A 72,089-nucleotide genomic window follows, 5' to 3' on the forward strand; every position below is an offset into this window, starting at 1 on the left:
CCTCTCCCCCCTTCTCCTCTTGACAGGAAGTAATTAGGCGGAATCAGCACAGATGCTCTGAAAATTGTCAGTGTAAAGCAAATGCATTATGCAAGCTCTGTCCTGTAGCTGTATGAACTGTTTGCTTGGCTGTCAGAAAACACTGGGGAAGTAATGATGGACCTGACACAACAATTTTCTCGAGGAACATCATAAGGGAATGATTAAAGTCCACAGGACCTTCTGACCCCAACCTCAGTCCTCCTCAGTGAGACTGATAGCTAATGGACACACAAAACCTCAGAACCTTTAAAACAAAGTGTCATGAATGACCACATCTCTCTTTTGTGTCCAGCTCTGAACAGACCATGACTTACGCTACACCAATTTTTAACCTCCAGTAATGCACCACGTTGATAAATTAGTCCATGCTATAGTATATGATAAACCTCAGGCTTATCATATAGCATTCTATTCATTCTGTGTACTGATACCAAGCAACGATTTCATTCATAAAAAACTTGACACCTGAGATGTACTGCATTTCAGATAGATTAACACATTACACACAAATGCGAATTGTTTTATTTATAGATGAACATGTAACTCTATATTTCGAGGGTGAACTAAATGTTAGGGCTTGTTTGCTGACTGTTCCTTCTAGAAGTAAAAGTAAAATGATTCATGATTGATTTGAAGGATTTGAACAGAGCCTGAAAATACAAGCAGGACATATATATTCTGGATCACATGGTCAAAATTGCAGCACTGGTTTTTCTGATCCAAATGTGTTTTCATGCTCAAATGCAGCCATTAAAAGCTGAATTGCTTCCTAATGGATTGATGATTGTAGTTAAACTGATTAGATCAAATTGTCAAACTATAGATTGGACTCTGAGGGAAAGAAACACTAAACCTTGCTTTTCAGAGGTTTGGCATTTTTATGTTTTGTACATAATATCTAACATTCAATTGTGAATATAGTGAAACTTTAAATGGCGGTAAGTAAGGAAAGAGGTAGTGGTTGAGATGTTAGCCTTCTGCTCACAAGGTCATGAGTTCAAATCTCACCACCACTTAAGTAATCTGCCACTGTTGGGCCCTTGAGCAAGGCCCTTAACCTTTAACTGCTCAGTTGTATGGAAGAGATCTTTGTAAGTCACTCTGGATAAAGGTGTCTGCCAGATGCTGTAAGTGGCTTTTAGAAGAACACAAGGCACTTTTTCTAGGTGCATACAATGAAAAGTACACGAACATAAGTGGATCACTCACAGGTGAGAGATGCAAGTCTGAGTCAAGGGTATAGAACAAAGCTCTGATCTTATATAACAGTGGAAACATCTCAATACACTCTATAACAATGACACAGGCTGAGCTGCAGTAAAGAAATAATCATAATAATAATAATAATAATAATAATAATAATAATAATAACAATAATAATAATAATAGCACAGGGGAATAATTGAGATGCATAACTGACTCATTCTCTCCACCTTGAGGAACAGCGTGTACCTGTGCTGTACCTTTTGATTGAGTGAGGATGATGTTACCTTGTGTGTTAAATCCTGGTCATAAAGGCCATACACGGTGCAGCTTTGATCATCTTCAGCCCCCGGTTCGTCTCTCGCCTCTGGTTCGCGTCTTGTCTCCGGTTCCATCGTGGGTCTGATCTGTGGGATGCTCACAACGCGAAAGCCGAGAGGCGCGGTCCAGCGCGCGCTCCTTCCCCGCCTGCGTGGACGTCACCGCTCTCTCTCTCTCTCTCTCTCTCTCTCTCTCCCCCACTGAGCATTCGTGACGTAACGCTCAACGTCATCACACTGCATTCCCCCCCCTCTCTCAGTGTGTCTATCTCTCTTTCTCTCTCCCCCTCTATATATGTATCCTTTCTTTCTTTCTTTCTTTCTTTCTTTCTTTCTTTCTTTCTTTCTTTCTTTCTTTCTTTCTTTCTTTCTTTCTTTCTTTCTCTCTTTCTCTCTCCCCTCTATATATCTATCCTTTCTTTCTTTCTTTCTTTCTTTCTTTCTTTCTTTCTTTCTTTCTTTCTTTCTTTCTTTCTTTCTTTCTTTCTTTCTCTCTTCCCTCTATATATCTATCCCTTCTTTCTTTCTTTCTTTCTTTCTTTCTTTCTTTCTTTCTTTCTTTCTTTCTTTCTTTCTTTCTTTCGTTCTTTCTTTCTTTCTTTCTTTCTTTCTTTCTTCTCCCCTCTATATATCTATCCTTTCTTTCTTTCTTTCTTTCTTTCTTTCTTTCTTTCTTTCTTTCTTTCTTCTTTCTTTCTTTCTTTCTTTTTATATTTATCCTTTCTTTCTCTCATTCTCTCTATCTATCTATATACCTATATATATATATATAATCCTTTCTTTCTCTTTCTCTCTCCCTTTCTATCTATCTATCTATCTATCTATCTATCTATCTATCTATCTATCTATCTATCTATCTATCTATCTATCTATCTATCTATCTATCTATCTATCTATTCTTTCTCTTTCTCTCCCCTCTATATATCTATCCCTTCTTTCTTTCTTTCTTTCTTTCTTTCTTTCTTTCTTTCTTTCTTTCTTTCTTTCTTTCTTTCTTTCGTTCTTTCTTTCTTTCTTTCTTTCTTTCTTTCTTTCTTCTCCCCTCTATATATCTATCCTTTCTTTCTTTCTTTCTTTCTTTCTTTCTTTCTTCTTTCTTTCTTTCTTTCTTTCTTTCTTTCTTTCTTTCTTTCTTTTTATATTTATCCTTTCTTTCTCTCATTCTCTCTATCTATCTATATACCTATATATATATATATAATCCTTTCTTTCTCTCTTTCTCTCCCCTTTATATCTATCTATCTATCTATCTATCTATCTATCTATCTATCTATCTATCTATCTATCTATCTATCTTTTCTTTCTTTCTCTCTCTTCCCTCTATATATCTATCCCTTCTTTCTTTCTTTCTTTCTTTCTTTCTTTCTTTCTTCTTTCTTTCTTCTTTCTTTCTTTCTTTCTTTCTTTCGTTCTTTCTTTCTTTCTTTCTTTCTTTCTTTCTTTCTTCTCCCCTCTATATATCTATCCTTTCTTTCTTTCTTTCTTTCTTTCTTTCTTTCTTTCTTTCTTTCTTTCTTTCTTTCTTTCTTTCTTTTTATATTTATCCTTTCTTTCTCTCATTCTCTCTATCTATCTATATACCTATATATATATATATAATCCTTTCTTTCTCTCTTTCTCTCTCCCTTTCTATCTATCTATCTATCTATCTATCTATCTATCTATCTATCTATCTATCTATCTATCTATCTATCTATCTATCTATCTATCTATCTATCTATCTATTCTTTCTCTTTCTCTTCCCTCTATATGTCTATCCATACTTTCTTTCTTTCTTTCTTTCTTTCTTTCTTTCTTTCTTTCTTTCTTTCTTTCTTTCTTTCTTTCTTTCTTTCTTTCTTTCTCTCTTTCTCTCTCCCCCTCTTTTGGAGCAGGCAACACTGGATATGGGCTCCAGTACATTCTTTACCTATCGATGAAGGAAGTCCAGGTTTTGTGAACATCAAGAGGCGTATTCGAGTCTTTAGACTGCAAGCTGTTTAGAGACTATTGTACAATAAACATCTGGCGTGAACACAGACTGCATGTCTGATTCTGCAAAGAGCAGACAATCTCTGCTTTAACAAACACATTTTACTTCTGAAAGAGGATGAAGATATATATATATAATAAAATATCTCACACCATTCTATAAGTCAGTGTTACAAACTCTGAAGATGATTTGAAGTAGAAAGGACTGTGAATGAGTAAGGGCTTCTAAAGAACCCCTATTTTTATATCCAGTTACTCAATCCAGGCTGTTGTCCTCAGCAAGTGTGAGAACATGTCTCATAAAGAATGACGTCACAAAACTTGGGCATCTTCTAGACTCAAGCGGATGGAGATCTGAGGAGGCCCTCAAAGAGGCAACAGGCTTGCAGTCAACACGCCTCATCTCGGAGTTGAGGGTGGAGATTTTTGCGGTGTTACCAAGCGGCTACTGGAATGTCACTGCAAGAGGAATTCAACAAGATGAAGGAGACGAGCAAGACTTCCCTAAAATCATGATCACTCCAGCTATCAACTAGGATCAGGAAGAAGACACTTGTTAGTATTTTATCCTTCAAGAGCCAGAAATTAGAAGACTTTAAGATGGCATCCAAGAAGGCATTATACTACGCTATAGTGAAAATAATGCATTTGCACACATTAAGACAGCAAAGAGCATTAAGGTGGCCAGAGCTGTTGGGATCCAAGCACCCAAAGCAAGATGCAGCTAAACCTGCTAAGGCCGTTCCTCCTGCGACTACAGCTTGGCTGGCTGCTGAAGGCTCCGAAACTGCTGCACCAAGGCCTACAGTATGATGGGGTGGGCTCCAAGCTCAGACTGTAGCCCAGAAGTCCACTAGTGGCACATGCACCCCAGAAAAACCCTGCTCCTCTGAAACAAACCAGGAGAAGCCATGCTAGGACAAACCAGACCGGGAAAAGCCCTGCTCAGCTGACAAGGAAGATATCGTGTGAAACGTGAAGATCACACAGTGAAGATACAACGACATTCAGAGTTCAACTCAGAATTTCACGAGGAACATTTAAACGTCGTTTATACTGCTAAAAGTAGTGCTAAAGTTTTTAAGAACCACCAAGTGGCAAAAAGAAGAAAAGTGTCCATAGAAGAGTTTTTCCGAGTTTGTTCATGACATAAAGCATTTTAGAAGCTTTTGATGATCAAGAAAACATTTCAGACTGAAAAAATGCTAAAATTCAAAAGTGAATATTTGTTTGTTTTATTTGTGCTTAAATAGAGTAAGAGAATACGTAAAAAGAGCTAGTTATATGAAAGTTATATGAGCTTATATACTATAAGCTTCATTTTGGAGCAGGACAGAGGAGAGAAGTAATGAAGTACATATACTTCGTTACTGTATATGATTTGTAATAAAAAAAAGTAACTAGCCTCTCCACTCCCTCTTATTCTAAATCTGTTTTATAATTAATAAGTATATAATAATAAAAATAATAAGAAGAATAAAGACAGCCCTTATTTCTTATATGCATTCTAAACATTTGAAAAATCTTATAGTACATGTATTTCATACACTAATTTCTCAATAACCAAAAGTGACCACTAGATGGTGCCAAATCATTTCTACATTTAATTCAATACAGTTTCTATTTTCTTTGAATTCAGCTAAAAATCTTTTTTGCTTAACTTAATTTAAAAAGTCATAAATAAGTAAATATTTTCTCCCTTACAGAAAAGGCAGATGAAATGTTCTGGTGAAATCATGTGAAAAAAATCATGTGCAATTATTTACATGACTCCTGTGTAGAATTTACACGTGTAGCGTAGTAATCGCTTTACATATGTTTCAAACATTGTTTTATTTGACAACTTTAAGATTATCCTACTGTATATCTCATAATTATTAAAGTGCCTGTGAAAAGTTTAGAAACACCTAGTTTTTTTAGTTTGAGACAATTGCTTGAGATGCATGATCTGTTTCTATACAGAAAAAAAACAAAACAAAAAAAACCAAGAAAAAAGGCAAAATGCACAAAAAAACCCCAGCAATTGTACAATGAATGATTGGAACAATGTTCTGTGGACAGAGGAGTCCTAATTGGACATTTTTGGCTGTAACAGAAGAACTTATGTGAGACAGGAAAAAGGAGATTAGATGTTAGCAGACTGCCTAACACCTACAGTTAAAAATGGAGGTGGAAGCTTAATAGTTTAGTGTTGTTTTGGAGCAGGGAACGTTGGAGACTTATTCTGGGGGAAAGGTTACCTGAGCCAACATGACTACCATGCCATACTTCAGCACCATGCAATTTTGAAAAGTCCGACTGCAGCTAATTGGAACCGACTTCACCAGACAGCAATACAATGACCCAAAGTATATGTCCAAGCTCTATAAGCATTATTTAGGGATCAAATAGTCAGCTGGGGTGATATCCATCATGGGATGTCCACACCTGAATCCTATTGTACTGCAGAAGGTTGAACTGGATCAGAAAGAAATCTCCAACTAGAGAAGAACACCTTTGGCAAGTTTTACAAGAGGCATGGTGAATTATTTTAGCTGAACGTTTGAAGAAACAAACTGTCCATATTCCAAGAGTGTGTCACCTTCAGGGTCATTACTGGATTCATCTCACATTTAGCTTTATCAAATCCTTTGGTTTATATCCGTGTCAAAATATTAGAAAGCACATAAACATTGCTGGGATACTGATAATCTCTGTGAAGTCTTAGCTTCATTAGTGTGGGAGATCGAGCACAAAACTAAAAAAAGCTCATCAGACATACTCAAGTCTACTGATGACTTTTGAATTAAGTGGAAATTTGGGCTCATTTCTTCTGAAAATAGTAGCACGTGTATTACTGGAAATAATTTCAAGCAGGAACCACAATTTTTCCCCTGTCATTTTCCAAAAATTTGACATGCCTCTGCATCAACTCAGCAGCTTATGTAACACACACACACACACACACACACACACACACACACACACACACACACACACACACACTCAGGAATGTGAACTCAAGCAGAGAGTTAAATGGCAAATTCCCAAAGTAAACAAAATGCACAGATGTAGCAAGTCATGAGAAAATGATAGACAGAGATCTATTAATAACTCAAGACAAAAAAGAAATCAGAAAAATGTCTACTAAAGGCTAACAGGAATCCAACTATATGACTGAAACCACACCCTATTTACTAGAGATGTTTCACTGTTTTGTTGTTTATACAGTAGGATTTCTATAGGGGGGATTCAAAGCCCATATAATACACACTGAGCACTGCAGTTAGGTGGAATAGAAAGGATGGGCTCGGATACGATTTCAGCCATGGAGCAAGAATTTCCAAAAAGCAAGGTGGGAAAAATACAGGCTTGAATACTGAAAATAAGCAAATCAGGAACAGGTGCATGTTGAACATGGAAAGCCAGAAGGGTCAAAAAGGATTTTGTTGCCTAATTCAGCACGGATTGAACTATAAAAGCATATTCGGTGAACTTTTGCAGTGTATATTAAAAAACAAAATTTTCTTATAATAAAATCAGCAATGATTTGATAATTAAACAAATGATTTGCAAAGAAAAGTTAAAATAAGAAAGAAAAAGCAGGCATAAAAAAATCTCATTCATGCACAATGCTTTCAAGCAACTGTTTTTTTTCTTGTCACAAAGTCTGTGAGCCTTTTTTTCCGAGGAGGATAAACAGACAAAAGGTTTTTTGTGTATTAATGCTCCTTGAGACCAGATGCTTGGTTATTTATTTCTTGGTTGCAGTGAGAGTTAATTGCATAAGATGCTAGAGAGGATCGAGCTAGAGTGCTTTTCCAGCAGTTCCACCTGTCCAGACCCTATTTATTCCACTCTCCAGTGTTCTGTATTGTTTAAAGATTTATAATCACACTCTTGATATCAACCAAATGAGGATGGCTTTTGAGTCTGGTTCCTCTCAAGGTTTCCTCCTCATAACATCTAAGGGAGTTTTTCCTTGCCACAGTCACCATGGCTGCTCATCAGGGATAAATACACATCGTTCACCTTAACGCTTAAAATTCTGTAAAGCTGCTTTGAGACAATGTCTGTTGTGAAAAGTGCAATAGAAATAAACTTGACTTGACTTATTGATGTAGTAGTTTCATTCTTTTTCTTTTTTTCAATTTTCTGCTATAATGTGGTTAAGAATTATATGATGTATTCTTATATATTCTTCTCCTTAGGTGTGAAGATAAGGAGGGTGGGTGGAGAATTGTATGTTTCTTTCGCTTTAAATACATTATTAGTTAAAAATAAACATAGTAATTTTTATTTTAGCCTAATCGTGAGTGAGATAGTGTGAGATAGTGAGAATAGAATCATAACAAGATTTAGACTTGATACACAGTCAAACATGGAGGTGAAAGATTAATAGTTTGGGGTTGTTTTGGAACAGGGAAGGTTGAAGATCTATTCCAAATAAAAGGAATACTTAACCAACATGGCAACCATTTAATACTTTAACATCATGCAATTTCATGTGGACTCAGGCTCATTGGAGCCAATTTTACCATACAACAAGACAATGAGCTAAAGCATATGTCCAAGCTCTGTAAGCTCTGCCCAGTCACCGCATCTAAATCCTATTGAACTGTTCTGAGATGAACTGTGAAAAACATCGTTGCCAAGTTTTACAAAAGGCATGGCAAAGTATTTCAGCTGAATGATTGGAGAAATGAACTGCCCAGATGCCAAAATTGTATAAAGCTGTTATTTAAACTAAGGGAGAATTTTTCAATTGAAAGTTCAACATCTGTATATTTATATATTTGTCTGGAAAATTGAACTGATATTGTTGTCAATAAAAAATAATATTTTGTTATTTTAGTCTATTCATGTCCTAAAAAGTTAAAAAGTGAGAATTCAACAAAAAACAAAATTACATTCAATTCAATTCACTTCAGTTTAATTTTTGTAGTTTTTTTAACAATGCACATTTTCGCTTTATAAAGATAAACAGGTTGTAAAATTGATCAGCGAGTGCCTGTAAAGATCCTCTATGAAGATGCTTAAGATTTCTTTCTACATTTTCTGTGTTTGACCATGATTTCTTTTTTATTTTGCATTATTTTGCTCCGTAATTATTTACATACAACATTCCCACTTTTACTTCATTCCAATCATTACACACAAACCTGCTGTAAATGGAGCTTATTTGAGAACATCAGGTCTTTGTCAGTTTCATCTATCCTAAATCACATTTTGCCTCATTATGATTGCATTACATAGCAGGTCAAGCTGCCACACCAATTCTGTTGGCTTGTTATGAGCGGCTGTAGTGAAGTTGTACTGTTTACAGTAAGATACGGTTTGGGATAAAGACTTAAGCTCACAGTGACTCACAGGAGAACATTTCGTTTTCAGTGAGAGCCAGCAACTTTCTAAGACATGCGCAACAGGGTTGTGGGAAAGTAAAAAAATGTTGAACTTTATGCAAATAAAGTAAGCAGACGGTAGAAGGCAGTAGACAGCACGTGATCTGTAACAAAAAGCAGGTGCCAGTCCAGTGATGGAAAACCCCCACATCTTTTTCCTTATATCTCTATTTCATACCACATGATGCATATATGAACTTTTGCATAAACAATATATTAATATTTATTAATATTGCACAAACAGAATATTAATTTTAGCAGCAAGAAATGTAAAATTATAGTTCCCTGTTACTATGGCAACCTATTTAAAGGAACTTGTTAATCTGCGCACCCATTGCCGAACTCTCAGGTCCTCTAATCATGTCTTGCTCGGAGTGCACTCTTCCTTGTTTGCTTATATTGCTGATGTTTTATCAAATGTTTGTTTAGGTAGTTATATGCAAATCTATGTAATAAGTATTATGTGTAATTATGTACAGTATTTTGTAGTCACTGGTGGTTTGTACTACAATAAAGTCAAAAGCTCAAATTCCTAGAAAAGGCTCAAATCCATGTATACTGATGGCAAGACATTGTATAAAAATGTAAATATGCTGCTATATCAAACTGTATAGCTGTGATTTTCTCTCAACACAACACTTGCTTTCCAACCATTTTGTTGCTCTCCCATTTCTCAAATGTGTCACACCAAATCATAACCATCAAGCAAGAAAAAGACCAATGACTCCGCTAAACCCTGCTGAAATGTAACATATCTTTCTGCTACATATTTATTCCTTTAGAGCTCACTAGCATTACAGATGATAGCGTTGAGTAAGAGCACACTGTGCTGCCGTTGACGCATGCACTCATCCACTCAGTCTGACATTGCTCTCATTCTTTCCTGGCTCATTTGCTCTGGAGAAATCTGGAGGTAATTTGGAGCCCCAGAATTCACTGCAATCAGACAAAGAGACTCTATCAAGGCCTGGGCCTGTACAGATTAAACAAATAGAGCATGAAGAACAAAGCTAAGTGACAAAGATGGATAGGTGTTTTAGTAGGAAGTTAAAGAGTAAGAAGAAGCTGGAATCCAGTCTGATTATATCTTTGCACTGGCATGAAAAAAAAAAAACCCTCATTGCTGGGTGAATTCTTACAGTTTTTGTGCTCTCTGCGAATGGAGGAAACTGAATAACCAGTGAGCTCTCAAAGAAACTTCAGAATTAAGGTCCTTTCATGTCTTCAAACCACAATGGTAATATTTTGCGAGGAGTTTCACAGAGGTCCATTGTCTTTGGGTTTTTAATGTTGTGTTGCTTTTCTCAAACCACAGATATTCACAGATTTTTGCCAAAGAATCTGCACAAAAAGAAACACATGCTGCGTAAATACAAATAAAAGAGATGAGATTTGATCCTTTGCTAAAGTAGACCATATTCCTATTCATATCTATACTGCACAAATGGCTCAGTGTTTTTTCCCCCACAACAGTCTAATCAAAGGTGGACAAAGTACTTAGAAATGTTACTTACAGTAAGTAAAAGTATTGATCATGTGTTTGAATGTGTTAAACAAGTAATAGTGAAGGAATCCAGCCAAAAAAATGCAAATATGAGTAAAAATGACACTGAAAAGCAGTGTTAGATCCCATTATAGATTCCTCTGTAGACTCTTCTTTGCCCTGAGGTTATAACCGTCACACTTCGGGAAGACTTTCCGTAGATCTTTTACAGTGTGGCTGTGGTGATTTGTTCATTCAGCCACAAAAACATTACTGAGGTCAGGCAAGGAAGCCTGATATGTAGTTGGCATTCCAGTTCAGCCCAAAAGTGTTTTAGTGGTTGAATTCAGGGTTCTTCCAATACAACTTTGGCAAACTTTTAGCTAGAATTTGATTTACTACCTAGCCAATTATGCTAGCTACTGGAATAAATACTAGTCTATATATATATATATATATATATATATATATATATATATATTCTTCTCCTTCTTCCGGCTTCTCCCATTAGGGGGCGCCACAGCTGATCATCTGTCTTCATACCCCCCTGTCCTCTACATCTGCCTCTTTCAACCCAACTACCCGCAGGTCTTCCCTCACCACATCCATAAACCTCCTCTTTGGTCTTCCTCTTTTCCTTCTTCCTGGGGGCTCCATCCTCAGCATTCTCCTACTGATATACCCCATGTCCCTCCTCTGAACATGTCCAAACCATCTCAATCTCGCCTTCCTCGCTTTGTCTCCAAAACGTCCTTCATGCGCCATCCCTCTAATGAACTTGTTTCTAATCCTGTCCATCCTCGTCACTCCCAACGAAAACCTCAACATCTTACTAGGAGTTGCGACCCTGGGACGTCAGCAATTGTTTGCAACCAGTCTTCACTTTAAAAGCCTACTGATAGTGTGCGTGCTGTGCAAAGGGAATTTAGATGGGAATATTACATTGCATCCTGTCTAATTTCTAATTTTAAAGAAACAAGTTCATATGTTGTTTGAACGACCTGCAGACTAGAGAAGATTGAGGCTGTTCGAGCTGACATCATGAGAAGCCCTCGCTGCTCCGTTCGACAACACGTATCATCGCTGTGTTAAATTGTTTATTTGAAATGACGCACCCATGTTGTAATAGCATGAGCAGATGGGACATGATCATGACGTCCTAGCTGCTAATGACGATGAATTCCTTTTTTGCAGCACTCACACTATCACTATTTTTATAAAAGTTTTTAAAGTAAACGCTCAGTGTGCACCACTCTATTATTACTAATGGCAAGGGGTTCTAAATGAGGTTGCACTCGTTCCAAACAATTGCCGATGCCCAGGTTTGCCAACTCCTAGTTCCAAAACTTTCCGTTTCCCTTCACCACCCTGTATATGTGTATGCGATTTATTTTACTCCTCAAATAAAGTGGAGTCTTTGCCTTCTATTTAGTTGATGGTGGAATCCTATTTTGTACAAGTCTTTGACAATTGGTGAAGTAAGAATTGGAAATGACGTCATTTTCAACCTCAGCAAATTGAAAACGTGGGGAAAAAAACATGAGCACCACATGGTAATTTTCTCATAGCAACAACCTAACTGATCATTTTTTTTTTTTAGCACATTGTAAACAACCCTAAGTTGATGAGTAGGAATGTCTAGTTTAGGCGCCATTTCCTTGTGTGTGTGTTTTTTCCTTTTCTTTTTTCCTGTTCGGAGGTTAGGAATAACAAGTTGCACCCTCAAGTCAAATATGGCATATTTTACTGAGGAGGTGCTGCAGTGTTTATCCTCCAGCTCAACACTGCTTTATGAAAGCTTATCCGTATTCACATACACATGGAAAGCTACAGTGTGAACTACATTGAAATTGAAGCATGGCAATGTAATAGGAGATAATGAATTCACACAATCCTGTGTTTATCGACTAACCTGTTCAACAGTTTTATTGCATTGGCAAAGTCTCTGAGGTACTCTAAAGATCCAAACAATGAAGAAATAATAGAGAGTGATCAAAAAATAAACTATAGTATATAAGCAGGCTTTTAGTGCAGTATTTAGGAGCAAAACACTCTTCACACCCAGCTCTGAGACCACTTCATTAATTATTTATTTATGATTTATTACAGATCAACATTGTTATAGGAATGGAATAAGAACAATAACAGCTTGTTCTTCTGGATGAACCTTTACAGATACAGTGTAGAACCAGTTTAGCGATGTAACTTTATATAGATATATAATACCAGTTCGGATTACTAAACATATCAGCAGATAATTATTAATAATAGCTGTTTATTTGAATTAATAGGAACGTTCAGGAGAAGGTTTTTGCTTTCCTGCAGGTGTGAGTAAGAGAAAAAACAGACCACACCCAATTGAGGTTTAAATTCTAGTACAGAAACAGATATTTGGAGCACTAAATGAATACAGGTAGAATTACTGTCTTTGAGTTACACCCCTCAGTCAGTTGTTTGTTTTCCTGTAATGGAAATTTTGTGTAAAAACCCTTTTTTTCTTTCATTTAAGCACATTTATTCAAAGTTAGTCGAGAAATACATAATTCTTTGGGTAAACATGATTCTAATCAATTAGGATTAGATCAAATATAATTAAGGTAATACGCCTCATACTGCAGAATGACAGGGATCATTTTCTTTAAATTATTTGTCTGAATGGCACATACAATGTGTTAACATTTTTCAGGTGGTATCTTCTCCCTAAACATTGAGCATATGTGACATTAAAAGCGAAACCCCTTAATTATAGCACTATGCACATTCCTGAATCCTTATCAGATCTTTATAAAACAGCTATAACATAAAAAGTGTGCTTCTGCTAAAGAGAATATTGAACAGGGTCAGATGGTGTTTATTTTCCTATTCAAATTTCAGGTTCATGCTGGACCAGTTTGAGTGTTTTGGTTTAACAAGCACCGGTGCATATAAATGAAATGTCAGGTGTTGTGCCCCTGTGGAATATATTAGGCGGCGAGTGAAAATGTTGTCCTAAACTTGATGTGTTCAAATAATAAGCTAGAGTAAGGATTTGAGCGAGTTTGACCAGGGCCAGATTGGGATGTCTAGACGACTTGGTTTAGAGAAAATGTAAAACTGCAGCTCTTGTGGGCTGTTTTTCCCATCTGCAGTGGTCAGTATCTATCAAAAGTGGTCCAAGGAAGGAACAGTGGTGAACTGGTGACATGGTCATGGGCTGAGGTTTATTGTTGCATGTGGGGAGCAAAGGCTGGTACGTGTGTTTCAATAAAACAGACGACCTCCTGTAGCTCAAATTGCTGAAGAAGTTAATGCTTGACAAGTCACAACTGTTTTGGAAGAAAAAGGGGGACAAACACAATATTTGACAGGTGGTCATAATGCTATCCCTGGTCAGTGTTTTTCAAGTTTGGGTCTCTTAGTTCATGTGAACTATAAGCATCTATAAACATCCTATAATCTGTACAATCGTGCACCTTCAACTTTGGGGTAATATTATGGAGAAAAAACAGATATGTCTGTGAAAGTCCCACTACTTTTGCCTATAATGTGTAATTGTACAAAGGTGTGTGTATAGTAGTGGTGTAAAGTAAAAATATGCTCAAAAAAGATTTTATGTTCCATATTCTCCAACTTTCATAGACTTTTTTTGAGTATAATGGCAACCTTTATTAAAAAAAGGAGCCTATTAAGTAAATGTCACTTTCTTTACTCACCTACAAATATTTTTCTGTACCATTTTCCTTTTTAATATATTTGTTAGTAAAGTGATGTTTATCATTCATGATAATATTTTTGAATCAGTCATTCTCAGGAAACTCTATATACTGTCAACGTAAAAAAAAAGACAAACTCTGGAGTTAAAGTAAAAGAAAGAAAGAAAGAAAGAAAGAAAGAAAGAAAGAAAGAAAGAAAGAAAGAAAGAAAGAAAGAAAGAAAGAAAGAAAGAATTATAATAATTGACACAAGGCAGAATCTGATCAAATTCATAACAGTGAGACTGAATGTGTGCTGAATGCTTAGTGACTGCTGGAATCCTGTTTATGCAGAACAGTAAGACAAGAAGCAGAATTGACAGAAACTAAACACAGAACGGACCCGGAAAACGTCTGACACACCCTATATAGTAATCAATTATATATTTACCCAACACATGTCCTACTCAGTGCACTATAAATATTGTAAATGCAGAATATCACTCCTTCTACCATTAATTCTGTTGTTATACTGGGTGATAGCATCACTTCAGACATGACAGGAAAACTTCTGAGCTGAAAGAAAGGATTGTGAAGATGAAAACAATGGACAACAGTACTTAGACACCCACGTGCCAACATTCCTCCCTCAGTCACACTGTGTGCCTCCTGTTTACTGATAAACAGAACAAAACGATGCAAGAAAAGAAGGGTCATTAGAGTTTCATGTGAAAATAAGATATATAAATGTAAACATATACACAGTATTTCACTATTTATTATCATGGTATTTGCTTCTACTGTAGGGTTCCAGATATTCCATTAAAGAGAGCTGCTGCTGTGCTAGGATTAAAAAATAATAATAGTTTATTAAACAGTGTAAAAATACAGTCAACAGATGTTGTAGAAGAAATTAGAACATTCAGCACCTAGGAATAATTTTTATGGCAATATAATATCCACAAATATTCTAGGAAATGAATCAATAAAATAATAATTAAAAACAATAATAATGATAATAATAATAATAATAATATATATATATATATATATATATATATATATATATATATATATATATATATATATATATATATATATATATATATATATATATATATATATATATATATATATATATATATAAAATATAGTACAAATCAAAATTACTACCCTAACTCTCTTAATCCTAATGTTGAAACATGGACATTTCTTTTTGAACAAATATACTCTGTTACCACAAAGTTCGAAAGGAGGTCTTTGGATATTGTAGCATTCAATTTTCTATTCTCTTCAACTAGGATACCCAAACCTGTTCCAGCTCCATGAAGATATGGATTACATGGGTTGAAGATCTCAGTTGGTGTACTAGATGAAGATCTTCTGCTATAAATCTCTGACCAACACTACTGAACACCCCTGTAATTAATTGGAATGCTGACTGCACCCCAGGCCTCCTTATTTCAACTGATGTCAGTACCTGATTTTACTAACACACTTTTGGTTAAATAAGCACAAATCTTCACAAACAAAACAGAGTGGAACATCTTCACAAAACAGTGAAGTTTAATATAATAAAAATATAAATGTGGTAATATGCTGAATAGGATGTTCAAAAAGGACATAGGGATATTGTAGTCAGGTTTCCACAAATGTTTGTCTATTTAGTGTATGAGACCCAAAATCATTTGACTAAATATCTACCCATCTGCTTTACAGATTTTAAGCAGCTATCTTTGACAATCTGGGTTATTCTTTTCTTAGTGCAATCAATTTAGCTTCAGTCACCAATCTTGGGGTAGAACTTTAGCTTGGACCCAAAAAAAAAAATGAGTGAGACTCCTTACAAAAGTGATTATCTCCATACTGAAAGCTTTACCATATCAACATTTACACATGTACACAGTGGCTGTGTAATCAGAATTATAATTGTATTAGTATGAGTGCATTATTATAATATGAACTTATTGTTTCCACCTGAAGTGGATTCATTTATAATATTAGCATAGCCCGATGTGTGTTTTTTCCACATATACAACCTCAAAAAATTTATATTGAATAAAGAACAATAAATCATACTATTTAACAATGTATACTTACAATTAAAGTTGTGTTACCTTTTGCCAAACAAGTGATAGCAGGTAGAAATGATCTTGACCTCATTTCCATATCATAACCTCACTTTGCTCTCTTTACTGGGATAGGATAATAGGATATAAATGTACTTTTCATGTTTCCACAAAAAAACTTCATGGAAGATTCTCCCAAGAATTGACACTGGAGACTTCTTCCATATTTAATGTTCCCCTATGGGAAGTCGAGCTGCGTCACAACGCTTTGGGAATGCCTCACGTTGTCCATGCTCTAAATCACGTGTGAAATCCAGCCAATCGGCAAGTCGTGACATCATCGGCGGGCAATGTCGCAAAAAACAGGAAGCTACAAAATGGGTGTGATGGAGCGACATTAGCTTTTGTTTGTTCAGGTAAGCACTTTGTGTGTGAATCTGTGCAGAAATGGCTAAAAAACAAACAAAACTTTTTGGATGTGTGTCCCTCCTTGCCCCTGTGTTATTACGGGGGAAAACACACATAAGCTATGCATTGTTTGTTTGGGAGTAAAGCATGCTTAGTTGGCTCTCGAGGGAGACGAATGTTTGCCCTGTGGCTGCATGGCTATGCGCACACTCCGCTCCCGGATAGCGATCTGGCACAGGTCCCGCTTTTGCCAAGGCCGCACCGAAGGTCGTGGGGCTCGCAAGCAGACCTAGCAGGAGACATAGAAATGAATAAGTCTCCTCCAGCCTCCCCTGCTGGGCCGAGCACCCGTTCCCTGCGGGAAGCATGCCCTTCAGCGGTTTCTTCTCCCGGTGCTTGCAAAACGAAGCTCCATATTTCTTCCTCCGAGGAGGAACAATTTTTGGAAGCTAGAGAGCCCACAGACGCCTGCGCTGTACGAGGAGTTCCTGGAGCTAGAGATAGCTTGGCCGGATGAGAAACGGAAACAATGCACTCCTAGTAAGCTGGATGAGCATTTCCTGCACCCTGACATCACAGCCTCCATGCCGGGGCCTACCGTTTTTCCCCGACCTACACACCAAGGTGTCCAAGGTCCTGGGAGACCCCATATGAGGCCCGTGCCTTTTCCCCGCAAACCTCGCTGTACGTGAATGTAGTAGGGTTTAAGGAGTGTGGCTATTGGGAGATGCCCTTGGTTGAAGAGACACTAGTTGGCTATCTCTCCCCAGGTGCTGCATTACTGAAGGCCCCAGTATTGCCTACTAGGCTGTTAAAAGCCACTTTGGCGTTACTAGGCAAAACTTACGCTGTGGTCGGTACGGCTGGGCATGGTGAAAGCCCAAAAGCAAAAGCCCAGATCGAAGGAGCTGGCCAACCTGAGGGTGGTCCTTTCTTCAAACAAATTGGCAGTGGTGCAGCGGCCCTGGGCATTGCTCCAGATGTTCTGAAAGGGTCAGAAACCTCGAGAGGCTGGTTCCCCAAACAGACTTCCTGGCAGAGGAGACCAGGCTGTTTGCCCTGCCAAAAGATGCGCAGCCTTCGTCCATCTCCACACTAAGTATCGCTGTGGGAGGAGTAGACCCGCCACCTCCCTGGAGGCCCCAATGGCTGCAGGGCATTGCCCCAGCCACCCTGGGAGGGTCAGAGGCCAGCCCCGAGATGCTGGTTCACCTAAGAGATTTTCTGCCAGCTTGGTAAGCCCGTCTCCTCCTGGTGGCACCTCGTTGGCTGGGCAAACCTTGGTTTACAGACCTGCTGTCCCTCCTCGAGGGACCTCCTTTGGATCTTCTCTCTCAGGCAGGGAGAACCCGGGTTTACCCCTGTCTGGAGTTATGGAAGCTATAAGCAGACTGTTTAACTGGCCAATATGCAGACTCTTAGCAGATGGATTGTGGATGCCATTTCCTCATCTTATGAGTCCTCTGGTCTTCCCACTCCTTTCAGAGTCAAGGCTAATTTCACCCGGAGTATGGCGGCCTCTATGGCCTGGTCCGCTGGAGTTTCTATCCAGGACATATGCAACGCTGCGGGCTGGTCCACCCCTTTGACCTTTGTCAGGTTTTATGACCTCGACATCAGAGCCACTCCCAGCACCTCTGTCCTGCATTCTGGTTGTGCTCAGACACGCTAGGCAGGAACTGGTCAGTATGGTGTGATTGGGCACTTGTTCCCAAAGCGCTGTGACGCAGCTCGAGTTCCCGAAGGGGAACATCTCTAGGTTATGTATGTAACCCTAGTTCCCTGAGGGAACGAGACACTGTGTCAACAGGCCATACTCCCTGCATCACTGCGGCACTTACCTTCTCTTTTTCCAGAAGCTAATGTCGCTCCATTGCTCACCTATTTTGTAGCTTCCTGGTTTTACAACATCGTCCGCCAATGATGTCATGACTTGCCGAGTGGCCGGATTTCGCACGTGTTTCAGAGCGTGGACAACGTGAGGCGTTCCCAAAGCGTTGTGATGCAGCGTCTCATTCCCCTTAGGGAACTAGGGTTACATACGGAACCTAGAGATGTTTAGAAGACAATTCTAAAGACAATTATCTCTCTGTTTCTCTCTTTCATGCTTAGTTTGTATTATATTTTTTCCTTGGAAGGCCTTAAGAATGACAAAGAATAACAAAAGAAGGCCATGGTGTACTAGGAAAAGATTCAGCACAAAGGAACATTGATCATCAGTGGGATAAACAACTCTGTGTATGTATGTATATGTGTCCAAGCAAATGTGAATTACACCAAGTTATATATTGAAATAGTGGTAATTTCTTCTTTATATATATAAATACAGAGAGAGAGAGAGAGAGAGAGAGAGAGAGAGAGAGAGAGAGAGAGAGAGAGAGAGAGAGATTTCGACTGCCTGCTATATTATATTAGGTTATATAGTCATATTTCCTTACACACATATTATATATATATATATATATATATATATATATATATATATATATATATATATATATATATATATATATATACAGTGAGGAAAATAAGTATTTGAACACCCTGCTATTTTGCAAGTTATCCAACTTAGAAATCATGGAGGGGTCTGAAATTGTCATCGTTGGTGCATGTCCACTGTGAGAGACATAATCTAAAAAAAAAAAATACAGAAAAATCAATGTATGATTTTTTAACTATTTATTTGCAAATAAGTATTTGAACACCGGAGAAAGTCAATGTTAATATTTGGTACAGTAGCCTTTGTTTGCAATTACAGGTTTTCTGTAGTTTTTTACCAGGTTTGCACACACTGCAGAAGGGATTTTGGCCCACTCCTCCACACAGATCTTCTCTAGATCAGTCAGGTTTCTGGCCTGTCACTGAGAAACATGGAGTTTGAGCTCCCGCCGAAGATTCTCTATTGGGTTTAGGTCTGGAGAATGGCTAGGCCACGCCAGAACCTTGATATGCTTATTACAGAGCCACTCCTTGGTTATCCTGGCTGTGTGCTTCGGGTCATTGTCATGTTGGAAGACCCAGCCTCGACCCATCTTCAATGCTCTAACTGAGGGAAGGAGGTTGTTTCCCAAAATCTCGCAATACATGGCCCCGGTCATCATTTCCTTAATACAGTGCAGTCACCCTGTCCCATGTGCAGAAAAACACCCCCAAAGCATGATGCTACCACCCCCATGCTTCACAGTAGGGATGGTGTTATTGGGATGGTACTCATCATTCTTCTTCCTCCAAACACGTTTATTGGAATTATGACCCAAAAGTTCTATTTTGGTCTCATCTGACCACATGACTTTCTCCAATGACTCCTCTGGATCGTCCAAATGGTCATTGGCAAACTTAGGTGCCTGGACATGTGCTGGTTTAAACAGGGGAACCTTCCGTGCCATGCATGATTTCAAACCATGACGTCTTAGTGTTTTACCAACAGTAACCTTGAAAACGGTGGTCCCAGCTCTTTTCAGGTCATTAACCAGCTCCTCCCGTGTAGTTTTGGGCTGATTACCTTCCTTAGGATTATTAAGACCCCACGAGGTGAGATCTTGCATGGAGCCCCAGTCCGAGGGAGATTGACAGTCATGTTTAGCTTCTTCCATTTTCTAATGATTGCTCCAACAGTGGACCTTTTTTCACCAAGCTGCTTGGCAATTTTCCCGTAGCCCCTTCCAGCCTTGTGGAGGTGTACAATTTGGTCTCTAGTGTCTTTGGACAGCTCTTTGGTCTTGGCCATGTTAGTAGTTGGATTCTTACTGATTGTATGGGGTGGACAGGTGTCTTTATGCAGCTAACGACCTCAAACAGGTGCATCTAATTTAGGATAATAAATGTAGTGGAGGTGGACATTTTAAAGGCAGACTAACAGGTCTTTGAGGGTCAGAATTCAAGCTGATAGACAGGTGTTTAAATACTTATTCGCGGCTGTATCATACAAATAAATAGTTTAAAAATCATATATTGTGATTTCTGGATTTTTTTTTTTAGATTATGTCTCTCACAGACCCCTCCATGATTTTTAATTGGGAGAACTTGCAAAATAGCAGGGTGTTCAAATACTTATTTTCCTCACTGTATATATATATATATTGCATGGCCCTAAAGTTCAATTATTTCCCTTTCTTCGAGATCTAAAATGCTGCTGTCTTGCCTTGTCTCTGGGGAATAAGAAAAGCTCAATGTACTTTGTCAGTTTCCAGATTTAACTGCAGACTCACACAGGTCTTGGGAACACAATACCACAATGTTGTGAATGATGAAACAAGAAATGAACAACTTTTTTTATGCGCCTCTGAGACGGTCACGCTGGCCTACTTTTTCCCTCTGGGTACTGAACCAAAAACCACATACTGCAAAGAAATATATCTCAGAGAAAGCAAAAAATATTTTCAATATAGTGTTTATTTTTCCAATTATAACATTTCAGTTAACCAAATAGAAGGTTATTAAATATATATATTAAGTGGTCTTTTGTTTATTTTAAGCAGTTATTTGTTGAATTCATTCATTTTATGTACAGAAATAGGTTAAATAGTATTATATTTGGTTTTGTTGTCATGTAATAATAATAAATATAAGATCAATTTGATTATATACATAATCAACATAAAACATTTTTATTTGCAGTACCATTTTATTGGTACAGCATTTTTAATAGAATTTACAGAATTTAATAGATTATGAATATAACTTTTAAAGTCATAAAACAGTAATATATCTTTATTTACATACAAGTTATACATAAAACAGTCTATATCCCCAAAGAGCAAGCTAGGAGTCACAGTGGCAAGGAAAACCTTCTTGTGATGGTATGAGGATGAAATCTTGAGAGAAACCAGACTTAAAAGGGAACCCATCCTCATCCTCATCTGGGTGGCACAGATTGTCCTTCATTATATTTTATCATTTTTAAGGTGTACTGTTCAGTGATGGACACTTAAGTGCAGCTGTTGGTAATTGTAGTTTTGACTTTATTCCATTGTAACAGACTTTATAATCATTATAATTTTTTCAAATCCATCCTTATGGTTTTCAAGTTTAATTGGTGGGCCATCAGGGCCAGCAAGGCCTTCTCTACTGGAAAAATTCTATCAGAATCACTGACTTTAATCGATTTTTGTCCATGAATGTGTATTGAATTATTCCCATTAGTTTATTTTCCTCATTTCATAAAGTTTCTTTCATGTGCATTGCTGCAAGAAGCAGTGCCAGCAAGTGTCTGTATACTTTGGAAGTTTCTATCCAATCTTACTTGTTGCCGCAGTCAAAGTTATCTGACGTCTTCAGGATCAGCACATGCAGGCTTTTTTAATCATAAACTCTATGTAGCTTGAAGCTGTTACTGTAATCAATCAGAATTGATTGCAAACCACATCTGCTGCAAACTGCACAAGCGCAATTATATATTCGTGGGGATTTAATATCTGTATTTCATTTCAAAATGGATGCCAGTGGAGAAGAAATTGATTTTAACACAGATACACTTACCAGGACATTGATAAGATGGATTTAGATGATATTAAAGTAGAAAAGTTTGGCATTGTGAGGAAAAGTAGCCAAACATTTCAAAACAGTTGTTACGTTTTTTCAGGAACCGTTTATACTTAGGCTTTTTTGAACTATTGAATTTGCACAAAAACACATAATTTGCCTTAATTTGACTTGTGGTCATTTTTTAGTCAATATTGATGTTTGTTATATGCAGGTGGTGCAGCTGTGGCTGCAGTGAAAGGAGACTTTAGTTGTGAAATGGCCCGCAACTGTAAAATCTCCACATCCACAGTAACCTCATGTATCTTTTGGCTGTTTCTAGAAAAACATTTTCACCAGCAGCAAGTGGTCTCCAATTGAAAAGAACTCCACCCAGAAGTTGGGAGTTCGGGTAAATCATGCAAGTTTGGGAAGAAAAAATAGACAGGATCAGTACAGACACGTGACTACTAGGTCATAAAGTTATTTTAGCTTTGCACGTGATACTTCAGGCATGACAGGCATCTCTACGTAAACTCAACAAATTTACCCTGAGATCCTGTAAGACCTGTTCGGCGAACGATTAAACCGTCGGAGTCCATTGCATATGTAATAAAAACACATTCCTGAAGTACTGCAGGAGGCATATGGTAATCCCGCACTGAAAAGGAAGGCACGAATCTAGATTCGGTTTGGCCATTTTAATTTAATCCTCTCGTTCTCGACATGTCTTTCTTTTGAATATTCGACATTCAAGAGAAGAGTTTGTTCTCAAGAATGTAGTGTTACTCATGATGTACTCTTACTCATGATCAACACTGTGTCATGGACTTACTTGTTCTTCATAGTCATGTATTTTCTTCTTGATTTATTGTTTGATACTGATTAGTCATTATAGGTGTACTGATACCTATTTCGATGTTGATTATCCATTGATTGTGAGATATTGTAACGCTTAGACCAGGGGTCTCCCTACAAAGGTTTTTTCCAGTTCAGGGGTAGTAAATAGTTCTTCTAAAATGATTTTACAGCATGTGTGACAATCAGAAATGCTTAATTAAAACCCATGATTTGTGGTTTTATAATTTTCATGAAACCATAGTGAATCACATTGGGCACCTTTATGTCTTTTTCTCTCTCTCTGTCTCTCTCTTTCTAAAGTGATCTAACCACTATGAGGCCATTGGGAAACTGGCTAATGCCTTTTTTTTTTACCTGTAATTCAGACTTTTATTTATTTTATTCTGGGTCACAGGTTGGTGTCCTGTCTTAACCCAAGGCAAACCTCATTTCACAAAAGAGAAAGAGCTAAATGGAGCATCATATTCGCCCAGACATCCCAAACTCCCCTCACTGTGGCTCAGGTTAGGATTTTGGAACAATGCCAGTGATTCGAATTATCACATAATACCATAAAGGTTAAAATAACACACACACACACACACACACACACACACACACACACACACACACACACACACACACACACAGCTCTACTGTGTTGTACAACCAGATACCGAGGATGGCATCATCATTCATGTAAGATCATTTGGAAGATAGGAGTAATAAATAAATGTTCCATGCATCACACTTCGTATCATATTACAAAGTTTAATTATGATTGCCACAACCACATCGGATAAATAATGAGCCCAAGTTACTGTAATTTATATTTTACAACTACTCTGAGGTATTTTCAGCAGGAATTTTGACAATGTGTCCCATATTTCACTATATATGCATACAGTAGGGTGTACTTTTTAAAGAAAAATGGATTTGAGATCCATTTTAAACCATTTTTCAAATTATTCACACTAAACCAATTTTGGTGTTGCATCGATTAATCAAGAGTGGATGTTGATAATTAAGTGTTTTGAGATGATTAACGCCGTTTATTTTACGATTTATGATGTTTATTACCATGAAAAATGTAGGAAATAAAGTTCCAAGGTAAACTGCAGTTTATTCAGATTCAGTATATTAGTTTTACTCTCTGTCGAGTTTAACGTGAGGTACTAGTGACCAGTATCCCTGTAGCTTTCTTATTTTCAGATCTACCTCAGTCAAACCCGAGTTTCTCCACTGTTACCACTGGCTGACTAATAATCGCTGATTTATGACTTTAAAAGTCATATTCAAAATATATTTTACTCTGTAAAAGTGCTTTGGGACAATTTCCACTGTTAAAATGTATATACCAATAAAATGTTATACAATTTAAATAAATTAAATTGAACTGTACTGCAAAAAGTGTTATCTTGGCAAATATTTATTTATTAACTTTTTGGACGCTTTGACATTCCATGAAACTATGATTCTATTATTATTGTTGCTTTATTGTTTTTTTTGTTGTTTTTATTTTTTATTAATTACTGTTATTGAGAAGTGTGCAGAGCTGCTTTTCCCCTGTGTGTACACGGACTGTGAGCTCCTCAGACCTGCTCGCTGTTCTCAGATCAGTTTCGTGGTATTGTTTGTGTTTAGTGAAAAGCCCTGGCAGGTCCGGGAACAGTCTGAGAAACAGCGGCCATGCAGGGGAAAGGCCATGTGCGCATGGCGTTAATAACGAGGATTACCCCGCCTACTACAAGGGTTGCCAGATCGCTGTGAATCACCTGGGCTGTATTATAATCTATTTTTCAATTTTTCAATTTTTTTGTTTCTTTTCATAGTTTAAGGTGGTAAGTTCTATCCTTAATCTATAAATGCACAATTAAGAAATATATTCTGTCAAATAAAAGTGTACATCTACATTTACAAGTTTTTTTAACCAAAACTATTAGACTCTGTGTAATGTCACTGTCTTGTACTTGTACACTGTTTTTGTGATAAATATAGACTCCTCCTTAGATGTTTAGTGTGACCTTCTGCTACCTCTGTGACCACCGACAGAATAAGCAATAACAAAATGAATTAATTAGTTAAAAATTGCTAAAAATTGGTGTAAAATTTCCTTCATATAATTCATTTATTTACAATGACTAACTACTTCATCCTGGTCAGGGTTGTAGTGGATCCTGTTCAAGGAACCTTGGGTGCAAGATTCTGCATGAGACACACACACACACACACACACACACACACACACACACACACACACACACAAAGATAGACCTTATTCAGCATAGCTACCAACACCCTGAATTCCAGAAATGTTATTATATAACAAATGTTTCAACTGAGAGAAACATTTTTACACTTTTATGCACAAAATGATTTCATTTTAGATTTAACGCCAGCTACAGGTTTCTGGGGCAACAAAGGGCTGAAAAAGCTAGAATTTTTTTTTTATTTAGCTGGAAGAACATCTAGCAACTAACCATCAGTTAGTTGACATTAATGGACATCAGGTCTGTAACATGATTAGCTATTAAAGGATATCAGAGAGCAACAGAGTCTCTGTGAACAAGGGCATAAAAGATTGTTTAAAGATTTATGTTCTCTATGTTCTTTTGTGAATAAAATATTGGCTCATGTGATTTGAAAGTTTTTTAGTTTATTGAAATGTTAAAAAACGTCCCACATTTCCTGAATTCGGGTTGTATATGCATCTTTTTTTAGAGGGGAGAAAACCAGAGAACCCAGAGGAAAAAAGGGTATATAAGAAAAACAGATAGACATTAATACCAGGTGAGGATCAAAGCCAGAGACCCTTGAGTTTTAAAGCAGCAACATTTCCTCTGCTATTATATGTACTTGATTCATTTTCATAATTAAAATAAAATAATAATAAAAAATGTATATATAAAAATAAAAATAAAGTAACCTATCCCTACTTAAAATAGGAATAACCTTCCTATTATGTTTTTCTTAATATGTACACCTGGTGGATGTATCGCTGAACAACTTTTCAGAGAAAGAAGAGTCAATGTTGTACCATCCAGTGTTGAAGATCTTTAAACAGTTGATGAACAGGAACTCAGTCTTGTATTTTACATTTGAATCATCAAGAGTTCACCTTACTCTATAATAAGACTTTATAAACTACATAAGTGAGTTTCTTGCTTCTCAATGATTGCAAAATAAACGAGCATATAGTTCCCCTAAGAAGTACATTTGTTTAATTTTTGCACATTTTTCCTAAATTCTGAGCAATGATTTGTTTTTAAGACTTTTAAAAGCATCATATTTAGTCATTTTGGGCCCAGGAGTGTCCATTGAAAATACTGTTTATGGAATTGTAATGTCAATATTTGAGTTGTACTACATGGACAGTATACTTCACATCACAGTGTTGGCTCAGCGGTTAAGGCTCTGGGATCACAAGGTTGGAAGTTCAAGCCCCAGTACTGGCAGGCTGCCACTTTTGTGCACTTGAGGAAGAACCTTAATCCTGGAAGGTCGTAATTTATTTGTTAAGACATTGGACTTTGGATCTGAAGGTCATGAGTTCAAGTCCCATCTACACCAGGCTTCCCCTTGGGGAAGTAGCTCAGTTGTATACATGAGATAAATGTAAATTGATCTGGATGAGAACGTCTGCCAAATAAATGTAAACAAAAATGCATAACATATCTGCTCCAGTGGCATTTCTGCTATACCATGAATCACCCTGGGCTCTGACCCTATCCCAGCCTCCTGACAACCTGGGATATATGTGTGAAAATGACTAATTTCATTTAGGGATTAATAAAATACTCCGAATATTATGAAAATGATAGTTTTGGTCTTCTTTTTTCTCATGTTCTTCCACACCTGGTGAGAAAATGAAATTGGATCCAGGTACTCCAATCTGGCAACCCGTGCAGGAGGCAGATTTCCTATGTCGAACCGTAAACTTCCCTCCGAGCTTCTGAGATCAGACTCAGAGCAAATCGGATCTGAGTGTACGTTTGGATCTCTCTCTCTCTCTCTCTCTCTCTCTCTCTCTCTGTGTGTGTGTGTGTGTGTGTGTGTGTGTGTGCGTGTGTGTGTGTGTGAGATGTGATCGAACTGAAGCTGGGGATTCACTATTCTGGATACTGATGGTGAGTTCAGTGGGATTATTTAATGCATACAGCATGATCGGATTAGACACACACACACACACACACACACACATGAAAGGCACATGAAAGTCATAGACAAACCTTGGAAACTTTTTGTCTAATTTGTTACTCAAATGGATGAATAGTCCTTGAAGTGTGTGTTAGAAGTTGGAGAAAGTGTGCAAGGTTCTGCTCTGTCATCTCAATGCATCTCTTTGTTACATAGTAAATAAATGTGATAAACTGATCAAAGCAGCATGAAAATTGAAATGTTTATAGAAATAGGAATGAAATAGTATCTACATTTTCTTCTGCTGCTGCATTGCACACACTCTTATAGCAGGAGGAGCTTTTTGGTTTTCATTTATATTCCATGTCTGGTATTCATCATGTTTCTTTTTTCCCAGGAACTGAGACGATTTGTAGGATATGTTTACAATTTTTTTTCTGTACAAAGTAATTGGCCTTATGGTTTTGGCCTCCCATTATAAAGGAATGGTATTGTGTTGGTGAAATAGAGCAGTAAAAAAGAGACGGGAGTAAGCTTGAGGAATCTGGCTTTGTGTGTGTGTGTGTGTGTGTGTGTGTGTGTGTGTGTGTGTGTGTGTTTGGCTTCAAACATCCACAAACTGAGTGATTATTCCTGATAGTGACTAGTCAAGGAAAGCAAACACACCTGCAGCAGCCCAGGTGTCTTTCAGTTCACTGAACAAAAGATCTTATTTTACAGCACACACTCGTTCGAGATTATTTGAACGTTCATTGTAACTTTAAAACTTTGCTTATATCATCAGATTACCACAGTATTGTGTTCATTTCATCAGCTGATAAGGTCAAAGAGAGTAGATTTTGTGAATTATGATCCGGAGTCTGGAGCGTTAAAATGCTGATTCGTGACTTTTTTCGAATCATCCTCTTTTTCATGCTCATTTTAAGGTTATTAAAACGCAGAACGTCATGTTTGGTCGTTATCGTACTTCCCTCAATTGTAAAAATAAACCTGTGGTTAAAGATGGAATGCTTCAAGGTACGACACATAGATTGGGAAACGGGGTCTCAAAACACTAGAAAAGAGTTTTAGAAGGATATTTCTGAAACGTACACATTTTCTAAATGTTTATGTGCATTTTTTAAGACATAAACTCGCATTAACACAATTTCGGTAGCACTTGAAGGTAGCATGAGCCTCTCTGACTGTGTATCCACTAAGTTGCCTTGTTTTTTTTAAGGTATACCAATCTTTGTAACTAACAAATGAACTTAACCCTGGGTATCAATGCACTTGTGTGTACACTGGAACACTATCTTGCCTGTGGAATCTGGAAAGTTGACATTGCAGGCTGCAGTCGTATAGGTTCAAGTGTAGTAAAACCATAATGCTGTTCAACCTAAGCTGACAGATGTGGGATTTCAGCACTGTTAAGCTTTAAAGCTCTACAGTGTGCTTTAAGAATGTCATAATCTAATAAATTTACTAATCATAATTATTTTTATTGTGCTTTATAATATTGTCATTGTACATTATTGGACAGATAATTGTATTTACCATGTATTTTTGTGAAACTTTTAAGATAAACTCTTGATCCTGACTCTTGCGCAGCTCTGGAAATGTAATAAATTCAAAAGCAGTCATTTACCAGGCCTGTTTTGAAAGTATGGAAATTCAGAAGACACCAGGGGGGAAGTTTTAGATTGTTCATACAGTTGTTCAGTTAGATTCGAGATGTTTCTAAAACTGCTTGCCTTTTTTTTCTCTCTGATACTGAAAATATATCTTGTTTATGGTTTTTCCCATGTCATTATATTGTTAATGGCTTAGGAAAAAAAATGGCAGGAAAACTGAACTTATAAAGTCAATAAAAATCCATCTGGAAAAAATGTTAAAAATTGGAACAAGGCAATGACATGTCAGAATACAAAGTACCAGGAAAAGAAATGAATCATAATGCCAGTTCTAGTGTACAGTGAGAGGTGTTCTGACTACTGCTCGCTCATGAGATGGCACAACTTGATGGTGAAAATCACATTAAAGGAAGCCACTTCATGGCACAGTTGTACATACTGTACTATATCTCAATACACAGCTGTACACTCTGTACTATACCTCATTACACAGCTGTACCCTCTGTACTATACCTCATTACACAGCTGTACACACTGTACTATACCTCAATACACAGCTGTACACACTGTACTATACCTCATTACACAGCTGTACACACTGTACTATACCTCATTACACAGCTGTACACTCTGTACTATACCTCATTACACAGCTGTACACATCGTACAATACTCACTTCACAGCTGTACACACGGTACTATACCTTATTACACAGCTGTACACACGGTACTATACCTTATTACACAGCTGTACACACTGTACTATATCTCAATACACAGCTGTACACACTGTACTATATCTCAATACACAGCTGTACACACTGTACTATACCTCAGTACACAGCTGTACACACTGTACTATACCTCATTACACAACTGTACACATAGTACAATACTCACTTCACAGCTGTACACATGGTACTATACCTTATTACACAGCTGTACACACTGTACTATATCTCAATACACAGCTGTACACACTGTACTATATCTCAATATACAGCTGTACACACTATACAATAACTCATTACACAGCTGTACACACTGTACTATACCTCGTTACACAGCTATACACACTGTACTATACCTTATTACACAGCTGTACACACTGTACTATATCTCAATACACAGCTGTACACACTGTACTATACCTCAATACATAGCTGTACACACTGTACTATACCTCAGTACACAGCTGTACACACTGTACTATACCTCATTACACAACTGTACACATAGTACAATACTCACTTCACAGCTGTACACATGGTACTATACCTTATTACACAGCTGTACACACTGTACTATATCTCAATACACAGCTGTACACACTATACAATAACTCATTACACAGCTGTACACACTGTACTATACCTTATTACACAGCTGTACACACTGTACTATACCTTATTACACAGCTGTACTATACCTCAATACATAGCTGTACTATACCTCAGTACACAGCTGTACTATACCTCAGTACACAGCTGTACACACTGTACTATACCTCATTACACAACTGTACACATAGTACAATACTCACTTCACAGCTGTACACACGGTACTATACCTTATTACACAGCTATACACACGGTACTATACCTTATTACACAGCTGTACACACTGTACTATACCTCAGTACACAGCTGTACACACTATACAATAACTCATTACACAGCTGTACACACTGTACTATACCTTGTTACACAGCTATACACACTGTACTATACCTTATTACACAGCTGTACACACTGTACTATATCTCAATACACAGCTGTACACACTGTACTATACCTCAATACACAGCTGTACACTGTACTATACCTCATTACACAGCTGTACACACTGTACACACTGTACTATACCTCAATACACAGCTGTACACACTGTACTATACCTCAGTACACAGCTGTACACACTGTACTATACCTCAGTACACAGCTGTACACACTGTACTATACCTTATTACACAGCTGTACACATACACTTCTTGTGTGTGTGTGTGTGTGTGTGTGTGTGTGTGTGTATACGCGCTCATGCAGGACTCGATTCTCTCAAATCTCAGTGGGTTTGACGTTAGAGGAATCAGGCCATAGAACAACCCTCCCTCACACACACACACACACACACACACACACACACACACACACACACACACACACACACACACACACACACACACACACACACACACACACACACACCCTGATCCGATCACACACTCCAAGTGAGAACAGTGTGTTATCTTTGTTCCATTCCTTGTTTGTTGTAATCAGTGAGTTGCTCATCTTTCACATTGACACATCTGTGTTGCATGGTGGCACTGATTTATCCACACACACACACACACACACACACACACACACACACACACACACACACACACACACACCCTCTGGCTAAGGAGTGGACTGCTTATTAACATGATATAATTCACGGATCAGCATGTACATTATTTTACATATTTAAAAGCATGTAGTACACAGGAAATGCTCTACTCCTGAAACTAGAACCAACTTTTCTTAAAGTAATAGCATAGTACTGCTGAGAGTAGGTCTACCTGATCCTCCTTCCCCTGGACAGGATTCATTAGTTTAGAAAATTTTGTTGTCTGATGTTTGCTTCTTTTTTTTATGTACTTGCACTTTAAGGCTTCTAACTTCCAGTTTAGTCTTGCAAAGTGGCATAGAAAACAATAGATGGGGTGTGTATTGATAAACTGGTAGTCCAATAATGAAAAGCGCAGGATAAACCCGTGAAATTACTCTATATAACGGTGTATGAAGTCACTGAATGGCTGACTGTAGTACGATTTGTAACCCCGCCCATTCCCATGTATGTAATTGAATGAGAAAGGACCTGGAAATACGTTTTAATTTACATTTCAACAAATTATATTTGTAAATAGTGTCCATTTGAATTCAAGGCAGTTGTTTCTGAGATCGCAGCCAGTATTCCTTGTGTTAAACACATATTAAATAAATAAAAAGGCATGGCTAGTTTTCAGTCAGCTGATTTGCCATGTTGTGCCATGGACCATGTAAAGTTGCACTTCAGATGATGTCTCAAAGTCTCGACTGTCTCCACGTCTATACCTACTGTACATTCTCTGGCTCCAACTTACATTTAGACCAAAAACTAACAAAAAAAAATCTAATTTAAATATTAGTTCATACCTTCAAAACTGTACAAAGTGTGACATGCCGTGAAATGTTTTTAATGACATAAAACTTAAGAAGGTTAAAAACGTATAGAGGAATTACAAGGATTAAACTTTTTTATTTAATCTTCTTCTTTTCTTCTTCTTTCTGCTGCTCCCATTTGGCCGTCTCCATTCCCCCCTGTCCTCTACATCTGCCTCTTTCACACCAACTACCTGCATGTCTTCCCCTTACCACATCCATAAACCTTCTCCTTGGTCTTCCTCTTTTCCTCCCTCCTGGTCGCTCCATCCTCAGCATTTTTCTACCGATATACCCCGTGTCCCTCCTCTGCACATGTCCAAACCATCTTAATCTCCCTCCCTCACCTTGTCTCCAAAACATCCTACATGTGCTGTCCCTCTAATAAATTCATTTCTAATTCTGTCCATCGTCGTCACTCCCAACGAAAACCTCAACATCTTCAGCTCTGCTACCTCCAGTTCCACCTCCTGTCTTTTACTCAATGTCACTGTCTCTAATCCATACAACATCTCAGGTCTCACCACAGTCCTATAAACTTTCCCTTTCACTCTCACAGATACTCTTCTATCACAAATCACTCTCGCTATCACTCCTCTCTACCCACTCCACCCTGCCTGCACTCTTTTCTTCACTTCTCTAACACACTCTCTGTTACTTTGCACTGTTGACCCCAGATACCTGAACTCCTCCACCTTCTCCACCTCTTCTCCCTGCAACCGCACCACTCCACTGCCCTTCTTCTCATTCACACACATAATAATATATTTAATTGCAACGCTAAAAAGAAAAAAAGAGTTTACAATAAGCAAATAATCAAATCGTTCTTATGATGCCGTTAGCAGAACGACAAAAGTGTAAAAATATTTGAAGCTTCTTGCGGCAGGGAAACTTAGTGGCGCATGCTCATCCCTCCATTCTCTTACCGTTGCTCGTGCACATGCCCAGTGCCACATATTGTATACTGTATAGTTTATACAGTGTGGTATTTTTTAATTGTTTTTTTTGTTAAATTATTAACAAATTACAGTATACTACTCCATACTGATCAATGATTAAGACTATTGGGTAGGCTAGGGCATGTTTCGACTAGGGCTGAAACGAATTTGCGAGTAACTTGAGTAATTAGGATACAAAAACGCAGCAAATTATTTCCTTTGTTTAGGCCATTTAACTACACACGGAACACTGTGTTTCCCCACGGACCATTATTACTGACCCACCACCCACTAATCTCTGGTTGTGCATGCTCTCTGTGTTGCCAACTCCCCTTCTCACCTTCTGTGTTCCCACGTTGTGCATACGCAGGGCTCAGAGTTTACTTACAGGTGCGCACTTTTCTCCCGCCAGGATATAAATGAGATCCCTGGACAGGTATACACAGAAGATGCTGCAGAAACTTTGGGATTATTTTAAGATTAAACATACACACAATAAAACAAACTTTTTTCATTTCAAGGTCATTTAAAATTAATGTTAACATTTGTATTGATATATTTGTATTTCCAATTTGATGTAATATGGCAATTAAATGCACTAAATGGGTTTAGTTTTCATAGATTGCAATTTCAGCAATAAAAATTTTACTTTTTCTAAAAAGGAAACAAATAACTTGTTGATTTTTGGACATATTTAGTATTGCTCTTGAATGAAAAAAAAATCTCTAATTCAATTACTTGATTAATCCATGGACTAATTGGGAGAATACTCGTTCCTGAAAAAATTGATACCTGCAGCCCCTGTCTCGACTAACGATATTTTAAAGTTACTGTATGATGCGGTTATCTGAGCTGAACTTATCTCCATGGTAAGTCAGGGACCACCTGTATTTGATATTATAAATGTACATAATAAAGTGCAGATGTGCAAGATGTACAATTTTTGATATTTATTTCTGTGTTCAGAAAAAGCAGGATGAAGTAATAGATGTTGTGCTTATAAGTAGTCTTTGGTGTTCTCCTAGTTGAAGGCACAAACTTCCTGCTTCCTCCTTGTTCTCTCTGTGTTGGTCTTCGGGGAGTAGAAGCATTTCCCTGACCATAATTGATAGAACAGTTCAACTGTTATTTAGATGGCTGAGGTCCTTCACTATCATTTCTGGCCTTGGTCCGGCAGTAGATAGACTGCAGGTCAGGGAGCTCAGTGTAGATTGTATGCTCAGCTGACTACACCACTCTTTGGAGAGCTCGCCTGTCCTGCTCTGTGTTGTTCTCAAACCAGGCTGATGTTTCCTGTCAGGATGTTCTCAATAGTGCAGGTTTAAATGTTCCTGAGCACTTTGTAGGGCAGTATAAAGTCTCTTAAGCATCTAAGGTGAGTTAGACTCTGATGGTCTTCTTAACCAGGCCTTCTTATAAGAGTAACTGCCACCATGTTGTCCACACATATATATAGTATGGAGTTATTGGCTAAATGAAATCTGCTGTTTTCTTTCAGTATTATATACATTTTGATCATTATTGCATATGTTTTTAGCTGTTTTGTGTTTCTCTTTAGCCAGACAAGTTGTAATTCGGTTATTTATTAAAGTGTAAGTCGAGATATGGCCTAGCCTACCCAGGAATCTTAAAGAATGGTGATCAGTATGTGGTAGTATACTGTAATTTATTAACAATTTAACACATTACAGTAATAAATTAAGCAGAACAGAGCAAATTACAGTCCCGTAATGTATAAACTTTACAGTGTATATGTATGTGGCAGTAGAGGGCCGAGCCGGACGCAATCTGCTTCAGTGTCTAGAAATGCTGTTAAAAAAAGGAGAGAACCCACAGCTAAAATTGGGCTTTAAAACACCAAAAACAGAAAAAAATTAACTCTAACACCTAGACAACTAAACTCTGTTGGCCGCTGGTGAGAGTAAGAGATGGGTACATCCTGGCAGAATCCCAAGTTCTCGTAGGAAAATTATACTGCCACGCAAAAATGTAAATATTTTTTTTTTGTTTTTTGTGTCGCTGTTTTTTTTTTTTTTTTGTATGATAAAATTATAATTTTTCTTTGTGCTTGCTAGGTATTTCATTAGCACTATTGGTGTCTTTGCCAAACTATGTTTTTTTAATTTATTTGGAAAAAAACATCATGATAGTGCTGTTTTTTCCTTCGAAGTCATTCTGAAATGTTCATATATATCCATGTGAAACGACACAATATATAATTATCACACTGAAGTTTATATGTAGGTGAATCTGGGTGGTGGATTTGTAGGCACAGTCTAGCCATAGCTGTGGATCCACTAATTAGCCCGCATAAATGCTGGTAAGGGGTGGTTAAATATTCGCATCAGGGTTTTAGTAGTAGGTGGGTTTTTCCCAGTAAAGGGTGTGTTTCAAGCTAATCAGCCGCCCTGATGTGGGAGAAACTGTACTCATCGGCCTGCTTTCACTAAACCGTGAACTGTGTTTGTGCTGGAGTCAGGCAGACTAATTTCACTCGAGAGCCCGTTGGCGATATTCACCTCTTTAATTAAACCCATTAGACTGTTAGTGCACAGCAGCAGTGTGAGTTGAAATGACACACGATTGCTGCTCGACCAAGGACTTGAACAAATCCGGGTTGTTGCTAAAGTTTTAAGAAACATCACCAAACTTACTGATACTCAAAGATAAATTATTTTTAAACAGCAATAAACGAGCTTTGAGAAATGACTGAATTAAATGGATGTAGCTCAATATTTTTCTTACACAATTTTATTTTTTTATCAAATGTCATTTACATTGTATGGCTAAAAGTTTATGGACACCACAGTATCAAACTCTTGTGTGCCACATTTATTCCCATTCAACTCAATTACAGTAGAATTTTCTTTGTATAGCATTTTCAACAATGGACATTGATCCAAAATAGCTTTACAGAGATGAGCAGGTCGTAAACATTAAATGTATATGTTATTACCTATACTTTTATCCCTAATGAGCGAGAAGGTTCCTTATGAATGTATATTTCTAAGTATATTTATTTGATTAATATGAAATGATATTTCACACCCAGTTCAAAAATATAAGTAGTGCCACTAAAGGACCAAAATAATGTCAGCCTTATGCAGATTGTGGGTAACTGCCATTTAACGCCCACATCCCCTCCTGCTTCAGTCTTTTCCATAAACAAATTCAGCGCTTTACTCATTGACTTGTGAGCATTACTCAGACTGTGTGTGTGTCTGCATGTCTGCATGTTTACCTTCATGCTCCAACTAAAGTTCCCGATGTTTCATTAGCTAATTTCCTGTGCCCCACCTTGTTGTTGACATTTATACTGAAGATCTCAGGGGTGAGTTTCAGCTTCAAGGTTCCCGCAAAAGAATATGTGTGTGTGTATTTCAGGACTGTCTGCCAAACAGGACACAGGGGCGTAGATGGCCACACAACATACAGTAGATTTCTGAAGAGTAGTCGGTACTGAGTGTGCAAATAAGGGTTCAGAATAGAACTGTTACTCCAAGTCAAGGGTGTGCCCGCTATAATGAGTGTGTCTTGTTTGACCCATAATGAGTCAAAATTAGACACAAACACTTTGTTTACCTGATGTCATAATATGGCACTGTACAAATAAAATATAATTGAATTAAATTGAAAGAAATAGCAGTACCACAAACTATGACACTGTGAATAATGGATTAGCTTGTGCTCATAACTCTTGAATGAAGCTGAATGGTGTGGAGGATCTGGCCTTTCTGTCTATGCAACCTTTTACAAAATTAGTAGAAGTAAAATGAAAAAAGGTTTTAAGTAGAGGTCCACTGATTCATCGGTTTTGTCAATAACTCTGCACAGATAGCGATAGCTGGAACTATCCGATATATATTTTGTTGTTTAATCTAGCACCAGGAATCTGGAGGAACATTGTCTCATTTTCACTGTGTACTGTGTCAGCTATATGGTAGAAATGACAATAAAAGCTTCTTTACTCTCTTGACTTGATCTGCAAAAATACATACCGATAGTTTTTCCAGGTTGCATGATACAGTACGAGAGCGGCCTCTAGAGATGAAACACATGCTGTTTATTTGAAGTGTTTATTTTATTCGTTTAGGATTTAACTGTTTTTATTTATTTGGAGTGTTACTGAGTTTAAATGCATTGTCTTTAATTTACCTCAGTATTTATTAATATAATTATTATAATTGATATTTATTTCATTTAGCACATTTAGTTCAGTAATATTTTACATGGTGTTATGTTTTTTTTTTTTTTTTCTATTTTAAAAACTATTGGTTGATTATTTGATTATCGGCTGTAAGATCCAGTATTGTACGATCCAACCTAGCTATTGGTATCGGTAAAATTCACGGTCATTCAACCTCTTGTTCTAAGGTCATGGCTTATAGTTTGTTTATGCTCGGTTTAGCCTTGGTTATGTATTTACATCAGCCTACATTAAAAGCAGCAATTCCTAAAGTCAATTAGTGTTTTTTTAATAATCAAATATATATATGTTAATAATTAAGTAATTACCTGCATCAGATAAAGTGCAAGCCATGCTAATGTGGAAAAAACAAGGAATTTTGAGGCCAGTGTGGAGACTCTGTCCAACATTTTAGAGTTAATCAGTAGCTAGAAACTCAAATAACCATTATATCTACAGGTTGAATCTTGCAAAGAAATGTGGCTGTGAGATCCTTAGAAGCTGGTGGTTTGAGCAACGGCTGACTTTGTAATAAGGTCATTGTTTAAGTCTGCATATATATTTACATTTATGCCATTTGGCAGAGGCACTTATTAAGAGCAACTTACAGAAGTGCTTTGATTACTTCCTGATTCCTGTTTACTAGGCTACAGAATAAAAATACGGTCAGGCCAAAAAAATCTATTGGGGAACAAGAAAGTAAAGCTGTTTTCACATTTCTTGTAAATATTTCATGAATTTTTACGGTTGTTTCTACATTGTTTTGTGGACCCCCAATGATTCATGTGTTCAAACATCTACTATAGGAGTTCTATCCATCACCTAGACAAGAAGAGTCTTGATGCATGCCTGCATCCGACCCTGAGTGATGGTTGAGCACTGCTAGAGTGTATGTGGTGCAGTGCGGGGTGTGATAGTGATAAGTGTGTTGAAGTAAATAAGTGCTGGTCCATTTTTGGCTTTGTAGGCGAGCAGCAGTGTTTTAAATCTGATATGGGCAACTACAGGAAGCCAGTGGAGCAATGGGGGTGGTGTGGGAGAACTTGAAGGTTGAAGAAAACCTGTGCAGCTTCATTCTAGATCAGTTGTAGTAAAATGGTGCTCACAGGCAGACCTTACAGGAGCCAGTCTGGAAAAAACAAGGGATAAGCAACAAAGGGCCTGAGAGGCTGGTGTGGATAGAAAGAGTTGAATCCTTCTGAAATGTGCATGGGCAATGGTTAAGGTGTTGGACTTCGTTAGGGAGGTTGTGAGTTCAAATCCCGGTACCACCAAGCTGCCATTACTGGACACCTGAGCAACCCTAAACTGCTGTGTATAAAATGGGATAACTGTAAGTTAGATGAGCAATTTTAAAAATAAAAGGACATTTGATTAGCAATGGCTACCCCTACATATAAGCCTAATATTTTATATTGCTCAAGAATGACATGACTTTTTCTTCTAGCTCTGTTCATTCTTAAATCTTACTAGAAAAAGATTAATTTGTGAATTGGCGCATTAAATACATTCTACTCTGTTATACTCTGGAGGGCCTCTGAACTATGAACTGGTTTCTCAGTAGCTTCAATTTAATGCCGGCTTCTTCATGTAATTATTCTCTGTAATTTGGAAGACATGCATGATATTTGCTTTCATCTTCCTTCAACTTTACTGCAGTTTCCCTGAAACGAGGGTAATAAATCATACACACTAAGAGTGCAATGTTAAATTCAGGACTTATGTATGTAAAATAAATATAAAGCTGGAAAGTGAAGAGTGAACGCTCCGGTACTGTACTAAACTGAAAAAGCGATGTTTAGACAACAAAACTGTGCTGGTTGATTGACCTCCAGGAGGAATTTGGGCAAAACAAACAGCTGAGATAAGCCAATCATTTCTTGTTATTTCATTGTTATGCAGTGTTTTTCAGAGGATAACCGAGAATTTGTATTAATAAATTAATTAATAAAAAGAAGTGGATGAAGAAGAAACAAGGTTTAGTTTCCTTTGAGGAATGTTCCCCCTTTCTAAATAATAAAAAAAATTCTGACTAGTTTTGGTTTCTGGCTAATGCACTTTTCTTGTACTCTTGTAAAAATATGTGCCTGATAACTTATGAAATAGAAATAAACAGTCCCTTTTTGGGGTATTTGGTCTTTTGCTCTCTGCATTGCAGGAAAGAATAGTTCTTATGTCATTCCTGTGGTTATTTTATTGGCCTTTAGTTTCAAAAGGCTTGAATTGGATAATAAATCCTTTACACAATCCCTCTGTTCTCAGCTCAAGCTTGTGAATGGTAGATCATCTCTCTGTTTACAGCAGGGGGTCTTCCTGTGCTCCCATTTCCCAAACTGAGCTGAACTACAGCCACATATAAAACCAGTACCAGAAGGATTAAAGACCTCTGGGTCTTAAGTGTGGGTCAATACTCCCTCTGCTCTTCTCTCCGAGACTCCCACATTATAAATATAATCTATAAGCGAGGCTGGGATACAGTGTGTATTTTTTGGGATATGTTTATTAGGTTTGCATGTGACCTCCAGACATATGTTATAATAAACCAGCTGATGTAGTCCATGATAATAAGATTTATGTGAATTTTTAGATATCTCTATATTGGCTAAGTCTTGGGGTGATGGTGCTGTATTATGTGCTGAAAGTCTATAGATGGCAGTGTTTTGCAGTGCCTTTAAAAATATATATATTCATATAGCCCAGTAGGTCCCCTGGTGGTCTAGTGGTTAGGCTGCGGCGCTCTCACCACTGTGGCCTGGGTTCGATCCCCGGTCAGGGAACCAACCCAAGCCACTTTTAGTGCCTGTCCCAAGCCAGGATAAATGGGGAGGGTTGCGTCAGGAAGGGCATCCAGCGTAAAAACATGTGCCAAATCAAACATGCGGATGATCCGCTGTGGCGCCCCCTAATGGAAGAAGCCGAAAGAACTACAATCATGGCTAGTAAGTGAATCCATTTTTTTTAAAACCATTCCTGTTAAACCTATTTAAATATAAAAAATCTGAATGTTTTGATACACCTGAAAATGGCAAATGAGCAGAAATGGGCACTTGAGGGTTAAAAACATTGCTCAGGGGCTCAGGAGAGGTAGCTTGGTGGTCCTGGGATATGATCTCACAATTATGATAGCTCAGTAGTTATGGCACTGTGTTACTGTTTGAAGGGTCAGGCTTTAAACCGCGGTATTCTTAAGCTGCCACTCTTGGGGCCCTTGAACACGGCCCCTAATTCTTTGTGATCCAGGGGTGCTGTTAGATGGCTGACCCTGTGCTCTGACCCCAGCTTCCTAACATTGCTGGGATATACATCTAAATATATACATAACATATAGATAAGATAACATATATATTCCACCATCCCAACATTCCCAATGTTTACATTTAAACTTTTTATTCTCTCTAGGTTCTAATGCAGTCAGACTCAATATGAGTAAAACCTAAGTCCGGTGAAGGTCAAAGGATGCAGGGCATGAAAGAAAAAAATAAGTACCTCCATGCCTTTCATGTAAAAACTGCCAAGACGGGACTTACTTATTTATTAGAAACACTTACAGGAATAGGAATCTTGACCTGTAACATTACGCCAGTTTCAAAAAGCGATTATCTATAGGTTTATGCTGTTTACACAACAAATGGAAATGACATCAACCCTGAACAGCTTTTTTTTGTTTGGGAAGTGCCTATTGTGAGTTTCAGTGTGTATGTGTGGCCTCGCTGTCTGAGGCTTTGTCATAGTCATGCTCGGACCTGGTTTTAATAATAGCTCACAGTATCATGGGAAAGCGTCTTCCCTCCCATGTCTCTGCTGTTCTGGGTTTTTCTGGGCTGTTCCACAGAGGTCGGCTCTTTAGCCCCGTTTCGCCTGCGGGACCAAATTAACACTGGCTAGAGTGACCCATTTACAGCAGGACCTGAAAGGAACCTGTGGAATAGCGCTGTAGCCTACTTACTCTACCCTACTTACCCCAGCGTGCGTATGCCCGCACACACACACACACACACACACACACACACACACACACACACACACATTTATGCACTTATACTGACCCGCATGCACATTCATATCCTTGCACACACGTTAAGTATACAGAAGTGTATGGGTTAAGGGTGGAAAGTGTCCCTAGTTTTCATCATTTGTTTATAAAAAGCAAAATCTTTACTAATTTGAGTTGTTGCAATTTCAGTGAACTTTATATGTTGCAATGTAGCTGGGGTGAAAACACTGAGGAGACAGCAGTGCTAGAAATTCGGCGAAACATTAGCGAGAAACCGCTAACACATTCCGTCTCTTCATGGTTATAATGAGGAAATAATATTAATAAATGTGCAAGCCAGATAAAAAAATTGTTACTGGACAAAACACCAGTAAACACAATTTACATCTTTTGTGTCAATCATAAAAACAACGTACCACATTAACATTTTCATGTATATCCGTTTGCTTCTCTCAGGCTGTGTTTATCACCTTACCAGCTAATAATCTGGCTACATGGTATTTCATTAGGTTAGCTACCAGTCTTCAGCCCTTTTTTCAGGTTTTTGGGCACATAGGTAGACCTGGGTAGCACACAAGTGAACTAGCTACAAGCTAATTTATTTTGGTCAGTCAGAACAATAGTATACCTAAAGTATTAGTGATCATTCTGGAAAAAACATCTACTATGTAATATTTGTCTTACAGGCTTTTTGGAAAAAAGAACATTACAGCAACAATGTATTTTTTCTAATACATTCTGTGTTATTCCTTATTTTTATAGTTAGCGTGCTCCCAGCTTTATTCATAAAGATGATGATTTATTCATATACTTGTATAATTACACAATTATATAGACTTTATGGACAAAAGTTTCCAGCTATACAAGGTTCTCCCGCACACAATAGTATAGGATGTATAGGAAATTTTCCCTTCACTTGAATTAGGAGACCCAAACCTATTCCAGCATACACCAACTCATAAATAATAGTGTAGCTTTTTTTGTGAGACAATGGTGTTTGTTTCTCAGTCAGAAGTCTCAGGAAACATCTCAGATCAAAGAGACAAGCCTATCTGAATAGAGGCTTCTTGCTGTGATATCTGAAAGGATGAAATTTCAACATCATGTGAACACAACCATTACACAATGCTGTAACCGAGGTTAGCTATGAAGCTAGATGCCAGTGAATATACCCAGCTACTTATTAACTTTTGCTGCAGACATATAATTAGCTGATAAATAAGAACTGTATAAGAAGCGAAAAGAAAAGGTGATGGACTGGAGGTAGGAATGTTATATGTTGTGGTAAGGGTTGTGGATAAGGTTGTGATTCGCTGAGCAAATGTAATTTAAGCCCTGCCTCCATAGAGCCTATGACTAAACGCAATGAACACTGTGTATAAACAGTTTAGGTCAGATGTTTCGGTGTGAGTGTTTGTGTGTATGTGCGTGTTTTCTTTTATGAATCTTTATGACATTCCTGAAAACACACCGCATTAAGAATAATAAGGTGATTACATAGGAGTGTTACAGAGGAGTGTGTCTGTGAATAAAGGTGCACGACACATTCCAGACCTGTGTGTCATTTCCTTGTTGTGGCCAGTTTCGGCCCAGCACGTTTCATGTTCCAAATACATGAACACACACACACTGCTGCTCAAATCCCAGAAACATCTGCCTCCTGCTGAAGAGTCGGCTAAAGAGGGAAAAACCTGTGCTGAGGAAACACAGTGAAAACCAGAGAGAAAGAAAGAGTGAATGGGGAAAAAGGAAGGATGAGGCCTCCATTCACAGCTGGGCTGCGCTATATAGAACACGTGTGGCGGAGAAATAGCATTTCCTGAGGGAGGAGAGAGGATGGAGAGAGCGGTGAGAGAGAAAGAGAGCAACGAGAAGGAGGAAGCGAAAGAGGAAAGTGTGTGAAGACGGCCCAGGCAGTGAAAGATGGAAGTATGTTCTTTGTGGAGAATTATACAAAAGAGCTAAAGAGATTTTTTTGAAACTTTCATTTAGCAGAGGAAGCAACAATGCCAGACTCAAACCTGGGGTATGTCAGCTCGGAAACTTTGCTGTGTCTGTGTGTATTTACTTTGGGAGAGAGAGTGTGTGTGAGAGAGAGAGAGAGAGCTGTTTATGTGATTTTATATGGAATTTGTGAGAAACACTTTAAATTAAGCTAATCTGAATTAGATATATTGGTGAAAAACATAAAATGTGGCCTTTATGATGGTCTTTATAGCACTGGATATAATGTATGCAGTGAAAATTAATAGAAGAATTAGCATTTTTGCTGTACTGCATAGTCATGTGACTGTTTGTCAGGGGACATTTACTTACGCACACAGTTACTTAATAATAATGTGTACTATTTGAAGATAATGACAGAAGACAGAAATGGTACAGTTAGTTGGCATAGAAACGATTAAGCATTTGAAAACACACACATATTTTATGCATAATATAATCTTCCAGAAGGCATGGCATTATGATGGCTGTCACAAGAACATTAAGTACTTATCAATTTGCATTCATGTTCATAGATGCATTTCTTTATAAGGGTGGCAAAGACATTTGTATTTTCTTTTAAGTCTTAAATTCAATAATAATTAAATTATTTTTGAGGTTGAAGATTTTTTTTTGTGAGTTTAAATCCTAGCCACACCATGATGCCACTTCTGGGCCCCTGAGCAAGGCCCCTAACCCCATAGCTCAGTTGTATAATTGAGATCCACAAAAGGAGCTCTGGGTAAGGGTGTCTGTTAAATGTAAATCCAAATTCTTCTCCAGAGCTTGCAATCTTGATTGTAAATGGTCAGAAGTGATAAAAAGCCAGATTCATTTTCTCGAACAGCATTAGAGTGAGTCAAGTGATGTCTTCATCTCAGGAGGTTCCACATGTACAGCCTATAGATTCATGAAGTTACTGACCAACTCGAGAACTATGGAGATTGATTTGGATTGTCTACTACAATGGCTTAGGACTGCAAATCCTGGCAAGACCATTACTGCATTTAAGTGAAAAGTTTAATGAATGGACATTTGGTGCCACTTAGATGAGAATGGCTTCCTTTTTGAGTCTGGTTCCTCTTAAGGTTTCTTCTTCCTACTATCTCAGGGAGTTTGTTCTTGTCATTGTCACAACTGGCAGATCTATAGAGACTTATACATTAAATATTTCTAACCTATAACTGCTTTGGGACAATCGATGTACAACGATATACAAATAAAATTTAAATGAATCCCAGTGTGATTATTGTAAATATGATATGAATATAATGACATGAGAACATAATGAGACATAATTAAAAGAAAGACAGAAAATGAGACAGGTTCCTGCTCAAACATTCCTTGACTGTGAGTATGCATGGTGTGTACATTTGTGTGTGTGTTTGTATGTGAAACAGTGCCCTCCTTCACAAGCCCTTTAAACTGAATTGCGTATGAGCATAAAAGTGGGTGTGAATGGGTGTACAAGTTAATATTTATAGCTAGCAGCAGTACTGTGCATGTACTGTATTACTTCAGAAAGGCAGATTTAGTGTTAGATCTGTGTGTCGAAGTGCGTCACTGGGAGCTGCTTTGCCTTCCTACACCATCCTGTTTACACTGAGCGTTCCTGCCAGTCCAGTCACAGCACCTACTCGGTGTGAGGGTTTGTGTGTGTGTGTGTGTGTGTGTGTGACACCACTTAATGCACATATACACAGAGTTACATACTATGTTAGCACACGTATGTAAGTATTTACTTATTTAAAATAATAATTTATTTTATTTAGTACATGCAATGTCATTTAACTATAAATATTAGATCTTTTGTACAATTGATTGGATCTAATTGTATTCAAAGGCAGAGACAAACAATTTTCTTAATGTTTATAAGTGATCTAAAGTTGCTGACTAACCTGTTTACTGGCTTCAAATCCAGATGTCTTGTGGATTTTATTTGGATTGACATACTAATGGCTATAATCTGATTAAAAAGACCATAGTGTTGTTGTAAAACGTGACCACATGTACGTAAGCATATTTACAGACTTATTAAATCCAGGATCAATGCTCTTTTTTTATGGGATTATGCATTTCTGTAAATTCAAGTCCAAACTTGCAGGCCAAGTCTGACCTAAAATAAAAACAAATTCATTATGTAGAATCATCTAACCAATAACAAATACATGTTTGATTTGGCTAAAACATGTCTTTTGCAAAGTTTGAAGTAAATCCTGAATCAGGTTTTGTGTCAAAAATGGCTTCCACTGATACTGGCACCAATAACCAGTAATTAGATGAATACTGTGACCCACCTTTACAGACGGCGAGAGAAAAAACACTCATTAGGTGCCATGTCTGCACATTTTTCTTGTTGTTGTGGGAGAGACAGTCCTTGTGTCAGCTGAACTTTCCCAGGAACACAGTCACCAACACCCACCAGCTCCGTCTGTGCTGTTGACCCATCCTGTGTGAGTGTGTGTGTGTGTGTGTCTGCTTGTTTGCTTTGATTGACAGCAAGAGACATAAAAGAAAACTTCAGCCAAGTATGGTAATCTGGCTACTGATGAATGAAAAACAGCATGAGGATACACTTTGCAGTGATCATGCTAACTAGCATTAAAGTGCCTTACATTGCTTCACTTCACTGTTAGCTAGCAATATAACACAATACCTGCCTCAGAAGGTGATAAAGGGCTTATTTAGCAAATGTTGGAACCTTTTTTTAGGACTACTAATGTAGCAGAAGTAGGACTGGAAATAATAAACCCGATGTTCTGAATCCCATGTCTAACTATAGGAATTTGACATTTGAAACAATGACTAGGACTAAAAAAAATGTCAATTGTAAGCTTTAATTTTAAAGCTTTTATATCTATCTTGAGTGAACCATATGAGATTTTCCATTGTATACTTCTCTTGTTTAAAAAGGCATCTTGTTTAAAGAGGCAAATGGACAAATGTCTACTTAGTCGTTGATGGGACATCTGTTTCTTGTTGCATCATTAATTCGTAACGGGAGAGCGGATAAAGCATCTAGCATTGATTTTACATTATCCATTTGCATCTGTAAACAGTTGCTCTCAACATAAGAGGCTGCTAATCTTCTAAAGCTTACTGTCCCATCTGTGAAATCGTTGGAGCACAGACATGACCTGTGAGATAAACTTAATACCTTACATCATAACACCCTTACCTTGCAACAGGATAGTCCTGAAATAAAAGTGTATTTCAGGGCTTTGATTTAAATAAACTAGGCTTGCATCTTCCTTACAGAAGTAAAGCCTGAAGAGACCTGAGACTAGCGGAAACTAAAAATGGTTGCATGCCATTTTTAATTCAGCACCACAGGACTGACTGCAAGGGCTGTCAGAACTCATTTCATGGTTCAAATACTATTTTAGAATATTTATTTTCTTGAAAAAAATCCAGCATTGTGTATATATAATGCAATCAGAAGCTCCTGTCTATTGAGCCATTTCACCATAGTTTCATCACATCAAAGTACTGCCCCAGTAATTAGGGCATATAGCTTTAATTAGCTTCAGCACTAAGTTTTAAAATGCCTAAGCAAATTAAACCTGTATTAATATATACAATCCCACATGATTAACGCTACCTGGGCTGAAAAAAAATGTAGCATCACTATTATGGCCTGATAATTAGTCTACACAAAGCTCAAGTTATTTTTGTACTGGGGTAGGAGATGCACAGTACTGAGTACGATCCTGCTCAGTGTGTGGTAGTGGTCCAACTTAGAACCTGCTGCCTTGAGCCTTTTTTTGTGTGTACATTTTAAACAACTAAAGCATTTTCTTCCAGATTTATATTTCTGCCTGTGTAGTAGTAAATATGTACATAAATAGATAAATTGCATTTTAATTTGTTCCTTCTATCATATGACCTTCTGAATAGTCTTTGGCCTCTGGGTTTCTCTAGGTTGGGACCTTTTAAATAAAAAAATGTTAAAAATACATATTGGTTTCTAGTAGCAGGTACATTTGCTTCATATATTCTTTAGGTAGATAAATAGTGACCTGTGAATTTACAAGCTTTTAACTAGCCAAAAGGAAATATTTAGGAAAGACTGTGGTGTCTTCGGTTTTTAAAAACATTTTTCTTAGTAATACATAGTAGTATCACCAGGCTTTTGACCTCACTGTCTTTTTACTGTTGTTGACTCACATGTGAAATAGCTGTCTCATCCACTGTCATTCCTTTAGGGCTGTTCTGCTAAAATTCTGTTTTCCCCTCTGTGGTAGTTCAAAATAAAATCAGCTACTTATTGAGTATCTTGGGGATCCCTTGGTGGTTGATTTGCAAGATTTTTTTAAATTGAAATAGGGTACTACATAGAACATTTTAGGCTTTCCACCGAATCCTTGAACATGATAGATGAAGCGTTTTCATAGAAAAACACACCGTAACCATTATATGTAGTTCACGAACGGAAGCATGATCTGACCAAAATGTTCTTTATTTGTTTTGTACATAGATTGAGTGGGTGCAGTAAGCCACAGGCATGGCATTGGTCCAGTCCCTTCCAGTGACTACTGACCACCAACCTCCAGGACTGGAGAGTCGAAGACAACGTTTGTCTCCTGTTTCACCACCCTCTCTAGGGGGCATGGGTTCCGTAAGCAGTATGATCCCCAGCCACACCGCATACCACGGTCGGAACAACTTGGAGGTCACGGCTCAGATTCGCCGAGGAGTAGCAGGCTCGGGACGGCTCCACTCCGAGTCCTCTCGTGAAGGAATCTATGTAAGTCAAACACCATCAAGCAAGAGGAAGGCCATTGCAGCTCGAGGTAAAGGAATTGGCGGACGATCCTATTCACATGAGGATTTGATCACTGACTGGAATGATAACTGGTTGCATTTAAGCCAGAATGGAGGGGAGATGGGCGTGGATGGGCCTCCTAAATTGGTACCTGTTTCTGGACAGTTAGAGAGGGTAAGTACTTATAGAGTCTAAAACAATATGCAAATGAAAATTGAAAAGTAAAAACCGATGTTTTTAATAGTTGGAAATAATGCTTTTTGTCTAATAAAAATACTGACTGAATATAAATAATGACTGAATATGAATAACAAAATTATGTGGACTCTTGGTTACCAAGAACTTCTATGGACTGAGTACCCACACTAAACTGTTACAACTTGGAGCCAAATTTTCCTTAATTGTGATAGGTGCAATGACAACATAAATAGTCCACTGTGTAAGAAAACCAACATAATGTTCAAATAAAAACAGTTACATCAAATATTGACCAAGTGGAGCGAATAATTATAACCGTTTTAACTTTCCAGAATGTACAGCAGGCCATCATCCGACCAACAGCGTTCAAGCCTGTGGTGCCAAAGAGTAGAAATGCTATGCAGTATCTCTCGCCACAGCTAGGAGGCTTATCAGGGAGCCAGGGCAATCTCAGCGTACTCTCTCCAGAACAAGACGTCAACCCGGTAACCACAGAACGACGCAGCTCCTACAGTGGGGCTCGAAATGGTTTGTTCAGCCAGTCCTTTACCATGACAGACTCAGGCCGGAACTCATTAACTAACCTGAATGCATACAATGGCCCAGTTTATAGTTCGAACCAAACAGAAGCTAGCAAGCCTGTGCTTAACCATGGGCACTCTAATTCAGACAGTGGACGTTCATCTTCTAGCAAAAGCACGGGATCTCTTGGAAGTCGCAGTCAACCAGGTATATCAGACTTGGGATCAGGTGGACCCTCTCCTCCACCAATAGAGGCTTATGAGGCCATTGTGAGAGACTTGGAGGAAAAATTAAGAGAGAGAGAGCTGGAGTTGCAGCACTTACGAGAAAACCTGGATGAGAATGAGGTAGCTATTTGTCAGGTAAGTGAAAAGTATTTCAACCATGTTCAAGGAATGTACCCAAGCCTTTTCAGCTTCAAATATCTGATTGGAAATATACTTGATAGAGCATTGATGAAAGCAGTGGTGGTATCAAGATACCACTAAAAGCACATATCATCTTAAACCACTAACAACATTTCTGTACCATAAGAAACATAAGAAACAAAAAACATTTATCCCTGTTGGCAGGTGTATGAAGAGAAGCAGAAGCGCAGTGAGCTGGAGATGGAAGAATTGCGACAGAGCTGTGCCACTAAAATGCAGAAGGCATCACAGAAGGCCCAGCGGGCACAGCAACTCCTTCAGTTCCAGGTCTTCCAGCTTCAGCAGGAGAAAAAGAAGCTACATGATGACTTTACACAAGTCTTGCAGGAACGGGAGAGGTTTGAGGAACGCTGTGCTTCCTTTGAACGGGAACACACACAACTGGGACCCAGACTGGAAGAGACCAAATGGGAGGTGAGATAAGTGAGACACTATTTCAGGCCAGTTAAAAGCAGGTGCACCTCTTGATTCTATTTAATTACTAATATTGTGCACATACATTACAAACATTAAACAAGAAGCAAGCATGATGGACTAGGTCATCAACAAAGATAAGATAACAAGACATAGGTAAAACATGCTACAGACACCAGGGTGAACCAGGGCATGGCCAGTGTGGTGTAATGGGCTGGAAACTTAAGAGATTTCTGTCATCTGACAGTTGGGGTAGGACGGATATTTGGATTGAAGTAAGAGCCTAAAGCAAGGATAATGTATCTTAGGTAAAGCAAGGACTGACACACATAGCAGCAGAAACTGGAGATAAAGACCAGAGAGAGACCATTAGACAAGAGAGGTAGCAATTTGATTTGGATTATTACCAAAACTAGACTGAGGATCATTAACATATATAGAAAAGCCAGGAAAAAAAAAAACGTGAAAGTGTTGCCTCTTCATTATCTAGCTTAAGTTTTTTTTTTTTTACTGGAAACCAGACTAACTGGATACCAGAGCCACAAGGTCAGGAATGAACAGAACACTGGAAACAGAACCTAGAGTCACAGCTGGACTTTCAGCACAGATAAAGAGAAAATAGACTATTCCAGATCTTTATTGGGCTTCACTGGGACCTGAGGCCATCTAAACTGGGACGGAGAAACAGCAGGCAAGGGCAGCAAAGCCAGTGATCAGGAACAAACTGTGACTGTGAGCAATCTTGGAGGTTTGGGATGGGAAACTGAGGTGTTCTTTATCTGGTTAATAGTTTTTGATTTCAGAAGGGATTCTGAACCATTTTTACCCAGAGAGGTGACCCTCAAAGGTGGCAAATTGTTTGATTTGCGGTCCAGCTGGCACCAATGATACTACATAGGCTATAGTGAGTCAATCAGCGTTGGCGTTAATTGTCTGAGAAAGATAAAAAAGCCTATTGATAACTTTATCCTTGATGTCTTATAACTAGACAGACAAATATTTGCAGAGATTATACACCGACCAAGCATAACTGTTTGGACACCGATCAGGCATAACTTTATGACCACCTGCCTAATATTGTGTCGGTCCCCCTTTTGCTACAAAACAGTCCTGCCCCATCGAGCATTAATGGCATTAACTTCTTCAACAATTTGAGCTACATGAGCTCGTCTGTTAGATCTGACCACACGTCCACCTTTCGCTCCCCACGTGCATCAGTGAGCCTCAGCCACCCATGACCCTGCTGCCAGTTCACCACTGTTTCTTCCTTGGACCACTTTTGATAGATATTGACCTCTGCAGACTGGGAACAGCCCACTGCAGTTTTGGAGATACCCAGTCTTCTAGCAATCACAATTTTGCCCTGTTATATACATTTCTGTTGATGTGTGGTCCAAGCTAATTTAAATGTGGTTTAAAATCTACAAGTTGTAAATGTTTTTCCTTTGAAAGGTGAATCCAAAAGGGACACCATACCAGACTGGGCCTGTGCCCCAGATATTTTTAGCTGTTCCCTGTCTACTTAGGACCCTTTGCAACCCCTCATTTCTAACAAAACCCTATTCCAATTCCTACCATTGTTAAAAAAATATGGGCACCTTTACCCTAATAATAAGCTTTGCTATTGGTATACCTCGTAAGTTACACAGCTTTTTCTTTCACGTCTTACTCATCCCTTCTTCTCCACAGGTGTGTCAGAAGACAGGCGAGATCTCTTTGCTAAAGCAGCAGCTGAAGGACTTGCAGACAGACCTGTCTCAGCGAGTAGGAGAGGTGGTGACACTACGAGGACAGTTGCGTGAAGTGCGGACTGAGCTTCAGAACTGCCAGAGCCAACTACAGGAGGCACATACACACACACGTACCCGTGCCCTCGAGCTGGAGGTGTGTGAGAACGAGCTGCAACGGCGCAAAAGCGAGAACGAGCTGCTGCGAGAGAAAATGAGCCGTCTGGAAGAGGAGTTACTGCGACTCCGACAGGCTTTGAACGAGTATGCTGAGGCTCCGCCCCTCATGCAGGAACCAGGCTACAGAGGAGGAGGGGGAGGAGCTGGGGGTGGTACAAGTATCGAGGAGCAAAGGTTGGCAAGTGATGGGGAGGAGGTCAAAGGTCAGCGTGAGGGTTCCAGGCATCAGGTGGAAAGGATGAAAGGTGAGCTGGCTCGCCAGAGGCAATTGGTCGAAGATCAGGCGGCGGCATTTGAGAACGAGCGCCACTGCTGGGAGGAAGAGAAGGACAAAGTTATTCGTTATCAGAAGCAGCTGCAGCAAAACTATGTTCAGATGTACCGCCGCAATCGTGAGCTGGAGGCAGCCCTACGTGAGCTTAGCCTCGAGTTGGAGAAACGAGAACAGGACGACGAGAGCAGCGGCAATGAGGTCACCTTTGACGATGTTGCTGCAACCGAGATATAACACAATAGAACGAATTCGAGTTGGTCATACCTTTTATTTTCATAGCCAAATACAGCTTTATTTCCTCACTGGTTGAAAACACACATGCACAGGACTCAATAAACTCAAAAGAAGATTTGGATGAAGAATAGTAATAGTTTTTTCTTTTACCTGTATTTTGACAAATCTCACCGTTGGCCCAAGGATTGACTAGACAAATGTAGAAATATCCATTATGAGAGATCCCTCAGAATATTGGTTGGGGAGAGGTAATGCTTCTCCTTTGCTTCTCAAAATCTGTTTTTGCTTTTATATCCAAAGTCATTCACGAATGACTTCCTGATTATACAATTCAAATTTAAAGTTCCTTTTTCTAGTCAGGGTCTCGGTGGAGCCGAAACCAAACCCAGGAACACCAAGAAGTTCTTTAAATGGTCTACAAGCTTACCCATTGCCTATTCTTAGTTATTGTCGATATTTAAGGATTTCCCAATCCTTCCCAGGTCCCAATACATTAACTAAAATCATCTTCTCTTTAGATATGTGTAATTAAATCATTTTAACCCTTTCAATCTAATCAACACAATGACCTGGGAATCATCTCTGCAATCTAATACTAAATATTTGTGACCATATTTATTGTGTTAAATAGAATAATAAACTTTAAAATAGGTTATTTTGACCTAAAGCAATCTGCCTTTCCAGTGCTACACTATCATACTGAACATCCATTCACATATACAGGACCCTGAAGAGGTCATTAAAGGTTTGTATTTTATATTTTTAGGTCATAAATATGTCACATATAATGTGACTATAATAGTGTACGCTAAATTATCTCGAAATCTTGGGCACAAAGGGTAAAGTTCAAGGTTTTCCGTCTCATATTTCTACCTTCTATCTGCTTTCACATGCTGTCATGAGACTAGTTGTACTTGCCACGTCTGTTTTCATGCTTAATGCCGTCATCCTCGTATAGAGTTTGAAACTCAAATTTATGCCAATTTAATACGTAATTGTCAAATGGTGTCTCAGGAGACATCACTTCAGCAATGTACAACTGCTTTGTTTGACCTTCGAATGTTTTAGAGTTAATGCAAGAGTCACTTAAGTGCACTTTGGGTGTGTGAAGAGAGGGTGTGATGCTAGTGTTTATTCCACAGTATCAGCTGAGATCTTCATCTCATGAAGACATAGCAAAAAGCAACTAAATTTAAAGAAAAAAAGTAAAAGCTTAGCATTCCCAAACAAAAGATGTACAGTACCTTTAAAAAAACAGGTACTCATGTATTCTTTACATAATTGAGGATTTTTTTTATTCATAAAAATGTTTTATCTGGCTCTGTTTGGAAATACTTAGTTGGTTTCTACTTTTCAGCTTTTTCTCACAGGGACAAACTGAAAAACTATTTAGCAGGGGTGGACAAATCAGTGACCTAGGACTAGAACTTTTAATGTTAGACGAGTAGGTTGGAATTAAAACTAAAACAGCGTAGTCTTGATCGTCTTACTCTAAACAAAAACCATCAAATGCAATCAGTTCACATTTTAGATTTTATGGGAGAGACACAATTCGGATTTGAATAGTAGATTTAATGTTTAGGTGTGAAACATTGGCTAATGATTTGCTGACTTTCTAGTCAAGTCCAAAACGTACTTGATTACATGCTTTATTTAATTTAACTTAGTTGCCACATCATGCCTTATTAGAAAGAAAGAACTCTATATACACATTAAAAGTACCTCTACACACACTAACCAGAACTTAAGTACAGTGTTCTGTACTTAAGTTTTAATATGTTTAATTTATACAGCGCCTTTCCCAAGCTCAAGAAAGCATCACAATAAAGAATAAGAATATATGGCCAAAAATAGTCAATCCTATGGACTTGGACATTTGCCCAGACCAGAACAAAAGCCAATGCAGTTGCATGTAACAGTTCTATCAAATTGTAAAAGCCATTAAATCCATAACAAATAACACAGAACATTGTATAGATAGCTTAGAAAGCATAGGCAATACAAGCATGGAAACACAAAAACAGTACATGGAACAAACACACTAATGACTGGTAATACTGAGAGAATAAATAGGTTTTAAGATTATTATTTATAGATAGAACTGGTTGTCCGAAGTTCCAGGATGAGTGAGTACAAGTGGTGTTTCCAAGCAACCGAATCATAAATCAGTGATTTTAAGATATGTCTATTCCTGTTTTTAGGATTCTAGATGAAACATTTTGTCTAACAGTTTGGTAAATAAAATATAAATTATATGGGTATAATATGGTCCAAAAGTCTGAGTCCACTAGCAGAAATTACACACGTAGACATTGTGCAGTCAATGTTATTACTTCAAGTAGAACCTGACTCAAATATTCCAGGAGGATATGATGTTTCACTTCAGGTAAAAAAAAATTGAGCAAATGTCTCACTCTGTTTGAAAACAATGAACCAACAAGCAATTCCTTCAAACGATATATGCATATACTGCACATACAGTATGTCAATTTCTAATAGCTTGAATAAACAAAATGCTTCATTCTAAAACCTTAAACCTAAAACTAAAAAGCTTTTCTGTCTGAAAGCCAAAGAGTGTTTTCTGCATAAAATTTGCATCTGGCTCAGGAGTGGCAGGAGAATCGGACAAAACCTGATACAGTATTGGATGAAATGACTTTATTCAGGAACATGGCCCAATACAGGAAAGCATTCATACATAACACATGGAGAAGTAAATTTTATTTATTTATTTATTTATTTTTCTTCGAAAAGAATTACTATTGGATGTTATTTGAGATATTAGGAGGTAGACATAATTAACACTAACAAAATATGCATACATTTGGTATGGTCAAAAAGTAATAAGCAAATGATGTCAATATCAGATAATTTTTCATGTTGATTTATGTTTAATTAGTGTAGTGTAATGCAAATTAATAATAATATTAACAATAAAGTAAATAGAAACACATATCTCTTCTAAATTTGTGGTGGCCTGGGAAATCCATTCCATGGTGGATTTTTGATGTATGTCCATATATTATATATGTACGATGTTAAGTTCACCTCTTAAAGACTAAATTCTTATCCCATGTAAAGTGATCTGCAATGAAAACTAAATACTATCCTGAAATAGTTTCACTCTGGTTAGTTCTAAAAATAAAAAAATTGGAAAAAATATATTTTAAGATTCCTTTCTTACTGTGGCACAGGAGCGTCTTAGACATTTTGACAGCACATACCTAATTATAAGCCGTACAGGTTAGACTTATGTCTGATTTACTATAGTGCAAAAAATAGCATTGACAGCTTGATGAAATCAAGGCATTCACCGTGTGATGAAATCCAATTTGGCTAGCGAGGTGTTAGGCAGCACATGCAAGGTTAATTTACATATAAAAACAGCATCATGCAATTTTTCTGAAATATATTTATGATGTATATATTGCTTTTGGCTCAACCGTAGCATAAAACAAAGATGATTTTTCTCCAGGCTACCACACCAAAAAATAAGCATATGGTTTGGTAATGATGAAGGACGATTTAACAGTAAAACTTTCTTTCGGCTTCTCCCATTAGGGGTCGCCACAGCGGATCATCCGCATGTTCGATTTGGCACATATTTTATGCTGGATGCCCTTCCTAATCCTCCCCATTTATCCTAGCTTGGGACCGGCACTAAGAGTGGCTGGGGTTGGTTCCCTGACCGGGGATCGAACCCGGGCCACAGCGGTGAGAGCACCGCATCCTAACCACTAGACCACCAGGGAACAAGGACGATTAAACAGTACCGAACATAATTGTGGCATGAAGCTGAATGCTGGGTTACGCCAATAATTAATAGTCATTTATGTAGATTTATTTTAATCAGATATGGAATAGACATAATTAACTCTAATCACAATTAATACTTGTATTTCTACTAATTCTGACATTCATAGATTGTTCGTGTTAAATATGTCAAAATCTATGATAAAAAGTTATTGCGAGTGGACTTCGACTTTGAACCTTTATCTTATGTATATTTGGCACCTAAAAATAATGAGATAGAAAATCAAGTTAAATGTGTATTTTCTCACTAATTTCCCCAAAGAGGCCATTTTATATACTGTGATCCACAAATATGTTCTGCCAAAACTTTGTATATATGTGTGTATGTGTGTGTATATATAAACTCTTATTTTTCTTGTAATGGTAAAATTGACTCACCATCATATATAAGGTATTTAACATTAAGGAATAAAAATGAAAAAGCATCATTAATTCAATACTTGTAATATACCTGTATATGGGCACACTTTAGATATTTGGTAATATATTGTTGTATAATATAGTCACTGTGAGTAGACCAAAGCATTGTCACGTACTTGACGTGGTTATTTTGCCGTTAACGTGGTGAAAGTGTCAAAGTGTGTGTGCTATATACACAACTTTTTAAAAAAAACTATTACAGTATTTGTATAAAGCTATGATACTGTATTTTAATGCTGTACATTTCTGACTGTTTTTAATTAAAATAAATAAAATAAAATATCTGGCAAATAAATGTTGTATTTCAGTGTCAGTTTACTGCTAATTATTTTGATCACTTTGAATGGATCAGGCTTCAAACAAAAAATAAAAAATAAACAAAATTATTATTTTAACTTTTTTTAAATAATAGCTATTGATTATTGCAGGTTATTGCACTAAAACAGATATTGCATTTCTGCAATCGTGTTGGTTAAACACTTCTTTGGTTAAAAAAGCATTTTTGGCTCTGCTGCATGTTGCTCCAAGGATCATTCCTGAATTAATCCTAGTATATACACACTTGCATCATTCTTTTTGTTCCAGTGTCTCAATCCTGGGCCAGATCCAACTTAAATTTGCATCAGTCAACAAAGCTAACGAAAAGAGGAACTTCTCTTCTTTCCTTTTTTTTACTTTTAAGTTAATATACTATGCTGTTAGCCTATGCTGCATTTATACACCTGATAATAAATTTCTACAGTGGAGAAAGTGTTGTGTCATCGGAAATCGTTTGATGAAATAGCAGCATATTACATCACACTAGTATACTGTAGCATTTAGGAAACAAATAAAAGATTAAATATATATACATTTTTCCCAGAGACAACTGTCCACATCTTTGTGTTAAATGTCTTATGCTTGAATTTAAAAAAATTTTACTCTTAACTGAAAAATGGTCTGTAAAAAACATATATACATTAGCAATCTATACACAGGGGACAATTTAGTCACTGCAAGTAAATTTTATTGCTGACTAGCTCTTCAGCAAAAGATGCTCTTGCTAACATCTTCATACTTCTTTCTAACATGAAAATTTTTAGCAAGCTAGAACTGGATTTTTAATTTAATGTCAGGTAAAGGTATTTTGTTATGGTATCAAATGGTTTTGGGGCCCTGTTTAAAAATGTGAATAATATAAACAGAAAATTACAACCCAACCCTAACCCCCAACCCTAGATTATAATTGTAGTAGTAAAAGAAGGGAAAATATATATTAAAGAATACTTTAAATCTGTTGTACATTTTTACAATAATGTACTAGAAGGGTCAATACCAGGAAATAGTGCATTTTCTTACTAATATTACTTTTATAAATATAGATGTAAAGTTGAAAGACATTTGAAATTCAGGCACTATGACTGCATACAGCAAATATATTGCCTGAAACTAATGCAGAGGTGCCCAAAACATTTACTATTTAGGGCCAGAAATATATAAAAAAAAAGAAAATTTTGCATTATATTAAACTGTATTATATCAAAAATTCATTTGCCATGGTTTCCTTTATTTATGATTCCTTTAGATAGATGTATGTTATTTATTTATTTATTTATTAATTAATTTATTTATACCTAATTTTCCAAATTGGGTTAAGCCACTTATATTCTCTACATTTAATTTCAATATACATTTGTGTAGCTTAAAAAATAAATTAAAAACCAACAATTAAAACAGTAAAGAAATTTTTTGTTAAATGTTAAGTTAGAAATTAAAATCTTTTTCATTTAGACTTTTTTCTTCTTTGGCCTGCAGGCCCTGGTTTGGGCATCTCTGCTCTAATGCAAGCTCCAATATCTGCTGCAGTTAGAAAAAAGTTTTCTGTCTGTCCCAACACTTTACATCTACAATGACAATCAGTCCGGATCAGAAACAGCATCTCCAGCACCGCCACACTGAGCACTGGGGCACCTCAGGGCTGTGTGCTCAGTCCACTGTTGTTCAATCTGCTGACTTAAGAATGTGTAGCAATGCAGAACTCGAATCACATCATCAAGTTCGCCGAAGACAGAAGGACCATCGAAAGCATTTTGAGCAGCTGCATCACTGCCTGGTTTGGGAACTGCACCGTCTCAGATCGCAAGACCCTACAGAAGATCGTAAGGACGGCTGAGAAGATCATCGGAGTCTCTCTCCTCTTTATCATGGACATTTACACCACACACCCCTCACACACACACACACACACACACACTCTTCACCCTCCTGCCATAAGGGAAGCGATTCTGAAGCATTCGGGCCGTCACATCCAGACTGTGTAACAGTTTCAGCACATCTTTTTTTTTTTGGATTGCTGCTCTTGCTCTTTTGCACAACATTTTTTTTTTTTTTTTTTACATTTTTTGTTACTTACAATGTTCACTTTACATCTTTTATACAAAAGGTTTACTGGCGGCGCTATTTTGTATTTTGTGTATTTGTCTTACACTCTCTTGTGTTGTCTTGCACTGTCTTGTATTGTCTTGCACTGTCTTGTGTTGTCTTGCACTGTCCTGTATTGTCTTACACTGTCTTGTGTTGTCTTTGCACTGTTTGCACCAGGTTGCACACGATGCACTTTATGTGTTGACACTAGTCCTTAGCTCTGTGTTTTCTGTGATTGTTGTGGTATGTAGCACCAGGGTTCAGGAGGAATATTGTTTCATTTTACTGTGTAATGTGTCAGCTATATATGGTTCAAATGACAATAAAAGCTTCTTGACTTGACGACAGTTTAGCATGCTTGTTAATTTTGTATTAATTTGTGTATCTGTATGACATTTCCAAGAATCATCCCTAATGAGAACACTTTCAGTTCCATAGCATTCACACTTCCATTACCTTATGTAACAATGTAGGTGGATGCATAAAATGCATGCTTTCAATCAAATAAAAGACCAACAAAACTAACCAAATCAAAATCAAGATTACTTATAAAAAAAATGACCCAAAATATACAACGTACAGCAGAGACGTACCAAAGAAACAACCTACAGAACTAAAAAGGGACACTAATCAACAGGTAACACAAAACAGGTAGGAATGATCATAAGGTCATGTGACCCGGCCATATGCTGTGTTGCAGTCTATAATGGCTGAACACATTTGTGTCACATGTTCAACAGGATTTTGTTTATTTGGAATAATGTAATATTTTGACAACTTTCACTCAAAGTATGCATTTAAAGAAAATGCTAAAAAAAAAACAACCATAAAAAAAAGAAATAATAATAATAATAATAATAACAATAAAGTAAATCATTATGTCCTTAATGTCCTATTGCCATTAGCCTGGATGTTGATTAGCCACTATTAGCCTGGATGTTGATTAGCCACTATGGACATTTAAGAAGAAAAACAAAACAAAACAAAAAACCCTGATTGCTGCCTAAGGAGTATTAATACAAGTTAAAAAAATAAATTAAATATTTGATTTAACTCAAATATCCAAATACTGTGATCCGATTAGTGTGAGGCAATAAGTGTATCTGTCTGATATTTGTGGTTATGTCTCCATCATGTGGAAGTTTCTTACTGCAAAATCTTGTAGCATGTTAGTGTTGTTTCTAGTGTTGTTTGTTTGGTTGTCTCACACCGCAGCTACAACCTAACCAGAGATGTGAAGTCTCTTTCTATCGTGCAATGACAACGACCCCAGACATAAAGCCATTGCCATGAAAAACTATCTTCAGCAAATTGGAACAAATTGGTGGATTAGACCTCACAAAGTCTCCCATTTATGTTTTATTCTTGATGCATTAAACTGTCCAAATGACAGTTAATATCAAAAAGTGGTGGTTGATCTCAAAGTAATAATTTATGCACAAAATGATTTAGAAATGCACGGAAAAAAAAACAATTAGGACACATATTTGATTAGACCTACATTTGATCTAAATATCATCTATAATTAAATTAACAGTTCATCTTAAAGTCAAATAAGCATGTATTTACATACAGTGAATTTGTTTATATGTTGTGATGATGGGCCTCCACCTCAGGTGCCAAAATGGGCAAGCGCGCCGAACTCAACCATAAGCAGAGTGCGGAAGGACGGCAGCCCAGTGCAGCAAACAAGGAGGTGTGCCACTATTCCAATTTCTTTTACCTCACATTCTGGTTCCCAATAAAAACACTTTAAACCTGACCTAACTCTCCTGTGTCTGTGTTAAACCCTGACGCGACGGCAAGTTGCCACAATGTTCACTATATGTTTAAAAATATGTGGACATCTAAACAAATTCACTGATTGTAATACATGCTTATTTTACTATCAAATAAACTGATAGTGGAATAAGATTTTAAAAAATTACAATAAGGAGATTTTGCAAATGCCTTTATCGAAGATGGCTTACAATTATTTTATTTATACAACTGAGCACTTAAGTGTTAAAGGACTTGCTCACGGGCAATTTGGTGGTACTGGGATTTAAACTCCTGACCATCCAATCAGAAGTTCAACATCTTTAACCCAGAGCTACCTTGTCTTTGTGTTCTTTAGCATAAAGGTTTTCTAGTGTGACAACACAGTTTGACAAACCCCTGTGTATACAATGAGCTCCATGAAGACATGATTTTCCAATATAGTTATAGTGATAGTTATGTGTCTACATACCTTTAACCATATGGTGCATTTTATTAGTGTCACCTGATTAGACATTTCACTGATCTGATTAAAACAATCATAATTATCAATATACATTATATCTTGGTTTTAATATGAAAATATACAGTTACATTTGCATCTCTCTAAACAATTTTTTAAATACATAAAAATGTAAAATTCTAAATAGTAAAAGGCATAAAAGACAGTATTTTTGACAGCATTTATCTTTCAATATGTACATCATTAATGGAATGTGCAGCAGGTAGAGTTGGCACCTCACAGCTCCTTCTGCTCTTGTAGGATTCCTATGGGATTAATGGTTTCCTCTCACACTCATACAAACCCTCTAAAAAACACACTTGTAGGTGGTTTAGAGACTCTAAATTATAATCCTTGCCTCCTATTGGTTGTAAGAGTGTATGATATGGACATATGTTTTCCAATGGATTGGTTGTCTCATCCAGTGTGTATTGTTGTACCACCACCTAGTTTGCGGTCTAAGTGTTATTTCCTCACACAGTGAATGTCCTGTTACAATTAAGTCAGTAGTTTTAAAAACTATATACAGTAAAAAAAAGGTTTTCCCATACCACTACAATTCATATCTTTTTGTAATTGCCATTCAGAAACAACATCATGTTGATATCATCCAGCTCCAAGCATTTCCTTCTGTTGGAAATGATTTGTGATTGGTCCTTCATCTGCTCCACTGGAATAACAGTGGAGATCACACTAAGGTACTTGTGTGCAACCATTGCCAAGTTCTTAGACTTTTTTTTGGCTGCCCAGTACTGAAGTGGATTCTCCTCTCCTTCTTCTAAAGCATATTGCAGAACTAAATCTTCGCTACTCGTTGCTCCACTTGGATGTTTGGACATTTCGTCTTTGATCTTTGTTTGGACTTTTTCTCCTTCATCATCAATCAGGATACTGCTTTTAAATCTTGGATCCAGTGCTGTGCTTAAAGTGAACCACGCATTCTGTCGAATGCTTCCAAAGTGATGATTACATATGTCACTGATCCTCAATGCAACCTTGTTATCTTGTCGTATTAGCCCTCTCAGACTTGACTGCAGCTTGTCAATAATAGGTATGATGTTGGAAACCGAAACATATCCGCATGTCCCAATTGTCCATATGACATCTTTGACAACTGTGAGTACCTTCACCATGTTTTCCAGCAACTTCCTTTCTTTTTCATTGAGCCAAAGATTACTTGTAGGACTGTAATTGGAGACTTGAGAAATGCTCGGCCATTGTTCCCAGATCTTTTTCACCATGTTTAGTGTGGAAAGCCAGTCAAGACAATCAGACTGGGCCAACCGGTGACCCCATGATGCTTCATGCTCATGGTGAAAAAACTGAACGATGCGACGGCACTTTTTCGGCAGATATCTCCAATCAGGGTTTGTAAAGACCTCTTGGATAACTTTGTTGAGGGTGTGACTGAAGCAAGGTATGTATGTCCAGTTTGAATTTTGATTAACTTTTTTCATTCCAAGATTGACAATCACCACCTGAATTTTTTCCCTGATCTCCCACTCTGCTGAAATTCTCAAAAGTTGAATATGAATATTTTCTGCAGTGTCTTCGCCCAGAAGCTGTGCCGTGTCTAGTGTATAGGATTTCATTTCCCACTTTTCATCAATGAAGTGACATTTTACTGTCAAATATGACTCTACTTTGTTTGAGATCCACACTTCAGCAGAGAGCACTGGGTCTTTGGCATTAATTACTGCTTTCTTCACTCTTTTCTTTGTGAAATCATACACCTTCACAAGTTCGTTTCGAATTGCAGAGGCACTTAGTGCAGCATCTATGCTTGGGTGTAAAGCACTAATAAAACTGTGGAATCCTTTTTCTTTTACAAGACTTGGTGTCTGTAGATCCATAACAATCATCTCCAGGACGTGTGTTTTCAAATCAAAATTGTGTCCTACAGAAACAAAAAAAGCAAATTGTACAAGAGAGAAAGAGAAATACATTACAGCTCATGGAAATTCTTTTAATGCATACACCAGCTTGTTAGGAAGCCGGGGCCAGAGCACAAGGTCAGCCATTATACAGCACCCTAAAAGCCAAGGGGGTTAATAGTGTCACCCAATGGCCCAACAGCGGCAGCTTGGCAATGCAAGGCTTGAACCTACGGACCTTCCAATCAATAACACAGAGCCCATTTTATAATATCATACATTGTAAATGTGTTTAATTAGTACCATTTTTATCCCCATATTCTCAAATTTCATTTTACTCTTTATTTTTAATTCCTGAATATTTAAAATGGTCAAATTAGCCTAATGTAACATTTTAACAAATATCCATTATATATTATGAGAAAGAAAAAATCTTCAGTTGGACACTCAAGTAAACCTCATCTATTGTCTTTCACTGAAACTAAACTCAAGCACTGGCCAAGTTTAAAACACACAGCGATAAAACAAAGATGGAGTTTAAAAGGACCTTTTATTTATTAGTGACTTATAAACAACCTTATGGTCATGTGACCTCCTACTGATAAACAACTAGTTATTTATCCACGAGATCTAAATAAGGATCTCAAAACAAGCTGTTTAAGATCAAGACATCTTCTTATTAAATATCAGCCTATAAGCTCCTTTAATTTTTCGATTGTTAAATTGCCTCTGTTGTTTGGATCATATTGCAATTAACAGACGAGAACAATAATATTTTTTTTTCCTCAGTCTATAGATTTTTTATTCTGCTTACAGGCAAGTTTATATGAAAATGCTACTTTATCTTGGCATTTACACTCCAACAAATCTGCAAAAACATTTAAGACATGAAACTATGAATAAAAACAAACACTTTATTCTCAGCATTAATTTCCATGCGACCATTGAAATATCATAACCAAAATGTGCCTGTATGACTTACGAGTATTTACCTTTAAACTCTGGCTTTTTCAGCTGGATGTCTTTTACTCTTTTTTTGTCTCCTGAACCAGGATATTGAGGACCCCTGATGACCCCAGTGTCTGGCCTGTATGGCAGGTGGTGCTGTTCTGTTTTTCTCCAAACAGAATGATGGAATTGTCTGCTGGAGATTTCAGTTTCTGTTTAAAAGAATGTCCACACAAGAGTTACAAAATATATAAATTTACATGGGCACAAGGCCAATTATTTTGTACCATATAATATGTAAAAAAGACAATAATTATATTATATTAAAAATATTTTTATATTACTATATCGACACAAAACATTACGCATACAGTGCACACAGAAAGTATTTCGACCCCTAAATTTATGTTGAACTTTTTAAACCACATACTAAATTATAATATCTAATTTACATATGCAAACATTTATCTAAATTATATTTCAAATGTATGTACATGTTGACTAGAGTCCACCTGTGACACACACCTATTTATACAAGGTCTATCAGCTAAAAATGCATTTTAGAGCAAGATCCTCTCCATGAGAGCAATTGAAATGGACAAACGCAGAACTTGACAAACCTTTTCTATACACACAATTATATTTTTATTGCCAATTGAAGCATTATTTAAAAACACAACAAAACAAAAAAACAAGAAAGATAACAGGTTTCAGCAGGTTGATCCTAGTTGTCTTTCGAAGATGATGTGTTACCTGCTTTGGTGAAGGTCTGGTTTTTGTACACACGTTTCATGTAAGGATGAATCTGTCCCTTTTGGAAATGATTCATATTTGTTGCTGCTGAAAAATAAACAGTGTAATTATTTTTTAAATACGATAAGAACAAATGATTATCTTATAGATTTATGTCACATATTTAAAGAGTGAATTTGACACTAATAGAAATTGGCTACACTGTTCAATCCCACTGATTTTTTCCCTCTCATTTATCTGCAAATTTCCTAAAGAAAACTATAAACAGTGAAAACTCACCAAAACGAACTCTCCTTTTGTCCATGATCCACAAAACGTCTTGTACCTTTTATTCTTTAAAAGTCTTGTTGTTTGTACTCGAAAAAATACGCCTGTGTCCCTTCCTATGTCACAGTTAGAAATGATTTCTATGAGCATATGTTTGTTTGGAATACTGGTTACTGCAGCTCGGATTGGAGTGGGTGTGCAGCTCAAGTTTCACTTTCGTTTTTGATGAAACTAAAGTTAAACCTCCACACAGGGCGTGTACTTTATTGGAATCTATTTAAATATTTTCTTAAAGAAACAGCACGACACATTGCTTATAATACATTCAAAAAAGAATATGCAATAGTCAAAATAGATATAAATAAATATAAACACTCTTTATTCTGCCAAAAACTTTTTATTAATTTCTCTCAAACTTATAATTGTAAAATCCTAACAATTTCAGTAGTGGGCTCAAATGCATAGTGTGGCATAGTACTTGCAAAGCACTGTTAAATGACATGTTAATGAATTTACTATTTGTGAGGGACTCTTTTTACTTTTATTTCCACCCTCTACCTAGGTATGCATGCCCATATTAGATACCTTAGCAAACATAAACTCGCTTGTCCCCTTCAAAAATGCCACGTTGTCCATGCTTCAGGTGAGCACTCTTTGGAAAGTGCCTGAGACTACGCCTTAGGCAGTCTTTTTCAAAAAGTAACACGTTACTGTAACGCAGTTACTTTTGACAGTAACTAATACTGTAACGCGTTACTTTTTAAAATAAAGTAAAAACGTTACCGTATGGTGCGTTGTCCGTTACTTTTTTAAATGAATTCATTTTTGCTAAAGTGTAGCCTACAGTCTAACCTGCTTACAGCAGAGACGCATTGTAGGATTGGTGGATGAACCACTGTAAACACGAAGAAGACTCCTTGTTGGCATGTTTCCATTTATTAAAGTATGTGCAGCAGTAATGGCGAGTAAGGCGAGAGCAAGACGAGTTTCTCAAAGTGAAAATATGCTCATTATTTCTCTTTAGTTGAGCATGAAGACGAAAACCTTTTAGTCAAATGTAAGCTGTGTCTTTCTGGTTCGAAGCTTGAATCTACTGTGATAAACATCAACTCCAATCTGTCGAAGAACCTTCAGAAACTCCATGCTTCGACGAAGCTAGAAGCTAATCTGGTGTCTGTGGACACACTCGAAGTTAAACAGCTTTTATATTTTTTTATTTTGTTTTTTTTAATGCATATCATTTATGTCAATAATAGCAGTTTTTGGTGCTGAGTTTCACCAAAATGATTCTGAATAATTCAGGTTGCTTTAATTTATTAATTTCAAAATGTTTTGTGTTATGTTGTACATTGTTGATAGTTTTCATACTTAAGCTGTGAAAGGAACATTTTAAAGGGCTCAACACAACAGCTTTTATGATGCATATTATTCAGCTTGTTTTGTCATTTATTTCAGAAATCCTTGATATATTTGATTTGTGCTGGTCTGACTTAAATAAAATAGTGTTTAAAAATTACTTAAAAAAAAAAAAATCAGTTTTGTGTTTGTATAGACCATAATGCATAAAAGGGCATCGATGGGAACATTAAAGAACATTCTTTAAACGTTCAACTAAAAAGTTACTTTTAACAGTAACGCATTACTTTTTGGTGTAAGTAATCAACAAAGTAATTGAGTTTTAAGAGAGAGTCAAGTGTCAAGAAGCTTTTATTGTCATTTCAACCATATATCGCTAATGCAGTACACAGTGAAATGAAACAACGTTCCTCCTGAACCCAGGTGCTACATAAAACAACATAAAACAACAGTCACAGAACAGAAGAACACAGGGCCAGGAACTAAGATCCTCGCCACATAAAGTGCATGTGTGCAACTGGTGCAAACAGTGCAAAAGACAACACGAGACAGTTCAGGACAATACACAATACACAAAATATAAAAATAAAAACAGCGATAGCTCCGCCAGTAAAACCTGTCGTGACAGAATAAGGTGCACAGTAGCAGAAAAATGTAAACAGAAAATGTAATCAGAATTGTGCAATTCTACAATAGCAGAAAAATGTAAACAGAATCGTGCAATTCAACAATAGCAGCAATCAAAATTAACTGAACAGTGACCAAAGGATTTGGACAAAATATTGTGCAAAAAGAGCAAGTCCCGGAAGATCAGCAACAAATGGCATGTAAACATTTTGCGATAATGAAAGGTGTGAATGGTACTGAAACCTGGGTGTGCGAAGTGTATGATGTGTGTTGAGTCTGGTTGTGCAGATCAGTCACACAGTTGTGTGTAAGTGTGTGTGTGTGTGTGTGTGTGTGTGTGTGTGTGTGTGTGTGTGTGTGTGAGAGAGTTCAGTTCAGATGTTTGTTGAGGAGCCTGATGGCTTGCGGGAAAAAACTGTTGCACAGTCTTGATGTGACGGCCCGAATGCTTCAGAACCGTTTTCCTGATGGTAGGTTTGCGGATGCAGCATGTGGTGTAAATGTCCATGATAGAGGGGAGAGAGACTCCGATGATCTTCTCAGCTGTCCTCACTATCCTCTGTAGGGTCTTGCAATCCGAGACGGTGCAGTTCCCAAACCAGGCAGTGATGCAGCTGCTCAAGATGCTCTCAATGGTCCCTCTGTAGAACATGGTCAGGATGGGGGGAGGGAGATGAGCTTTCCTCAGCCTTCTCAGGAAGCAGAGACGCTGCTGGGCTTTCTTGGTGATGGAGCTGGTGTTAAGTGACCAGGTGAGGTTATCCACCAGATGAACACCAAGAAATGTAGTGCTTTTGACAATCTCCACTGAGGATCCATCGATGATCAGTGGAGAATTGCCGTTCTGTGCTCTCCTGAAGTCCACAACCATCTCTTTGGTTTTGTCAACGTTCAGAGACAGGTTGTTGGCGCCACACCAGGCTATTAAATGGTGCACCTCCTCTTTGTAAGCTGACTCGTCGTTCTTGCTGATGAGACCCACCACAGTCGTGCCATCGGCAAACTTGATGATATGATTCGAGCTGTGCGTTGGTGCACATTTGTGAGTCAGCAGAGTAAACAGCAGTGGACTGAGCACACAGCCCTGAGGGGCTCCAGTGCTCAGTGTGGTTGTGCTGGAGATGCTGTTCCCGATCCGTACTGACTGAGGTCTCTCAGTCAGGAAATCCAGGATCCAGTTGCAGAGGGAGGTGTTCAGGCCCAGTAGGCTCAGCTTCTCGATCAGGTGCTGAGGAATAATTGTGTTGAATGCTGAACTGAAGTCTATGAACAGCATCCTTACATAAGGGTCCTTGTTATCCAGATAGGTGAGGGCCAAATGGAGGGTTGTGGAGATGGCATCGTCCGTGGAGAGGTTTGGACGATACGCAAACTGCATGGGATCCAGTGCGGGTGGGAGCTGGGTCTTTATGTGCCTCATGACGAGCCTCTCGAAGCACTTCATCATGATGAGTATGAGTGCAACCGGGCGATAATCATTTAGGCAGGAGACAGGAGACTTATTTCGCAACAGAAATGATGGTCGTCGTCTTGAGGCACGTAGGAACAGTGGCGCTGCTCAGGGAGATGTTGAAGATGTCGGTAAGGACATCCGCTAGCTGTTCTGCACATTCCCTGAGCACTCTGCCAGGAATGTTGTCTGGTCCAGCAGACTTCCGTGGGTTAACTCTGTAAAGAGTTTTCCCTACTTCAGCTGTGGTTAGACAGAGCACCTGGTCACTGGGAGGAGGGATGGTCTTCCTCGCCACCACGTTGTTCTGCACCTCGAACCGGGCGTAGAAGTCGGCGGAGGGAGGCGTCACCATCACAAGCAGCTGGTGGTGTCTTGTAATTCGTGATCGCCTGGATGCCCTGCCACATGCGCCGGGTGTCTCTGCTGTCCTGGAAGTAGCCATGGATTCTCTTGGCGTGTGCACGCTTCGCCTCTCTGATGGCACGGGACAGTTTGGCCCTTGCTGTTTTTAAGGCTGTCTTGTCCCCTGCTCTGAAGGTAGAGTCTCTTGTTTTTAGCAGCACACGCACCTTGGCGGTCATCCATGGCTTCTGGTCGGAGCGTGTAGTGATGGTCTTGGAGATAGTCACGTCATCAATGCACTTGCCGATGTAGCTGGTCACTGTTGACGTGTACTCCTCCAAGTTGATGAAATCGCCATTTGTTGCAGCTTCCCTGAACGTATTCCAGTCAGTGCATTCAAAACAGTCCTGGAGAGCAGACATGGATCCTGCTGGCCAGGTTCTCACTTGTTTTCGAGCTGGTCTTGAACGCCTGCTGAGTGGTCTGTATGCTGGGATCAACATAACAGAGATGTGGTCTGAGTACCCAAGGTGCATTTCTGTCGGCACGAAACGCGGCTAGCCCGTCCAGCTGGATGGCGGCATCCGGAATTCTGTCGCTTAGCCACGTCTCAGTAAACACAAAATGCAGCAGTGTCTGTACTCACGCCGAGTAGTTTGTTGGAGTCTGATGTAGTCTAATTTGTTGTCCAGGGAGCAGTACATATTTGCCAGCAGTAGTGATGGTAGAGCGAGCCGGCTAGGGTTAGCTTTTAGCCTAGCATTAGCACCCGCTCGCTTTCAGCATTTCTGCTTCCTCACGCAGCGCTTCCGATTCCCCCTCCTCCGTCCGTCCGCCGCAGGCGATGCCGAGGTCTGGAGGCCTGGTTCTCGGAGCACGCCGAGGTCGCATAGCTTCTGCCGCAGGTCATCAATAATGGTGTTGTTTGGGTTGTTTCAGTGTTTTGCGGTTGTACACAGGGACACCGGTTGCTCCGATGTTCATGTGTTGTGTAGGGCGGGCTACAAAATGAAGTTAGCACCATTTTGGGTCCGGAGCGGCCACTGCGAGCTACTGCCGAGCCGCTATCTTGGACATCAAATCCAAACTTTTTGAATGAAGTAACGAGGACTGTAACTAGTTACTATTTCTTTTTAACTAGCACAACACTGGTAGTGACCCATGCCATTGCCAAGGTGGAAATCGACTGGCCGGACGATCAGCAGGAGGCTCATCTGCCTAGTAAGCTTGATGAGCTCTTCTTGCAACCCACGTTACTGCCTCCCCACCCGGGCTTGCCTTTCCTTCCAGACCTGCACATCGAGATGTCCAGGTCGTGGGCTAACTAGGTCTTATTCTTCCCACCTCCTCAGTCCTCGGGGTTTACTATATTGAAATATAGTTGGACTGAGAGAGTGTGGTTATGGGGCGATGCCCTGGGTTGAAGAGAACCACCTCTGTGCTGGTGGGCAAGGCCTATGCCTCATTGGGTCAAGTCGCAGGCTGTCCGCACACCGTGGCTGTGCTGCAGGCCTATCAGGCCAATCTGCTTGAGGAGCTAGATGTGGGAGATGTTTTGGGTGGTCAGCAAGTCTTTGAGCTCCACTGTGCTATGGACCTAGCCAAACACTATAAAAAGAGCTACCAAAGAGACCACTAAAGCCATCGGCTGGTCCATGGCCACCCTTGTCTCGACTGAGAGACACATTTGACTTACCCTGTCAGATCTTGCTGAAAGGGATAGGGCTGTGCTCCTGGACACCCCACTCGTGTGGATGTGTGGAGAGATCCTGGGTTCCTGACTCAGGGACTTGTGCTAGGAGTTCCTGGGCATCGCATAACGCTTACAACAGATGCGTCCCTCACAGGGTGGGGAGCCGTCAGTAATGGCTGCTCTGCTCAAGGTCTCTGGGGGAGGCCCTATCAAATGTGGCACATCAATTGCAAGGAGATGCTGGTCATGCTTCAAGCTCTGAGGCATTTCCTCCCTGACCTCAGCAGCCACCATGTGCTGGTCCATACAGACAACACTTCGGTGGTTTTCATATATTAACCACCAGGTGGGTCTGCGAGCTCACCTCCTGTAAAAGCTGACACGTTAGATCCTTCTGTGGGCCCAAGGGAAGCTGCTCTCCTTGAAAGCAGCGTATATCTCAGGTCACTTAAACGAGGGACCAGCTGCCCCTTTGAGGCAAGGGCCAAGGCCCAGGGAATGGCAACTTCACCTGGATGTGGTGGAGCAAATCTGGTAACAATTTCATAGAGCTCAGGTGTTTGTGACTTAAGATATTGCACTGCCCCCTCTGGTTTTCCCTAACACCCCTAGCCCCTTTAGGGCTGGATGCAATGGTACAGGCATGGCTGAGGACCCTGAGGGGGCACAGCTAGTTACCCTAGCTGTGTCTGTCCACACAGGGATTGGTCAGTCTGGCTTGATTGGACTTTCATTCCCAAAGCGTTTTTGATGCAGCTCGAGTTCCTGAAGGGCAACATCTCCACCTACATCTACTGTACGTATGTAACTATGGTTCTCTGAGCGAACGATATGCTGCATCTGTATGCCACACTGCCTTCCCTTTTCGGAAGCTAGCACTGGTTTTACTCCTTGTGCTTTTATGCTTCCTGCTCGTGACATCACCCTGCCAGTAATGCAGCACTTTCCACTGGATTGATTATACACAATCGATTTAGAAGCATTCCCAAAGCGCTTTTGACGCAGCATGTCGTTCCCTCTGGGAACCATGGTTTTCTGTTATTATTATTATTATTATATTATTATTGTTAGTGAATGAACGAATTTATACAAATAAAAAAAAAATTAAATGGGATGGAAAACATAAATAGAATAGACTGAGATTTACTGTGTCTACTGTAGACTTATTGGGAAAGTAATAACACAAGTAGCTTCTCTACCAGATGACTTATTTACCCTTAGTTTGTAGTGGTAGTTCAGTGTACAAGATACTGGACTTCTGATTTTAAGGTCATAATTTCAAATCCCAGCACCACCAAACAGCAACTGCTGGGCCATTGAGCAAGGCCCTTAACCCTCAAAATACTCAGTATGTATAACTGAGATAACTTGTAAGTTCAAGTCAAGTTAAAAAGCTTTTATTGTCATTTCAACCATATATATAGCTGACGCAGTACAAACAATGTTGCTCCAGAACCCTTGTGCTACATAAAACATCATATACAACATAGAGCTACAGAACAGAACACAGAGCTAAGGACTACAGTGAGTGTTTTCACCACATAAATTGCAAACATCTGTTGCATATTCTGGATTTAAAAATGTTTGCCACTCTCTATATAAAAAATAAATAAATAAAATTAGACAATGTAAACTGAAACTGAAATTTCACTCATCTCATTTTACCCCATGTCATAGAGTATGTTTTATTTTTGTGGTTTGAAATTATATTTGAATGGGTTTATATGAATCATTTATGTGGGTAAGGTTGGACCAACCAGGACTCATCTAAGCCAAAGTGAGCAATCAGAAGAAGGGTCTTGATAAAAGTGGTGGCCAAGGACCTAATGGTCACTCTGATGGTTGAGCTCCAGAAATCTTATGTGGAAATTGTCGTTGAGTAGAGGAATGACCACAAGGGGGCGCCAGAGCAATGAAACATTTCTTGTAGTGTATTTTTAGCTCTATATAGATTGTCTTGTATTTGCTAAAATGACTTCTTCACAAGTACAGGTCTTTGTGGGTATTACAGACAAAACTCCTAACTGCAGCTACAAAGCTGAAAACACACAATGTCCAGAATGTCTTTGTATGCTTTGTAACTTCAAGATCTGCGTTTTCAAAATTGAGCACAGTGTAAATGAACTGTAATTCTGTATTTGTGCCAGAAATTCTTGCCTGAATTTACCCCCCCAAAAAATCCCCTTAACCACGTCTTTAACTCTGGTGGAAAGTCTGAAGAGCTACGGCTGTAATAACAGCACAAGGGGAACCAACT

The 72,089-nt window shown here is 38.2% G+C and overlaps 3 protein-coding genes and 1 non-coding gene across 8 annotated transcripts in view; 1 reads left to right on the forward strand and 3 right to left on the reverse strand.

The window, feature by feature from the left end:
- The window catches only part of LOC124389418 (ras-related protein Rab-37), a 14,767-nt gene extending 13,028 nt beyond the window's left edge, over positions 1 to 1,739 (reverse strand). The window contains exon 1 of the mRNA XM_046854862.1: positions 1,533 to 1,739. Within this exon, the coding sequence (XP_046710818.1) occupies positions 1,533 to 1,640 (108 nt within the window). The 5' untranslated portion in view covers positions 1,641 to 1,739. The remainder of the gene's footprint in view (positions 1 to 1,532) is intronic.
- Positions 1,740 to 26,819: 25,080 nt separating this feature from the next.
- lzts2b (leucine zipper, putative tumor suppressor 2b) lies at positions 26,820 to 56,151 on the forward strand. Of its 4 annotated transcripts, none has more exons than XM_046854045.1 (5): positions 26,820 to 26,975; positions 47,359 to 47,820; positions 48,177 to 48,713; positions 48,939 to 49,208; positions 50,898 to 56,151. In XM_046854045.1, exons 2-5 carry the CDS (start codon positions 47,386 to 47,388, stop codon positions 51,621 to 51,623), a joined length of 1,968 nt encoding a protein of 655 aa, XP_046710001.1. In that variant the 5' UTR covers positions 26,820 to 26,975; positions 47,359 to 47,385; the 3' UTR covers positions 51,624 to 56,151. The 4 variants fall into 4 exon arrangements, with proteins under 4 accessions (XP_046710001.1, XP_046709998.1, XP_046709999.1 ...); XM_046854042.1 differs by having other exon boundaries at positions 26,823 to 26,975; positions 48,177 to 48,728; XM_046854043.1 differs by lacking the exon at positions 26,820 to 26,975 and adding an exon at positions 42,534 to 42,924 and having other exon boundaries at positions 48,177 to 48,728.
- trnae-cuc lies at positions 55,304 to 55,375 on the reverse strand. Its single transcript has one exon. It is a non-coding gene; the product is annotated as a tRNA-Glu (tRNA).
- Positions 56,152 to 60,490: 4,339 nt separating the features above from the next.
- On the reverse strand, positions 60,491 to 64,569 carry si:ch211-152f22.4 (E3 SUMO-protein ligase ZBED1). Of its 2 annotated transcripts, none has more exons than XM_046852984.1 (4): positions 64,374 to 64,569; positions 64,095 to 64,178; positions 63,386 to 63,553; positions 60,491 to 62,416 (listed from the first exon to the last, which is right to left on the reverse strand). In XM_046852984.1, exons 1-4 carry the CDS (start codon positions 64,396 to 64,398, stop codon positions 61,080 to 61,082), a joined length of 1,614 nt encoding a protein of 537 aa, XP_046708940.1. In that variant the 5' UTR covers positions 64,399 to 64,569; the 3' UTR covers positions 60,491 to 61,079. The 2 variants fall into 2 exon arrangements, with proteins under 2 accessions (XP_046708940.1, XP_046708939.1); XM_046852983.1 differs by having other exon boundaries at positions 64,095 to 64,181.
- Positions 64,570 to 72,089: the final 7,520 nt, after the last annotated feature.

Source organism: Silurus meridionalis, chromosome 7 (assembly GCF_014805685.1).
Source record: "Silurus meridionalis isolate SWU-2019-XX chromosome 7, ASM1480568v1, whole genome shotgun sequence".
Classification (NCBI taxonomy): Eukaryota; Metazoa; Chordata; class Actinopteri; order Siluriformes; family Siluridae; genus Silurus; species Silurus meridionalis.

Bases quoted from the DNA above. Each gene is read 5' to 3' on its own strand.
- si:ch211-152f22.4 (XM_046852983.1), bottom strand. From the start codon at position 64,398: ATGGACAAAAGGAGAGTTCGTTTTG. The intron at 64,182-64,373 runs GTGAGTTTTCAC...TTTATTTTTCAG, and splicing joins CAAAAGGAGAGTTCGTTTTG to CAGCAACAAATATGAATCAT. The intron at 62,417-63,385 runs GTAAATACTCGT...TTGTTTCTGTAG, and splicing joins GAAAAAGCCAGAGTTTAAAG to GACACAATTTTGATTTGAAA.
- lzts2b (XM_046854042.1), top strand. From the start codon at position 47,386: ATGGCATTGGTCCAGTCCCTTCCAGTGACTACTGACCACCAACCTCCA. The intron at 48,729-48,938 runs GTAAGTGAAAAG...CCCTGTTGGCAG, and splicing joins ATGAGGTAGCTATTTGTCAG to GTGTATGAAGAGAAGCAGAA. The intron at 49,209-50,897 runs GTGAGATAAGTG...TCTTCTCCACAG, and splicing joins TGGAAGAGACCAAATGGGAG to GTGTGTCAGAAGACAGGCGA.